The sequence below is a fragment of the Canis lupus genome, chromosome X (genome assembly GCF_003254725.2).
Source record: "Canis lupus dingo isolate Sandy chromosome X, ASM325472v2, whole genome shotgun sequence".
Lineage (NCBI taxonomy): Eukaryota > Metazoa > Chordata > Mammalia > Carnivora > Canidae > Canis > Canis lupus.
This window is the reverse complement of record NC_064281.1, coordinates 30,211,615-30,283,703: the sequence shown is the minus strand read 5'-3', so window position 1 is coordinate 30,283,703 and position 72,089 is coordinate 30,211,615. Positions and strand designations below refer to the sequence as shown.

The 72,089-nt window shown below is 38.1% G+C and overlaps 1 long non-coding RNA gene across 1 annotated transcript; it reads left to right on the top strand.

The window, feature by feature from the left end:
- The first annotated feature begins 30,250 nt into the window (after positions 1-30,250).
- LOC112655837 (uncharacterized) lies at positions 30,251-39,191 on the top strand. Its single transcript, XR_003133909.2, has 4 exons — positions 30,251-31,257; positions 36,946-37,070; positions 37,551-37,659; positions 37,838-39,191. It is a non-coding gene; the product is annotated as an uncharacterized LOC112655837 (long non-coding RNA).
- Positions 39,192-72,089: the final 32,898 nt, after the last annotated feature.

Genomic DNA, 72,089 nt, shown 5'->3' with positions numbered 1-72,089 from the left:
TGTGGTCAGTTCAGCTAACTGGAATAATTCCTCTGTGATCATAATTGAAAGAGAAACATATTCACTCCTTATGATAGAATGTCCACTTTCAGTAAGCATCTGAATATGCAAAGAAAGGATATTTAGTATAACCTTTAAATATTAATAGCATTGAAATATCATAAGGTACACTTAGCCAACCTCATGAAGCAATATGAAACTTTAACTAGTTTTTTTTTATTAGGTTAATATATCTTTAGGACTTGATATTATGGTTATGCATAAAAAACTTTTCAATGGACTACTTTTAGGTTATACAAATCTTTAGCTTGGTACAAGTATATTTATCTTTGTCAACACCTCAAACAATGCATTTATTCTGGGTAACTCTGGTATTAAAAAATCTAAAATGCAGGACTTCTGGGGAAGATGGTGGACTAGGAGGATCCTCAACTCACTTTGTCCCACAGATCCAACTAAAGAACAACCACATCAGGGCAGATAATCCAGAAAATGACCCTATCACTGGCAGAACACATTCTCCATAGCTAAACATAGAGAAGAGGTCACATCAAAAACCATAGGGAGGGCAGAGATGTGGTCAGGAACCAAGCTACCTATAAGACTGTCCACAGGAGGGAGGGCCACCACAAACAAATGTAAGGGAGAGGAGTACACACCACACCCCAGACAAGGGGGGCCTGCACTGGGAAGATGAATTTGCATAATATTTGGCTTTGAAAACCAGAGGGGCTTAGCTTCTCAAGTTTTTACAATCAGTGGGGCTTAACAGCTAGAACTTTACAAATCAGCAGCTTGGCTCTGAGAGAGCCACAGGGTGAGTTGAAACTGAGTCCCCACCCTTAAAGAGTCAGCATGACAAACAGCTCTGTTTAGATGCATCAGAGAAGCAGTAGTTTGAAAAATGCCTGGGGTATACAGGTATATAGAATATATAATTCTAAACAAATTAGAAGATTTGTTTACTAATATCAGAACATGTGCTGGAGGGACAGGGATGTTTGGGAGACTTCTCCAATAAAAGAGGTGATAGGCACCATTTCCCTACCTTACCCCCCAGCCTAGATATACAGACACCTGTAGGAATGAGTGTAGCATGAGCATTCTCTACTTAGCTTGCTAAAAGCATGCCCTGCTCTTCTGCAGACTCACCCTTTCCAACTGGGGAGTACATCCAAAGTGATGTCATAAGTGTGGCATTGGGCAAGCAGCTTTGGCAAGGGCCAACCCCACTCCAATGTGACACCTGCCCTGAGGAAAGTGGAAGATAACCACAGACACCAGTTCATCTGTGGCCCCAGCAGCAGGCCTGGGGCAGACATCTAGTCTGACTGTGGACCCTGCCCACCAACAAAAGCCACCAAGAGGACAACACAGGGAGAAGAGTCTATAGTTCAGTGAGACAGCAGCTCAGGCAAACACCTGATCTGACTCAACTCAAACCCAAGGTGGCCTCAGACTGGCCCATTAACAACATAGGGAGACCAAACTCTGCCCACAACAGGCAAAGAGAGCCATTGCAAAAAACTAGACTGAAGGCCAGTGCAGCTCAGCCACAACCGTAGGGCACATGCAACACACAAAGAGACACTGCTAAGGTGCCCGGTCCTATTGAGCAGAGGACATAGCACTACAGGACACTCGAGGACTTCTTCATAAGACTACTACTTTCAAGAGCAGGAGACATAGCTGCCTTTCATAACACAGACACAGACAGAGAGGGTCAGATAAAATTAGAAGACAGAGGAATATGCCCCATGTGAAAGAAGGGGACAAAATCACATGAAGAGAGACAAATGAAACAGAGATAAGTAATATGCCTGATAGAGAATTTAAAGTAATGGTCATAAAGATACTCACTGGATTTGAGAATGGAGTGGAGTGGAGAATCTCACTGAGATCCTCAATAAAAAGTGGAGAACCTCACTGAGATCCTCAATAAAAAAATAGAAAACATTAAAAGGAACTAATCATAGATGAAGACCTCAAAAACTGAAATTAAAAACACACTAGAGGGAATAAATAGTAGAATAGAAGAACCAGAAGAACTGATCAGTGACCTGGAGGACAGAATAATGTAAAGCAGTCAAGCCGAAGAGGAAAAAGAAAAAAGACTAATAAAAAATGAGAATAGTTTAAGGGAACTGAGTAACATCTCAGTCCTAACAATTATAGGGTTTCCAGAAAGAGAAGAGAGAGAAAAGGGGGCAGAAAATATATGTGAAGAAATAATAGCCAAAAACTTCTCTAACCTGGGAAAGGAAACAGAAATCCAGATCTAGGAGACACAAAGAACCCCCAACAAAATCAACCCAAAGAGGTCCACATGAAGACACACAGTAATCAAAATGGCAGAAAGTAATGATAAGGAGAGAACTTTAAAAGCAGCAAGAGAAGAGCGCCTATGTGGCTCAGTCCATTAAGCCTTGCCTTTGGCTCAGATCATGATCCCAGGGTCCTGAGATTGAGCCCCATGTTGGGATCCTGCTTCGCCCTCTCTCTCCCTGCTTGTGCTCTCTCTCTCTCTCTCAAATAAATAAAAACCTTTTTAAGAAAGCAGCAAGAGAAAAAAAAATGGTGATATACAAAAGAATCCCCATAAGCATATCAGCAGGTTTTTCAGCAGAAACTTTTCAGGCCAGAAGAAAGTGGCATGATGCAATCAAAGCACTGAAAGAAAAAAAAAAAAAAACCTACAACCAAGAACACTCTATCCAGCAAGGTTATTATTCAGAATAGAAGGAAAGATAAAGCATTTCCCAGATAAACAAAAGTTAAGGAACTTACCATCACTAAACCAGCCTTGTAAGAAGTGCTTCTTGTAAGAAGTGCTAAAGGGAACTCTTTGAGTGGAAAGGAAAGACCATAAACAGGAATAAGAAAAGCAGGAAGCACAAAAGCAGTAAAATTAGGTATAACTATAAAAATCAGTCAAGGGCTACCCAAAATAAAAGTAAAGTATAGCATCATCTACCTAAAACATTGGGAGGGGGGAGAGGAGTAAAGAATGAGTTCAAACTTAAGTGACCATGAACTTAATATAGATTACTATGCATAAGGTGTTATATATAAACCTAATGGTCATGACAAATCAAAAACCAGTAATAGATATGCAAAAATTAAAGAGAAAGGAATCTAAGCAAGCCAGAAAACTGTAAGAGAACAAGAGAAGAAAGGAACAGAGCAGAACTACCAAAACAACCATAAGGCAAGTAACAAAATGGCAATAAGTACATATCTATCAATAATTACTTTGAATATAAGTAGACTAAATGCTCCAATCAAAAGACACAGGGTGATGGAATGGGTATAAAAACAAGACCTATCTATATGCTGCCTACTACAGACTCATTCCACCTAAGATTGAAAGTGAAGGCATGGAAAAGCATTTATCATACAAATAGGAGTGGAAAGAAAACCAGGGAAGCAGTACTTAGACAAAAGAGACACTTAAGTGAAGATGGTAACAAGAGACAAAGAAGGACACTAAATAATCATAAGAGGAAAAACCCAACAAGAAGATATAACAATTGTAAATATTTATGCATCCAACATTGGAGCACCCAAATACATAAAGTAGCTAATAAACATAAAGAAAGTTAATTGGTAGTAATACATTAATAGTAAGGGACTTTAGCACCCCACTTACATTAATGGATAGACCTTTCAAGTAGACAAGTAGGAAGGAAACAGTGGCTTTGAATGACATATTGAACCAGATGGATCTAACAGATATATTTAGAACACTCTACCCCAAGACAGTTGAACACACATTCTTTTCAAATGCACACAGAGCATTCTCCAGTATATATCACATGTTAGGTCACAAAACAAGTCTCAACAAATTCAAAAAGACTGAAATCAGGGATCCCTGGGTGGCGCAGTGGTTTGGCGCCTGCCTTTGGCCCAGGGCGGGATCCTGGAGACCCGGGATCGAATCCCACGTCGGGCTCCCGGTGCATGGAGCCTGCTTCTCCCTCTGCCTGTGTCTCTGCCTCTCTCTCTCTCTCTGTGTGACTATCATAAATAAATAAAGAAAAAAATATTTAAAAAAAAGACTGAAATCATACCAGCATCTTTTCTAATCACAACACTATGAAACTAGAAATCAATCACAAGAAAAAATCTGGAAAGAACATAAATACATGGAAGTTAAGTAACATACTACTGAACAATGAGTATGTCAACCAAGAAATCAAAGAGGAAGTCAAAAAATACATGGAGACAATTAAAAATGAAAGCACAATGGGCCAAAATTTTTAGGATACAGTAAAACCTGTTATAAGATGGCAGTTTATAGCAATACAGGCTTAGAAGCAAGAAAAAAAAATCTCAAATAAACACTTAACCTTATACCTAAATGAGCAATAAACAAAACACAAAGCCAGAAGGAAGAAAATAGTAAAGATTAGAGTAGAAGTAAATGAAATAGAAACTAAAAAAAAAAAAAAAAAACAACAACAATAAAACAGATCAATGAAACTAGGAGTTGGTTCTTTGAAAGGATCAATAAAATCGATAAACTGTTGGCTAGACTTAAAAAAAAAAGAGAGATGGATGGGACTCAAACAAAATAAAAAATAAAAAAAAGATAAATAACAACCAACATCTCGGAAACACAAAGGATTTTAAGAGAATATTATGGAAAAATTAAATGTAAATTAAATGTAAATTTTGACATATTTATCTAGAACTGATAAATGAAGTCAGTAGAGTGGCAGGATACAAAATCAATACACAGAAATCCATTGCATTTCTGTACATGAATGATGAAATGGCAGAAAGAGAAATTAAGAATATCATTTCTTATTGCACCAAAAATAATAAAATCCCTAGGAATTAACTTCACCAAGGAGATTTTGAAAGACCTGGATTAAAATTAAAATTAAAAAAATAAAATAAAATATAAAACATTGATGAAAGAAATTAAAGATGACACAAATGGGAAGATATTCCACACTCATGAATTGGGAGAGCAAATAATTTTATAAAGTCCACACTACCCAAAGCAATCTATAGATTTAATGGAATCCCTATCAACATACTAACAGCATTTTTCACAGAACTAGAATAATCCTAAAATTTGTATGGAACCACAAAAGACCCTGAATAGCCTCTTTGAAAAGAATACTGAGGTATGACAATCTCAGATTTCAAGATATACTACAAAGCTTTAGTAATCAAAATAGTGTGGTACTGGCAAAAAAAATACACACATAGATCAGTAGAATAGAGTAGAGAGCCTAGAGACAAACCCACAACTATATAGTCAATTAATCTATGACAAGAAGGCAAGAATATGCAATGGGAAAGTCTTTTCAACAAATGGTGTTGGCAAAACTGGACAGCTATATGCCAAAGAAGGAAACTTGACCTTTTTCTTACATCATACACAAAAATAAGCTCAAAATGGATGAAAGACCTAAATGTGAGACCTGAAAACATAAAAATCCTAGGGGAGAGTACAGGCAGTAATTTTTCGGACATCGGCCATAACATTTTTCTAGATGTGTCTCCTGAAGGAACAGAAAAAAAAAAAGTAAACTTTTGTGAGTACATCAATATTAAAAGCTTTTGCACAGCAAAGGACATCATGAACAAAACAAAAAGATAACCTACTGAATGAAAGAAGAAATTTGCAAATGACATATTCAATAAAGGATTTGTTTCTAAAATACATAAAGAACTTATACAACTCAACAGCCCACAAATAACAACCCACAAATAACCCAATTAAAAACTGGACAGAAGACATGGACAGATGTTTCTTCAAAGAAGAGATATGAGTAGTCAACAGACACATGAAAAGATGCTCAACATCACTGATCATCAGAGATAGATAAATCAGAACCATAATAAGATATCATCTTACACTGTTCAAAATGGCTAAAACTTAAAACACGGGAAACAAGAAATGTTGGCAGGGATGTGGAGAAAAAGAAACCCTCATGCACTGTTGGTGGGAATGCAAACTGGTGCAGCCACTCTGGAAACCAGTATGAAGATTCCTCAAAAAATTAAAAATAGAATTACCATATAATTCAGTAATTCCCCTACTGGATACTTACCCAAAGAATATGAAAACACTAATTTAAAAAGATAAATGCACTACTGTTGTTTATTGCAACATTATTTACGATAGCCAAAGTATGGGGGCAACCCAATTGTTTATTAATAGATGAAAGGATAAAGAAGTGGTATATATATACACAATGGAATAGTATTCAGCCATAAAAAGAATGAAATCTTGCCATTTGCAAAAACATGAATGGAAGTAGAAGATATAATGCTAAGTAGAAATAAGTCAAAGAAAGAGAAATACCATAAGATTTCACTCATGTGGAATTTATGAGACAAAAGAAAGAAACAAAAAAAGACAAGCAAAAAAAAAAAAAAAACTCTTAAATATAGAGAACTGGTGGTTACCAGCAGGGAGGTGGGTGGGGGGATGGACGAAATAGGTGATGAGAATTAAGAGTTCACTTATCATGATGAGCATTGAGTAATGTATAGAACTGTTGAATCACTATATCCTACACCTGAAACTATATAACACTGCATGTTAACTATACCAGAATTAAAAAGCAAATACATTTTCTAAAACCCAGAATGCTAGCTTTTGCATATATTTTTCTTTCTCCTCTTTTTCCCCAATCTCTTACACTTATATAAACGCCTTCTTTTTTTCTTATTTCACACTCTTCTGCCCAGAGAATTTCCATTTAGGAAACACTGTTTTGTGAATGAATATGACAACTTTAATATGCAGCGTCTCTGTTTTTGGCATGGTCTCATCTTTTTAGATTCCGTGATTATTCCAAATATAAGCATTACTTTGCTCTTGCTAAAATCCATGTTTTCAGTAAATTAACATTTTATATGCTGCAAGTTTAAAATCATAAGGGTGTCTTTGTAGTTTACTTCTCAAATGAAATTAATTGGCAATGAGGAGTCTGTATGTCTAATTACCTGCTAAGGCTAATTGGGCTAATTATCATTTCTGTTTCCTGGGGGCAGAAAAGTAGAGTTAGCCCCTAGATTCACAGTTTCTGTTTAGTCACTGTTGCATTTTCAGAAATCTCTGCATTGCCAATTTTTGCTGGCCAAGCCCATCCAAATTGTGGTATTGGTTTAACTTTTTAATATGAATTTTTAAGCAGCTTCATTAAAATGTAATTGGCATACCATAGACTGCATATATTTAAACTGTACATTTTGATAAATTTTGACATACATCTCTGAAAACATCAAACACAATCCAGATAAAGAACATATCCATCACCCACCCCTAAAAGTTTCCTCATTCCCTTTTGTAATCCTTCCCTCATTCCTTTCCCTACCCCACTCCTGTTGCCAGGTAACCACTGACCTTTCTGTCATTATGTATTAGTTTGCAATTTCTACCATATTATGTAAATGGAATCACACAGTATGCAGTCGTTTTTGCCTGGCTTATTTCACTCATCATTATTATTTTGAGATTCATCCATGTTGAAGAATGTATCAATAATTTATTCATTTTATGATCATGTAGTATTCCATTGTATAGATCTATGGCAATTTGTTTATGCCTCTTTACCTATGGATGGAGGTGATGGGTATGTCCTTTATCTTGATGGCAGTGGTGATGTTTTCATGGGTGTGTTCATATCTCTAAACCTAATTTTATGTATTAAATATGTCCACTTTTTGAAACGCCAATTATATCTCAGTAGATATGTTTAAAAAAACATTAGAGGAGACTGGGTGTGGGCTATATGGGAACTATCTTTGCAACTTTTAAAAATAAATCTAGGGCACCTGGGTGACTCAGTGGTTGAGCATCTGCCTTTGGCTCAGGCATGATCCTGGGGTCTTGGGATCGACTTCCACATCAGGCTCCCTTGTAGGAAGCCTACTTCTCCCTCTGCCTATGTTTCTCCCTGTCTCATGAATAAGTAAATAAATAAAATCTTAAAAAATAAAATGAAAAGAAATCTAAAACTATTGTAAAATTTAAAGATAATCCATTTTATTGTCAAGAACTACTCCATTGTATCAATAAAAGACACAGCAATTTGTTTATTCTTTCACCTATTGATGGACCCCACAAATGTTTCAATTTTGGAGCTTTTATAAATAAAGCAACTATAAACACTCATGTACCAGTATTAATATGGAGTACGCTTTTATTCCTTTGGTGTGAATACCTAGGAATGGAACAGATAGGATAGATATTTATTTAACTTTTAATTGCCAGTCTGTTCTCTGAAGTGATTGTAGTATGTTACAGTTGTGCTTCTTGCACATACTTACCGACATTTGGCATTATCATTTCTGAAATAAATGTTTTAGTTATTCTGATAGATGTGTAATGTTACTCTGCCATGGCTTGACTTTGCATTTCTAGACTAACTACTGAAGACAAAAATGTTTTCCTGTGCTTATTTGCCTTCTGCATCTTCCTTAGTTAGGTATCTGTGCAAATCTGTGCCCATTTGTTACTGGATTGTTTAATTTGCTATCAATTACTTTCAAGAGTTATGTATATACTATAGACACAAGTCCTTTGTCAGATGGGTGATTTGCAAATAATTTCTCCTAGTCTGTAGTTTCCTTTTCGTCCCCTTGATGGAATATTTCACAGAGCACAAGATTTTCATTTTGATGATACACAATTTGTCAATTTGTTGTTTTGTGGATCATGTCTCTGGAGTGATATCTAAAAAAAAAACCTTTCCTGAACCCAGGCACAATGATTTTCATGTAGAAGTTTTGTAGGTTTTATATTTAAGCCTAGGACACATTTTGAGGTTGTGTGTGCATGTGTGTGTGTGTGTGTGTGTGTGTGTGTGAGTGCGCTCACGCATGTGTGGGGCACAAACTATGGATCAAATTCCATTCTGGGGGGAGAAGGGCATATGGATATCCATTTGTGCTAAGACCATGTATTGAATAGGTTTTTTTCCTCTACTACATTTCCTTTGCACCTGTAGTATAAATCATTTTTTGAAATACATGTGAGTATATTTCTAGAAGCTCCATTCATTGCCAGTCTCACTCTATGTTGATTACTGTAGCTTGCTATAAATCTTGAATTCAGGTGGTGTGGTCAGAGAACATACTTTCTATTACCTGAATACTTGCAAATATATCAAGATTTGTTTTATGGCCTGGAATATTACCAATCTGTGTAAATGCTCACCATACATTTGAAAAGAATGTATTCTGCTGTTGTTGAGTAGAATATGCTATAAATGTCAGTGAAATAAAATTTGTTGATAGTACTATTTTTTTCCCTATATTTTTACTGGTTTTCTGCCAGATTTGCTCTATCAGCTATTGAAAAGGGGGAACTGGAATTGCTATTATTTTGGATTATCTAATTCTCTTTGTATCCCTATTCAGTTCTTGTACCACGTATTTTGAAGCTCTGTTATTAGATGGATGCATGAACACATTAAGATTGTTGTCATTTTGATAAATTGAACCCTTTATTGTTGTGAAAGCACCTTCTTTCTTCCTGGTAATATCTTTGCTCTGATACCTTGTGTGATATTATATCACTACTCAAACTTCCTTTTATTTAAAGATTTTATTTATTTATTTGAGAGAGAGTGAGAATGTGAGTGAGAGTGCATGAACAGGAGGAGGGGCAGAGGGAGAGAGAGAATCCTAGGCAGACTCCTTACTGTGTGCAAAGCCCAATACTGGACTCAATCTCACAACCCTAAGATCATGACCTGAGCTGAAATCAAGAGTCTGAAATTTAATTAATGGAGCCACTCAGGTGCCCCTCAAAATTCCTTTTGACTAGTGTTACCATCATATAACTTTTCTTGTCTTTTACTTTTTATCAATTTGTATCTATCTTTGGAGCTGAATCGCATTTCTGATTGGCAGCATATACTTGTATCTTGCTTTTTAATCCAAACTGACAATTTTTGGTTTTTAATCTAAGTATTTAGACTATCTGTATTATTTCCATTTTAAACATTTTTGAAACAATTATAGATTCACAGAAAGTAACAAAAGAGCAGAGAGAGGTCCAATGTACACTTCAATCAGTTTTTCCAAATTGTTATATATTTCAGAACTAGAGTACAATATCAAAGACAGGAAATTGACATCGGTAAAATATTTGTGTGTAATTCCGTCATTTTATGACCCGTGTAGAACTCTGGAACCACCACCCTAGAAGTATTTCATCAAGACAAAGATCATGTTTCTCTTTTACAAGTGCACTGGCCATGCCAATAGTCTTAACCACTGCCAACTACTAACCTGTTCTTCATCTCCATAATTTTGCAATTTTGAAAGTATTTTATAAATGGAATAATAAAGTAAATGAAGTTTTGGGATTGACTTTTGTCATTTTGCATAATACCCTTGAGATCCATGTAAGTTGTTGTGTCCATTTCTCTTCATTCCTAAGTAGTATTTCATGTTCTGGATGCGCCACTCACCTAGTGATGAATATTATGGCTGTTTTGAGGTATTGATAATTACAAGAAAATCTTCTGTGGACAATATGTAACAGGTTTTTGTATAGATGTAAGTTTTTATTTATCTGGAATCAATGCCTAAGAGTGCAATAGCTGGGTTGTATGAGTTGTATGCTTAGATTTTTAAAGTCACAGCCAAACAATTTTTCAGACTGGCTATAAAATTCTAGATCTGGGATCCCTGGGTGGCACAGTGGTTTAGCGCCTGCCTTTGGCCCAGGGCGCGATCCTGGAGACCCGGGATCAAATCCCACGTCGGGCCCCCGGTGCATGGAGCCTGCTTCTCCCTCTGCCTATGTCTCTGCCTCTCTCTCTCTCTTTCTGTGTGACTATCATAAATAAATAAAAATTAAAAAAAAAATTCTAGATCTCCACCAGCAATATATGAGAAATCCTCTTCCTGCATTCCCTTGCTGGCATTTAGTATTGTCACTATATTTTATCTGTTTTGTTCTGATAGGTGTGCTGTAATATCTCATCATGGACCTAATTTGCATTTCCCTGGAGTGTAGTGATGTTGAATGTCTTTTTGCATGCTTAACTGCCATCTGTATATCTTTTTCAGTGAAAAGGCTCTTCATGGTTTTTGCCCATTTTCTAATTGCATTGTTGCTTTGATTTTAATGTTAAGATTTGAGAATCTTTTAGATGCTCTAGATGTGTGTATTTTGTCAGATGTGTGGTTTGCAAATATTTTCTTCCAGCATATTGCTTGTCTTTTTATCCTTTCAACAGAATCTATCACAAAGCAGAAGTTTTTCATTTCTATGAGGTGAAAATGATCAATTTTATCTTTTATAGATGATGATTTTTGTTATAGGTCTAAGAAATTTTTTCTTACTCATAGATCCTGAAGATTTTTGTCCTATGCTTTGGTTTTCAAAAAATTTTATAGTTTTGTATTTTACTTTTAAGTCTGCACTCCATTTGAGTTAATGTTTGAATAAAATGTGAAATTTCAGTCAAGATTTTTTTTTTAACCTATGTCTATTCAGTTGCGCAAGCACCATTAAAAAGATTTTCTTTAATTGACTTGCTTCTGCAATTATAACTTTGTTAAAAATTAGTTGGTCACACATGTGTGAGCTATTTCTGGGTTCTCTATTCTATTCCTCTATTTACCTAGGTATCTATCCCAGGATATAGTTCAACTTGGTATGGGTACCATGAGAGTTTAAAAAGAATTTGTATTTTACTGTTATTTCTATAAATGTCAATTAGATCCTATTAGTTCATATACTATTGAGTTATTATATTGTTGAGTTATTCTATATCCTTGTTGATTTTCTGTCTAGTTATTCAAACAATTGTTAAAATAAGGTTATGAAAGTCTCTAACAAAATTAAGGATTTATTTACTCATTCTTTCAGTTCTATTATTTTTTGGTTCACCTATTTTGTACCTTTTGTTTTCTTGCTGTTTATCACAGAATATTTAGGATTGCATTTAGGATTATCTACTTGGGTAGATTTACCCTTTTATTAGCATGTCATGTTCCTCTCTCATAACTTTCTTTTGCTGCGAAGTCTACATTGTTTAATATTAATACAGGAATGTCTTCTTTATTTAATATACCTAGCATATCCTAGCATATCCTTTTCCACTCTTTTACTTTCAACCTATCTACTTTTTGTTTTGTATAGTTGACACAATGTTATACTAGTTTCAGGTGTACAGCTTAGTGACTTGACGAGTTTTTGCATTATGCTATGTTCACCACAAGTGTAACTACCATTACATCACTCTTACAGTATCGTTGACTATCCTTCTTATGCTGTGCCTTTAATTCCCATGACTTATTTATTTCATCAGTGAAAGCTTGTATCTCCTACTCCCTTTCATCCATTTTTCCCAACCTCCCACTCTCCTCCCCTCTGGCAACGATCAGTTTGTTCTCTATTTATAGATCTGATTCTGTTTTTTTTTTTTGTATTTTTATTCTTTTTTTTAGATTCCATTTATGAGTGGAATCATATGGAATTTGTCTTTCTCAATCTGACTTATTCACTCCACATAATACCCTCTAGGTCCATCCTTGTTGTCTCAAATAGCATGATCTCATCCTTTTTAATGGCTGTGTGATATTCTATTGTAGGCACATACCACATTTTCCTTATCCATTTGTCCGTTGGTGGACACAGGTTGCTTCTATGCCTGGGCTATTGTAAATAATGCTGCAATAACCATAGGGTGCAGATGTCTTTTTGAGCTAGTGTTCTTGTTTTCCCTGGGTAAATACCTATGAGTAGAATTATTGGATCATATGATATTGCTATTTTTAATTTTTTGAGGAAACTCCATACTGTTTTCCACAGTGGTTGTACCAATTAACATTTCTACCAACTATGCACAAGGGTTCCTTTAGCTCCATATCTTTGCCAACACTTGTTATTTCTTGTCTTATTGATGTTAGCCATTCTAACAGGCATGAGGTGCTATCTCATGGTGGTTTTGATTTGCATTTCCCTGGAGATGTTAAGTGTCTTTTCATGAGTCTGTCTTCTTTGGGAAAATGTCTATTCAGGACCTCTGCCCATTTTTTAAATTGGATTGTTTGTTTTTTTGTGTATATTGAGTTTATATTGTTGTATTTGAAGTGAGTTTCTTACACAAATAGCATAGGCGGCTCATGGGTTTTTTTTTTTTTTCCTTAATAACTGCTGATTGATATATTTTATTTGGTATATTTGGGCAATATATATTTGATATATTTAGGCCAATTACTTAATGTAAGCATTAATATGTTAAGGCTTAAGGCTGCCATTTTATTTGTGTATGTGTGTGATTTTTTGTCTTGTTTATTTTTCTTTTATTGTTACTTTTATTTTTGCCTCTTTGTGAGATACTTGAACATTTTGTGAATTTAATTTATCTACAGTATTTTTTTAGTGTATGCCATTGTATAGACTTTTTGGTGTTTTCTATTCATTTCATATACATAATATCACAGTCTTTGGGTGTCAACATTTTACCAGCTTGAATGAACTCTATAAACATCATCTCCATTTATGTTTTCCTCTTTTTAATATAACTGTCTTAAACATTTGCTTTAGATTCATTATAATCATATAAGACATTATTATAATTTTTGCTTGAACCATTAATCATAATTTTAAAAACTCAAAAAGAGAGGGAGGTCTATTGTATTTACTCATAATTTTTATCTTTCTATTATTATTCTGTCCTGATGTTACCAGATTTCTGGTTTAATTTCCTTTTTGTTTAGAGGACTTCTGTAGCCATTATTTTAGGGTACTCTGCTGACAAATCAAAACAAAACTTATTCATTTCACTTAATCTGAAAATGTCTTCGTTTCCCTTCATTTTTATAAGATATTTTCACTGGGTATAGGATTTACGCTACTTCTTTCTAGCCTCAGTGGTTTCTGATAAGAAATATATCATTCTTATTTTCTGTAAAAAATATCTTTGGCATTTTTATAGAGGTTGCACTGAATCTATAGATTGCTTTAGGTGGTATTGTTTTATTGACAATACTAAGTTCTTTCAATCCATGAACATGAGATTTCTTTCCATTTGATAGTGTCTTATCTAAATTCTTTCATCAATATTTTGTAGTCTTCTGTGTACAAATCTCTCATCTCCTTAGTTAAATTTATCCCTAAGTATTTTATTCTTTTTCGTACTATCGCAAATGGGAATGTTGTCTTAATTTCCTTTTCCGATAGTTCATTTTCCATGTCTAGAAATGTAACTGAATATTGTAAGTAAATTTTGTATACTTCAGTGTTGCTGAATTTTTTCATTAGTTCTACCAGCTTTTTTTTTTTAAACGGTGTCTTTGGGGTTTTCTATGTATAAGATCATGTCATTGGGGATCCCTGGGTTGCTCAGCGGTTTTGCACCTGCCTTTGGCCCAGGGCGCGATCCTGGAGTCCCGGAATCAAGTCCCGCGTCGGGCTCCCGGCATGGAGCCTGCTTCTCCCTCTGCCTGTGTCTCTGCTTCTCTCTCTCTCTCTCTCTCTCTCTCCCCCCCTCTCTCTCTCTATCATAAATAAATAAGTAAATCTTTTTTAAAAAATCTTCCTTAAAAAAAATAAGATCATGTCATCTGCAAACAAAGATAACTTATATCTTCCTTTCTGATTTACCTGACTTTTTTTTCTTGTCTAATTGCTCTGGCTATGACTTTCAGTACCATGTTAAATAGAAATAGCAAGAGTGAGGGGTATCTGGGTGGCTCAGTCAGTTAAGCATCTGCCTTTGGCTCAGGTTATCATCTTGGGGTCCTGGGATAGAGCCCTGGATAAGACACCCTGCTCAGTGGGAAGTCTGCTACTCCCTCTCCCTCTGACCCTCCCCCCTCTTCACTCTCTTTCTCTCTCTCTCAAAGAAATAAATAAAATCTTAAAAAAAAGAAATAGCAAGAGTGGGCATCCTTATCCTGTTACTGATATTAGAGGGTAAGCTTTCAGTTTTTTACCATTTAGTATGGTGATAGCTGTGGGCTTTTCACACATAGACTTTATTGGGTAGAGGTATTTTCCTTCTAAGTTTGTTTCAAGTTTTTAACATGAAAGTATATTGAATTTGTCAAATGCTTTCTCTGCATCTATTAAGATGATCATGTGATTTTTATCTTTCATTTTATTGATGTAGTCATCACTAATTTGTTTTCATATATATTTTTAAAGCTTTATTCATTGATTTTGGAGAGCAAATGACAGAGCATGTATAAGTGGGAGGGGCAGAGAAGGAGACAAACAGACTCCTTGCTGAGCGGTGGGGGTTTGGGGTAGGACTGATGTGGGACTGGATCCTAGGACCCTGAGATCATATCCTGAGCTGAAATCAAGAGCCTGATGCTTAACTGACTGAGTCACCCATCAACTGAGCCACCCAGGCACCCCTTGATTTTCATATACTGAAGCATTCTTGTATCCCATGGTTAGATCCCCTTGGTCATGGTGTATGATCCTTTTAATGTGCTATTGAATTTGATTTGCTAGTATTTTGGTGAAAATTTTTGCATATATATTTATAAGGGATATTGGCTTTTGATTTTCTTTTCTTGTGGTATCTTTGTCTAGCTTTGGTATCAGGGTAAGGCAGACCTCATAAATGAGTTTGGAAATATTCCCTTCTCTTCAATTTTGTGAAAGAGTTTGAGAAAGATTGCTGTTAATTCTTTAAATGTTTGGTAAAAGTTGCCAGTGAAATCATCTGGTGACTTTTCTGGAATGTAATGCTCTCCTGAAATGTAAATCTACACAGAAAGATCCGTGATGTATGATACCCTCTGCAATCTAAATTCAGATCTCGTATTTCAGTAAACTTTAAAAATTGCTTAAATTGCTAAGTAAAACAGTACTTTTTGAGGGGCAATTCCAGGATAAATGGGAGTCCTTTAAAGATGATGAAATCCAAGCATTCAAAAGTGGTACCTAGTGTCAATAAAACCAGACAGCGTGTCATTTGATCTTGATTATGCCTGGCCAATTCCTGCCCATTTTGAGCTTGATTCTCTATCCTACAGATTGAGTCTCTACTTTTCTTCTTAAAACTGATTTTTCTAAGTGAGCCAAGGTTGTATTTTGCCATTTTCCAATCAAAAATCTTTGCTGAAATCAAACAGGAATTTATTTAATTGCTGACTTAAAGTTGTTTGAATAGCTCAAATGGCAAAATACCTATCAGCAGCTATTGACTATGAAAATGTTATGACTAAAATCCATTAGAGATTATAGTATATATATTAAAACTTGGATGCTAATGATGAGAGCTTGTACTTCATGTTGAAAGGGAAGTGCTTTGACTTTTTTTATTATAGTTCACTTTAGCTTGTCTACTCATTTGAGAAGATAAATCACCATGTAGCAAGGTACATTGTAAAGAGAATTAAAATTGCCAAATTTCGATCTTTGCATCAGAAATAAACTAATAATAACATTTGAGTAATTTTGGAAACATTAGAAGGAGGATTTCTAAGGTTTTCACATCTTTCCATGCCTTAAAATATGATTGCTTCTGCTATTTAGTAACTTTATTTCCCATTTATTCAAATATCCCAAAGGTGAAAGAACTAAAGGGGAAGAAAAGAAAGTTTTAGTAGTAATTTAGGTACTTGAGAGTGGATATTATTTCCTAGGGGATACAGAAGAAAGGAAATGTTATTTTCCATAATTTTCCTCTAAACATATCCAGCTTAAGGTTTTTTTTTTTTTTCCAACCAGAGAAACTAAAACATATTCAGAAAGCATCAGCTGCTATTCTCTGTTGCTGAGAGTTATCTCGGTTTCCTCGTTCATAACCTGAAGCTATGAGTATTATTACAACTGCTGAATTTCTGGTGGAAAGTATTTATTGGTCATCATATTTTGACAGAGTTCATAGAATGTTCATATCTGTAAGAATGTAATTGTCTTTAAAAATAATAAAAAAAGAAAACCTGACAACAGTGGCTTAAATACACATTAGGGAAGGGGGCAAGTATTTTTATAAAGTAACTTGTTATAGGAGGTAGCCTGTGCAAGACAATGCCACCAGGAAACCATGGTTCCTCGTCTTCTCACCCTGTTATCCTACCCTCATGTGTCAGACTGGAAGAAGGGGAATGGTGGAAACTTCTCCTGAAGTTTTTCTCTTTCTCTTTCTTTCTTTCTTTCTTTCTTTCTTTCTTTCTTTCTTTCTTTCTTTCTTCCTTTTTTGGTGGGAAGCACTACTACATACATCTCACTAACCACTAAAACTGTCTCTCCTCTGGCCTCCCTGGCTATATGAGAGGCTGCACTAGTGACTAATCTAGCTTTCCAGTCTCTTCAGTGAAGGAAAGTAAAGGAGAGGGGTTGTAAATAGCTTTTGAGTAGCCAGTCCACAATATCTGCAACCGTGCACTCATCTGTTAGAGCAAGTTCAAAGCACTTTGAATGAACTGAAACAACTAATCAAACCTGAATATTTTCATAATTGATCAGTTAAGCTGAAAGAACCAAATCAGTTCGTTGTTTTGCCACCTGAAGAAATAGCTTGAGAAGGACTAGTTCCTTTGGGAAAACTATACAACAGCAAAGTCTTTAGAATATGCCTTGTGATCATGGCCAGGAAGATCTTTTTTTTTTTTTTTTTAAGATTTTAATTATTTATTTGAGAGAGAGTATAAGCATGAGAAGAGGCAGGAGCAGATGAGAGGAGGGAGAGAGAGAAGCAGGCTCCCTACTGAGCAGAGAGCCCCACACAGGGCTCAATCCCAGGACCCCCAAGATCATGACTTGAGCAGAAGGCAGACGCTTAACCGACTGAGCCACCAAGGTGTCCCTAGGAAGAGATTCTTACAGTGTTTGGTTGTACTTGTGAAGTAGGGCATTCTCTGGCTCAATGTCCAATTTCTGTCAGGCTTTATCCTGAGGCAATTTGCACAATAAGAAAGTGTATATGTTTCCAAACTATCTGAAGGTGTAGACCATGTCCCATAATGCCACTCTTTTTTAACGAAGCAAAGATAGTTCACCTAAAATATGGAGGTCATTTAAGATTGTCCTAGACAATTAGGGTGTGATTCTGTGAAATGGAGTCACACTTTCAGAATACGGGTACTTGGGGAAGAAAAACCTAGATTAAAGGCCATTCATTACTTTAGGAGATAAGATTAAAAAATAAATATAAGCAGTAGTTTTCTGATGCCCCAGAGTTTATTTTATTCTATTTTCCCCCAAAGAGCTGTTTCTTCTTTTTTCCTTTCAGTTTTGCCTGCTGACAGTGTTGGGATGATATACTGGCTTTGTGTCTCCCATTGTTATATGATGTTACCTAACAGAGGATCTGCATTGCTGGGCTGTCCTTCTCCTTAGATATGTCATACCTGTGTTGTTAATTTATTCTTTGTCAATCATGACTTCAAAAGCAAATGGTTTTATATGTCTATGGTACACATATATACTCTGCCACACACACACACACACACACACACACACACTGATATGTGTGGAAATCAAAGAGAGTGAGTTCTTAGAAAGCTTTTGAAATAGTATTTTCATAAATTGGCCTTTCTAACATGTTTGGTGAATTCTGATGTTTCATCTTCTTTTAAGCCATCCCATAAACCAAAGAGCGAAGAGAAGACAGCTCTTCCTAACAAACAGAACTCTAATTAAAAATTGGCTAAGAAATGGTGGAAATAGAAAATATCCATTTCTGGGTAAACCATAAAATCATTATTGGATGTTAAAATTAATAGGACAAAGTATGGTAAAAAAAAAAAAGAATATTTGCTTAGTCTCAAAGTATCTCCACACAAGATACATACTAATAAAAAGAGAAAAATGGTAACTTCACAGTTAAGGGGCCTGACAGATATCACCTTAATGAAGGGATAAAAGTTAACATTACCAGGAATGATATATACTTTCTTACTACCCCTCCTCGTGATAGGATGCTCTGAGAAGGTCCAGCATCCTGTCTGACATCCTGATGGTTCTCTAGCCTTCCCTTTGAACTCTGGGCTCCTTCACTTCTGCTGAGTTGACCTCCAATCTCCTAGACTTTATTGGTCTATCTAGTCTTAAGACCATTTCTCCAAGAAATGTCTTCCTTTGTTCTGAAGGCTGAGTTAATATAAGGAGGGATATAAAAAGAATAAGATACACTGTTGAACCTCCATAAGTTCAGAGCTTGGTCAAGGACGCATAAATATGAGCACATAAATATATGACAAATGTGGGGCCCCTCGGTGGCTTGATGGTTGAGTGTCTGCCCTTGCCTCAGGTCATGATGCCAGGGTCCTGGGATCGAGTCCCACGTCGGGCTCCCTGCATGGAGCCTGCTTCTCCGTCTGCCTATGTCTCTGCCTCTCTCTGTGTGTCTCTCATGAATAAATAAATAAAAACCTTTAGAAAAAATATATGACAAATGTAACTAAGTTCTGTGATGTTGGTAGAAGCAATATCATCAGCACTGGTGAGCTGGGCCTGGACAAAATGAACACCAGCTAGTATATTTAGAATCCTGCATCTTTCACTTTCTCAGGAGAATATGCACCCTCACATAAGAACCATCAAAACACAAAACGGTATAAAAGGAGAGAAAACAGAAAGTTCTGCATGTCCACGCCCCTGCTGAATTCTCATTCTGGAGTTATATCGAATGTTTCCTCACCATTTTATTTCCCTTCAGTCATTTTCTCCTCTAAATAGTCCTTATGTGATCTCTCCACTTCTCAAAACCATCTTTCCTATTTTTCTGCTTTCAGCATATTCATAAATATTTCATGTAGATGTCAATAATAGGGGAAGGCAATGCACATATGGGGGCAGGATTATATGGGAAATCCCTGTACCTTCCACTCAATTTCAATGTAAACCTAAAACTGTTCTAAAATGTAAAGTATTAAAAATTTACATTACTTCTTAGGCATAGTGATATACATGGCCTCACAATTTTCATGTTATTTAGGCATGACTATTATGATTGTTTTATCTTTAAATTATTAATCACTGAAAAGTTTATGTGTGTTTGTGTATGTGTGTGTAATCTGCTTTCCTGTGGGTCCATAAAAATTAAATTACCATCTGTGAGACTGATTTAAATATTTTTTTGACTGAAGGCCAAAGCATCAGCGGGAAGGATCTTTAAAGCACTTCTAACCTTGCATCTTTTTCCCCTTCAAGGCATTTTGGCAAAGTGTTACTTTCCCCCTACACAATGACAGTGAATATTGGTATCACTTATCATCGATTAGTAGACTATTTCTTGAAATCCTGTGTATCAATTACATTTTACTGATAGTATTAGAAAATTAAGGATGAAAGAAAGTCATTCAGTTGTCTAGACAGTGAGTTACAGAGGTTAGGGTGCCATTTCCCTGGAAGAATGTGAATTAAAGATTAGCAAGGAGAATGAATATAGTATGCAAAAAAGCCATCAGTTTGCCCTTGAAGAAAGGAGATAATATAAAAATTACAAAATAAGCACCTAACTGTCTAAATTAAATTTTCTCATTTTTTTTTTCTGTGAGGATTTAGGTCTATATCCTAGTCAAATCTTTGTTCTACCTTATAGCAAATTTTAAAATAAATTCTAAGGAGTGTTTGTATATTGCTTTACCTTGTGCAAGTGGCGCTCTCACACTCTCTCATGCATGCGTGTCTCGCAAGGATTCTGTGAGATTGGGATGGGAAGTACTCTTGCTTCAGAGACACGCAAGCTGAGTCTCAGCAAGGGTTGGCTGCTAGTGCCAGTTAACCGGGTCTAGTGCGTAGCGAGCCAAACCCGCATCCCACCCCCCCCCACCCCCCCCCCCCCCACCCCCCCGCTCCAGGGGCTGTGCTCTCGCCACAGCGCCGCTCAACTCCTCAAACACTAGCCGGGAAACGGGCTGTGGGCGATTGTTGTCCGACGGGATTGTAGCCTGGCCTCTCTGTTTCAACTGCTTGACTCCCAAGCAACCCCAAAACCGCTGGTCAAGGATTTCTAGTAGAACCTGATAAAGTATGACCTTGAAGGTGGTCCCCTGGAATAACACCGAGACTCATGCGGGGGAGCCTTGTGCAGCCAGAGGCCTTTCCTCTCCGGTGAGGGTCCCAGGAGAGTCGCCATCCCCCCCTTTGCCCCTACCTGCCCCCCAGCTTCCTGCTCGGCACCGATCCCGGAGGCCGTTGCCCTTCTGGAGAGCCAAGGAGCCTGACAAATGTGTCTCTCTTCCCCCGAGCTGCTCGGGACTTCATCAAACTTAATTTATGTCGCCAGTAGGTCTTGTGCAATGGTTCTCAGATGTATTCCTTTCCTGATAGTCTCCGGGGAAGACAAAATGTGATTCGCACAGGGCCATAGATTGTTTTCCCGAGGCCGCCAGGTCTTCGAGGGACGCCTGCATGTGCTGCATCCCGAGACGGAGGAGGCCGCAATAGGACCCGGGACGAGGGGACCACGCGAACGTGCTTCCCGAGGCTTTCCCTTGTCGGTCAGTACCTGCCTCCAGGTACGACTCCGTTCATCACACTGAAAGGCACGAATCCGCCGCACAGCATATTGTGGCTGCAGACAGTTCTCGGGGGATCCCCGGGGGGCGCAGCGGTTCGGCGCCTGCCTTCGGCCCAGGGCGCGATCCTGGAGACCCGGGATCGAGTCCCGCGTCGGGCTCCCTGCATGGAGCCTGCTCCTCCCTCTGCCTCTCTCTCCCCCTATGTCTATCATGAATAAATAAACAAATAATCTTAAAAAAAAAGAAAAGAAAAGAAACCATTTCTCAAAGGTGTTTGGCATTGTTTACTTTTTAGTACGGCATCGCCCCACCTTCTTCCTTGGAGGAACGCGTGGACGCAGGCGATTTCTCCGAAACCAGGGCCCCGTCGAGCTGAGGCTCCCTCGTAGGCTTTCCTGAAACTGCTCATGGTCCCACCTTCCGGGAGACTCATCCTGAAGCCTCCTGAAGTTTCCCTGAACATATCTGACTACTTGCACGGACCGGTTAACAAACTGTTACAAACTGTGTTCACAAGGAGGCATCCAATCAAGCAGAATAAGCAAGTGTGGAATGGATGTGAAGGTTGTGTGACCACAATAAACAGCACGACCATAGCACAGGGAAAATGCCCCATACTCCAATCCCTCCATCATACAACCTCTCCGGCTTGTATTTTCAGATGCTGTAGGCCCCCGTTTTATTTTCTTTTATGTGTGGATAAAAGTATTTCATTTTAGTCCTCGAGGCCCTCATTGCTCCCCTTCCAGTCCCCTGCTTCTCACAGCCATTCCCAGGGGCCACATGGAAAGCAAGTGGGACTAAGTTATTTTAACTTAGTTATTTTAACTGCTAAAAAATGTTTTTATTTTTGACTGATTCACTTGAATGAAGTCAATACCCCAGGACAGGATGGCTCTGTTAAATAGATTGGCACTGGTTTTCCTATTACTGGGTCTTTTCCTACCAGGGGCTCTGTAGAGTTTTACTTTGGTGAATTTATAAGGTAATGAATATTCTATTAGCTGTAATCTCCAGGGGATCCACGGCAGCTATTTTATTTATTTATTTATCTATTTATTTATAATATCTCAGAACATTGAATGTAGTGTTGTAAGAAATAGGTTTTTGAAAATTGTTTATTGATTTTAAGTCTTTATGAAGAAGCACCTTTATCTTCAGAATTATTTTTTTAGCATTTTTCTGTTACTTTAATTACTTTTATTTTTTATTTTTAAAATACAGAAGACAACAGATATGTGTATGATAAATGAGCATATGAAAAGATGTTCAACAATGTACTTCATTAGGGGGTTGCAAATTAAAACAATATGAGATATCACTACATACCTATTAGAATGGCTGAAATCCAAAATACTGACAAAACCAAAAGCTGGCAAGGATATGAAGCCACAGGAACTCTCATTCAGTGCTGGTGGGAATGCAAAATGATTCAGGCATTGGAAGACAGTTTGGCAGCTTCTTATAAAACTAAACATAGTCTTATATGATCAAACAGTTGCACTTCTTGGTATTTACACAAATAAGCTGAAAACATGCTCACACAAAAATCTGCACATAGATGTCTATAGCAGCTTTATTCATAACTACCAAATCTTGGAAGCAATCAAAATATGGTTCAGTAGGTGAATCTTAAATAAACTGTGGTACATATTCAGAGCTGAAAAAAAAAATGAGCTCTCAAACCATAGGAAGAGAGTGAGGATGACAGCACATGAGAGACTCCTAACTCTGGGAAATGAACAAGGGGTGGTAGAAAGGGAGGTGGGCAGGGGGTTGGGGTGACTGGGTGACAGGCACTGAGGGGGGCACTTGACGGGATGAGCACTGGGTGTTATGCTATATGTTGGCAAATAGAACTCCAATAAAAAAAAAAAAATAAATAATAAATAAATAAATAAATAAATAAATACATACATACATACCATAGAAAGACATGGAGGAAACTTACATGAAAATTACTAAACGACAGAAGCCAATTTATTTATTTTATTTGTATTTGTATTTGTTTAAGTAGGCTCCATGCCCAACATGGGGCTTGATCTCACAACCATGAGATCAAGAGTCGCATGCTCTACTGACTAAGCCAGCCAGGTGCCTCCAGAAACTAATTTAAAAAGGCTACATAACAATATGATTTCAACTCTATGACATTCTGGAACAGGCAAAACTATGAAAACAGTGAAAAAAATCAGTGACTACCAAGGTTTTGAAGGATCAATAGGTTGGGCATGGAGGGCTTTAAGGCAGTGATATTATTTTGCATGATACTAAAATGGTGGATATATATCATTATACATTTGTCAAACTCCTAATGTCCAACCTTAAGAGAGAACCCTAATGTAAACCATGGACTTTGAGTGATAATGATGAGTCAGTGTTGGTTCCTTGATTGTAACAATGTACCCCTCTGGTGCTGGATACTGGCTCTATTTGGAGATGGGGAAGGCGTATATGGGAATTCTCTTTACTTTTTCCTCAGCTTGCTGTTGCCCTAAACCTGCTTTAATATATATGTATATATTAAACATTGTGTTTAATATTTTATAAACCATGCACTTATATTCTTTTCTCATGGCATGAATTCACATACTATTTGGGTTTAAAATACTCTAATTTAAAGACATTACTTAACAAATATCCACATTAATATTTTACTCCAAAGATAACTATGTTCTTTGACTCTCATCTCAAATTCATGGGTCAGAAATCTTAGACCTAATACACACACACACACACACACACACACACACTACAAGCTTTATGGGAAATAAGTTTTCTAGGAAATGGAGGTAAACAGGTTTATTTTTGGATTTCTTAGGTCATTTAAGAATGCTCATTTGCTTCATGACTCTCCAAGGAGAGATGTGTTTCTAATCTGAGTGATTAATCCCTTAATCAGAAAGCTTTTTATATGCCAAGTGGTCAGAAAATAAATTCAAGAAAACCACATAAGGATAGGGAGACCAACTGTCCCAGTGCTGGATGGTTGCACAATCCTCTCATTTCTACCACTCATAGAAACTGCCCTTGTGAGTTTATTGGTTATGTCCCCATTGTTAAATCTAATTATTACTCAAGTCCTATTTCTTCTTGTATGTAGTATCTGACACTGTTGATCCCCTCCTTCCTAAAAATTTATTTGGCAATAAGGTCATTTGTTATTTTTATCCTACTACCTCACTCACTGCTGTTTCTGTTACTATGTTGGAAGTCTGTTACCTCTAAATGTTGAAAAGCCATGTAGCCTAGGTCCCAGGTCTGTTTTTTGCTCAGTTTATGTTTATTCTCTTGGAAATCTCACTTAATGTAACTTTAAATGCCTATCTATATCTGAAGATCCTCAAATGTGCATATGATTTCATCTTCATCATGTGGCAAAACAAGAATAGAATAGGAATTAAGAATTGAGAAATGTCAAGTTTCACAGTGTAAAATTTTGTGTTGCACATTCCTTTAAAATAGATACTGTAAATTGTATTTCTTATTACATATTATCTGTGATGTTTAATTTTTATGTGTCAACTTGGAGGGTGGTTTCAGATGAGATTAACATTTAAATAGGTGAACTTTGAGTAAGCAAATTGCTCTCTAATATGTGAATTAGTCTCATAGGTTCTGTTGAAGGCCTGAATTGTAGAAAAAGACTAGCCTCCCTGAGCAAGGGAGATTTCTCCACCTAGTTGCCTTCAGACTTTATCTGTACCATCCCCTATCCTGAGTCTGGGCCTGGTGGCTTACACCCCAGATTTGGACTTGCCACTGTCCATATTCACTTCATATTCATATCCAATTCCTTAAAATAAATATCTTTCTATTCATACATCCTTTTGGATCCATTTCTCTGGAGAACCCTGACTAATACACCATCCAAAGATTCAAAATAGAGCAAACAAACAAAAAAGAAGGAGGCTTACATTTATTTAATATTTCCTACTTAATTTTCAAAGCTCTGTTGATGTACTTTGAAGTAAGATGTCTTCTATGCAGCTGTGAGACCTCAGGCATACATCAAGAACAAAACATGAGCTCTTTTCTTTCACTGAAAACAGGCCCCACTTGAGGGTAAAAATATGTGCTCTACCAAAAAAAAAAAAGGGGGGGGGTGTGCAAAACATCAACGAATGTGCTTATTCTGAAGAACAAAGCTCTCTGAGTGCTGTGATATATAAGTGAGGAGAGAGTAATTTTAACCCACTTTGAGAATTCTGAACTTGGTAAAGATGTCTATTATTACCTTGGAGTCTTCAGTTTCTAGCTTTGGCTAACGAGTATGGAAACAAGAAGTTGCAGATATATTTATCTTGAAAAAAGTTTAGTTACTGTACCTTCTTAGGAGAATTTTCTAGTTTTAGTATGCAATATTCATTCCTGAGCATATTTGAGGTGTCAATATCTTTTGCAGAAGTGTAATACAGATAACAGACCTCTCAACAAGGATATGTAATCATTATACTCTTACTATCCAATAGGCTCTTCCTGTATTATTTCTCTTGGAACTCACACCACACTGAGACAGGTACCATTTTTCTCCCATTTACAAACGGTCAGTTAGAAAATTTATTAATGATCATTTGTTAATTCCACTGATATTTCAGTTGAGCAAGTAGGCTAAAAGCAGTTAGGTGAGTTGTCTAATGATACATTGCTGGTTAACAGTAAAGTTGAGATCAAAAGGCTGGCTAGTAACTAATATTGCTACAATTTGAGTGATTTATAGAAAACCATTACTGTGCCTTGTATTTTGCATTATAGTAGGCTTTCTCAACCAGGATTCCTTGAAAGAATAAAGCCTTACTGCCCTAAGGCATCCATTGTATTGTAGAGGAGGAAAAATAATTCCCTCTACTCTTCTGAGTTCTTGGTTGAGACACCTCCCCCTCGCCCTGTAATAAAAAGACAGATTAAGAGGAAGGAAACCGACTTTAATAAGATGAATACTTCCTGTATACCTGGGAAAGAACCTGGAGTAACTCTCTGAAATGGCCAAAGCCACAACTTTAAATACCTTCTTCAGCTCTTTTGGGGGGAGGCAGTTATGGTAGATTTTCAGACAAAGCACAGTAAGCAAGATTATGGTTGTTATGCAGAGTTAAGTCTTTATCTTCTCCATTGATAAGAGTTTCTAGAGATTTGAAGTTGCCCTTCTCTTTCAAGTACAGGTGGAAGACAACCTTATAAGTGGAGATTTCCCTTGTAAATGTAAATATCTCTGTAAAAGGGTAACTTTTACTCAATTTTCAGAACTTCTCCTGTATTTGCAGTTTTTTAAAAATACTCTGCTCAAAATTATTCCTATGCCAAAGAGATATATTTTAGGGTGGCAAATTCTGCTCCCCTTCAGTATATAATGGATAAGTTAGCGCCTGTTTGTCTAGAATGCTACTGGGTATATACTGTCTTTGAGAGAAATGATAAAATAGTTGCTGAAATAATTTTCTGTAGGCTTTAATTCTCTTAGGCAATCGTAGTTAAGAAAGGCTGTTGGATGATAACTCTGAGACTTTGAGAAAGAAAAGTAACACCTAAGAATCTTGCTAAAAATAGGGGTCCTAAGACCCACTTTTGAGATTCTGATTTTATTAGGTTTGACATGAGTCCTAGGAATTGGTATTTTAGACATCATCCCAGATCATTATAATGTAGGTGAACCTCTGTGTTTTTAATTTTTTGGCTTAAACAACAGAAAGTTAGTTTCTCACATTTCTGGCAGCTGGAAGTCCAGGATTAAGGTGTTAGCAGGTTTGGTTTCTTCCGAGGCCTCTCTCCTTGGACTGCAGATGGCCTCCTTTGTACTGTGTCCTCTCTCGGTCTCTCCTCTGTGTGCCTGGTGTCTCAGGGTGTGTCTAAACTTATCTCTCTCTTTTTTTTTTTAATTTATGATAGTCAGAGAGAGAGAGAGAGAGAGAGAGAGAGTCAACTTAATCACCTCTTTAAAGGCCTTATCTCCAAATACTGTCACCGTATGAGGTATCCAGAGTTAGGGCTTCAACATATGAATTTATAGGGGGACACAACGCAGTACCATAACACCTGGCTAACTCCCATTTGTCTTTTATGTCTCAATTTCTATCATTTCCTCAGGGGAGCTCTCATCCCCAGACTATGCTAAATCCTCTTGTTATTCTTTCCCATAGCCTACATTTTATTAGTAGCCCTAATCGTGATCACAATTAGGGTTATTGTGCTCGGTGCAGTCTCTTCCTCTGCTCCCAGCAACAAACTACATCGAAAGCTCCATGAAGACCGTGGCCAAGGCTGTTCACTACTGAGTCCCAGCACCTATGTCCTCGCCTGGACACAGTAGGCCCCCAAGTAGATACAGTATTGGATTAATGAAGGAAGGAATAAATGAACAAAAAGAACTGGGAAGGTACAGTACAGGGGCACTGCAGCACCCTCTCATTTCCCCTTAGCTAGTCTGGCCTCCCTTGTCAGATACTGAGGGCTTGGGTATGCTGGGAGGCTGACATTCCATCTCCTACACCTGGGCAGGGGAATCTAGAGTTTTCCAAAAATCCATATTATCATTGTCCCAGCCTCATAATGAATAATTGCCATTCCTCCTCCAGAAAAAAGTCATCCCCTGTAATCAACATAAAACCCGAAAGAAAGGAAACTCACATTATACCTCCTGTGTACCGACCAATTGTGTCTTATTTTCACAGCAGCTCTGCAAAGCAAATAAAATTCCTATCTTTATGGTAATGCAACTAAGTCTCAGAGAAGTTAAATCCCTGCCATGGTCATAATAAAAGGTCAAACTGAAATACGGACTCATGTACAGGTGGTTCCAAAGCCCTTGTTTTTTTCTCTAACATACCAAGCTTTGGTGGAGTTGAGTGGCACAGAGAGCCATCCTTAATTCTGAGTGCTGCTAGGAGTGCCCATGACTGCCTCCCTGATTGCCTCTCAAAGACTGAAGGTGTAGACAAGGAGAACCTCTTAAAAAGGGGAGAGGAAAAAAAGAGTATAAATAAACAAATGGGACCACATATACTTCCACTTATTCCTCAAACCCTTATTAAATACCTATATGAGGCACAGGGGCTAGAAAGAAAAAAGAAAGCTTTAAAATTTATTTTGAAATAATCTGATACACAGAAAAGTTGTAAAGACAATCCAGACAGAGATCCTATATACCCTTCACCCAGTCTTCCTTCATGTTAGTATCTTTTTTTTAAAGATTTTATTCATTTATTTGACAGAGAGGGAGAGAGGGTACAAGCATGGGGAGCAGCAGGCAGAGGGAGAGGGAGAAGCAGGCGCCCCACTGAGCAAGGAGCCGGACCCCAGGACCCTGGGAACATGACCTGAGCCTAAGACAGATGCTTATCTGAGCCGCTCAGGGCCGAGGTACATTTGTGAAAAACTAATTAACATTGGTACATCACTATTAACTAAACTACAAATTTCACCATTTCTTTCAGCAATTCTAATTGCATGTTGAGAAATTTTTTCTTAGAAGTTTCACACTCATAAAAAATGTTGTTTCAGAGGAAAAGACATTTTTTCTTGATTGAACACATAGAAATATATAATTTTAGTTTAGAGAGATACTAGGTTTAATTTTACTAACATGTATGTATCTGTGAGAAAATGACTCTATGTGAACTGTGAAATTGACAGCATATAATCTGAATGATATACTATATAAAAAAAATGGTGATGATGAGGGATGGATGCAGAAAAATTTTCACCTGTAGCCAAGAAGGCTGATCTATAGCCTGCAGTGTCAATAAGTATTAAATACACGCAGGTGGCCACATCCTTAAAGGATCTCAAGGCTGCCTTTAAATCTCACTGGTAGTTAATATTGAACTGAATGATAATCACCAGAGAAATCTTGTGAAAGTAGTTTTACAATTAGAAATCCAAAGAAGACATTTATGATCTAATATTCCCTGCATGGGGACACCTGAGTGGCTCAGTGGTTGAGCATCTTCCTTAGGCTCAGGTTGTGATCCCGGGGTCCTGGGATCAAGTCCCGCATCGGCCTTCCCTCAAGGAGCCTGCTTCTCCCTCTGCCTATGTCCTGCCTCTCTCTCTGTGTCTCTCATAAACAGATAAAAATCTTAAAAAAAATAATACCCCCTGCATGTCTTCCCCCCTTGAACACTAAGCATATAACCACCAGCTTCATGCAGCAAAAAGTGCAGCTTTTTCTGCCCATAAATCCTGTCCCCATGCTACTTAAATAAACTTACTAAGCTGCACCATACGTCTCCAGAATTCTTTCTTGGCCACTGCACTCCACAACTCTGCAACAGTGAGGTTCATGAGTTGGACCTTCTAACTTGTCTCCCCTGAACAGATGTCTCCAGATGATGTGATTACAATAACATCATTGATAACAACAAAAACAATATCTGTTATCTTTTGAGAACATAGCCTATGCCAGCTATAGCTCTTTTTATTTTACATTATTTCATTATTTTTCCAACTTTATTGAGATGTGACAAATGAGATAGACAAAAATTGTATATATTTAGGTTGTACAATATGATTTTTTAACATGCACAATGTGATGATTTTCTATCTATATATCTATATACCTATATACACATCATGAAATGATCACCACAATCAAGTTAATTGTGATATCATGACTTGTAATAAGAAATACATATATGGTCCTCCACCCTGTTCCTGGCACAGAGCTCCGCAAATCCTTGGAATTTCCTGTGGTAAGAGTGACAAAGGTATCTTTTGTTATGTTCATGAGTTGGCTAGTGGAAAGCCCTTGGGTAACCTAAGGATGGGAGCTGGTTGCCAGGGGAACCAACCCTGTGATTGGAAGGTTAGAACTTTTAGTGCCTGGCTACACCCCTGCTACCTCCAGCCCTCAGTTCCCTAGTCAGGGGAACCTCAGATTTATAGTCAGTGTGTCAGAAGGATGAGTCAGAAGCACTGTACTTATGATTGGATCTGAAGAGGGAGCGCACTGTTATGGGTCTGAGCCTTTAACCTGTGAGATCTATCTGATGGTATCTCTAGTTGTATAGTGTCAGAATTGACACGCCTTATAGAACAGATAATACATGTCCCCTTGTAAAGATCAAGGATTTCCTTGGAGTCTTCCAGTTCAATAGATAACATCTAAGGAGTGATGGGGTGGGGTTGTCATGAATATTTTCCCAGACCTGTGACTCATCAAGAGCCCTGGGTCCAGGGCATAAGTGACTTATGGGGGACACCTAAACACTCGTTTTTGTTCCTGGATTACTAAGAAGACATGTACACCAGACCACTGTCTTCAGTAAAAACCCTAAGCCCCAAGCAAAGACAAATGCACTCTTCTTTCCTTTCTTAGTATCCCAGATACTACACTCTGCATATCTAAACTCTGCTCTCACTTCTTCTTGGCTTGTGCTTGATTTCTTTCCTGCACGAAGCCAAGAACCCTCTTGACTGGTGGAGATTTTAGTATTAGAATGAGGTAAAGGTGGTCATTGGTCATTCTAGAGGTCACTCCATGGTTATTAGAATGAGGTAAAGGTGGTCATCAGTCATTCTAGAGGTCACTCCATGGTGAATCTGCATAGGTACAAGTCAGGGGGTAAGCTCAAACTGGTCTGGGTGGTCCCAGCCGGCTAGAGGTCTTGTCAGGGCAGTCGCTATTTGCTCAAGGGGGCAGTTTCACTTTCCATTTGCCTGAGTTGGAAGATAAACTGGAAAGAAGAGCTTAAGGAAAATATGGGACAAAGGTCAGTGAGTACAAGCAAGTGGACAGTAAAGGTCAGGTCTTGCGGCTTAGCTGGTGACAAAAGTAAAGAAGAAAGAAGACACATTGGAGGGAAGGACTGAGTTTTTCCGAGTATTTGACTGGTGGTAATGGTGAGTGGTGAGTTTCTCTAACTCATAATAATTATGTACATCCTTCATCTCACATTGTTATCATTTTGTTTGGGTATGGTGAGAACACTTAAACTCTACTGGCTTAGCAAATTTCAAGTATATGATACAGTGTAATTAACCATAATCACCATGTTGTACATCCCCAGAATTTATTCATTTTATAAATGAAAGTTTATATACCGTTTGACCAACATCTCCCCATTTCTCCCACCCCTCAGTCCCTTGCAACCACCATTCTACTCTAGTTCTATGATGTTGACTTTTTTTCGATTCTACATATATGTGAGATCATACACTATTTGTCTTTCTGTGTCTGGTTTATTTTGCAGCTCCTGTTCTAAGTGTTTTACATGTCTTCATTTAGTCCTCAAAATGCTTATCTATGCAAAATAACATTAAAGTTGAAAAAATTAATATTCTTGAGGAAATGGCAACTGGTGGGTGGAAGGCAGGATAAATATTTTGCTCAGTGTTCAGTGGGTTGTGATGTTGGCTGGTGCTGGACTTTGTTGATATCAAAGAATGAGAGAGCAGGAAGGTATCTTTGAAATATCTTCTTCATCTCCTGATTTACAGGTGAATGAACTAATTTCCAGAGGTGACAGGTAAGTCACAAATGGTCACATAAAATTTCTGAAACACAGGGCTCAATTCTGGCACATTGTCATACCTTTTACATAATTTATAGTTTCTCTCATTTCATTTATACAACCAAAGGGCAAGAAACAAATAGATCAATGGAATAGAAAGGAGAGCTTAGAACGGGACCTGTGTGACAAAATATGAAATATGATAAGTGGTCCACAGAAACATTGGGGGTCTCTGATGCTCTTTCACGAGGTCTGTAAGATCAGAAGCATTTCTAAACGAATTACAAATTAATAATTATTTTTCATTTTAAGTTATAATAGTTCAAATATTTTGAAAAATATTGTAATAATTTATTTGAGAGAGAGCGAAAGAGCACATGCATACATAAGCAAAGGAGGGGCGGAGAGAGAGGAAGAAGCAGACACCCTGCTGAGTGCAGAGTGCAATGCAGGGCTTGATCCCAGGACCCCAAGATCACAACCTGAGATGAAGGCAGAGGATTAATCAACTGAGCCACCCAGGCACCCCAACAGTAAAAATATTGATAGATATAACCCATATAAGCAAATGATTTTTAGTTCCCATTAAAAGATATAAAGGTTTGCTGAGACCAAACATTTTGAGAACCACTGGATTAGTGACAAATTGCTTAGTTTGGGGAGAACTGATTAATTTTTAAGAAGAAGTAAAGCTAGACACTACATAATTTACAAAAGAAAACATATGCAAGCACATATCACTGCTATGTATTTTATAAGTACATCCAAGATGTTGAACAAACTAGAGTGAATATATATTTATAGGAGGAAAATGAAAACAGGGTTTGGGTCTTAAAGTAGGTAAAGAAAAGGAAATTGCTGACATGGACAAATGAGAGTATAGTCTTCCATATTCTAAGTGTGTTAGTAATTATACTTTGTGCAACTGAAGTTGCAATAAAACAGTAGCAAAACAAAATCAAAGAAGTCATGCTTTTATTGTGTTGACTCGTGTTGTTGTTTCTTTTTTTTTTTTTTAAGGTTTTTTATTTATTCATTTGGGAGAGACAGAGAGAGAGGCAGAGAGAGCCCCAGCAGGGTGAGACACAGAGACAGAGGGAGAGGGAGAAATAAACATGCCTCCCCCCATGGGCTGAACTAGGAGCCCGATGTGGGGCTCAATTCCACAACCTGAAGATCACGATCTGAGCAGAAGGCAGATGCTTAACCAACTGACTGAGCCACCCAGGTGCCCTTCAAATCATGTGGTTTTAACTTCCCTTGTGACAAATGTCAGAGAATATTAGAAGACAAGACTCTAGTGTAAAAGTTACAAATCTGGCTATGAAAATGTCTTACAAATGAAGATGTTTAAATATTTATAGGTAAATATTTATGACCTGAAGATTAGTTAGTGATTCACCTACCTATGAAAAACCTCACTTAGCCCCTCTTAATTTGCCAACAATCTGATGGTGAGGATATCTACTGTGCATAATGATATCATTAAAACTCTCTTCTTATCCACCAATAAAAAAAGACACCTCTAACTCTTTACTAAGATCAAACATCATTTTGTTTTCATACTAAGAAAAATATTTTAAAAAAAAGATTTATTTATTTATTTGAAAGAGAGTGTGTGTGTGTGTGAGCAGGGGGAGGGGCAGAGAGAGAAGGAGAGAATCTCAAGCAGACTCCTGGCTGAGCTGCTTATGGGGCTCAATCTCATGATCCTGAGATCATGATCTGAGCTGAAACCAAGAGTTTTTTGTTTTGTTTTGTTTTTTGTTTTTTTGTTTTTTGTTTTTAATTTTTTATTTATTTATGATAGTCACAGAGAGAGAGAGAGAGAGGCAGAGACACAGGCAGAGGGAGAAGCAGGCTCCATGTACCGGGAGCCCGATGTGGGATTCGATCCTGGGTCTCCAGGATCGCGCCCTGGGCCAAAGGCAGGCGCCAAACTGCTGCGCCACCCAGGGATCCCCTGAAACCAAGAGTTGGATGTTCAACTTACTGAGCCACCCAGGTGGCCCCATACTGAGATAAAAATTAATTAAGAGCTATATAAAGCAGAATAAAAATAAGAATGAAAATTTAGAGATATGGGCACCTGGGTGGCTCAGTGGTTGAACATCTGCCTTTGGCTCAGGTTGTGATCCCAGGGTCCTGGGATTGAGTCTCACATAGAGCTCCCTGTAGGGAGCCTGCTTCTCCCTCTGCCTATGTCTCTGCCTCTCTCTCTGTGTCTCTCATGAATAAATCAATAATTTAATTTAACTTTTTTTTTAAAAAAGAGAAAATTCAGAGGTAAAACAGGACTATACTATAGTAAGTATTAGTATTAGAAAGTTAAGGTTGTCCTATATTTTTGATCCTTGGAATATTAATAAAATACTTTCCTTAAAATTTTAGGATTCAGGGATCCCTGGGTGGCGCAGCGGTTTGGCGCCTGCCTTTGGCCCAGGGCGCGATCCTGGAGACCCGGGATCGAATCCCATATCAGGCTCCCGATGCATGGAGCCTGCTTCTCCCTCTGCCTGTGTCTCTGCCTCTCTCTCTCTCTCTGTGACTATCATAAGTAAATAAATAAAAATTAAAAAAAAAAATTTTAGGATTCAGTTTTGTCTAAAAAGGAAGGAGCTAGCAAAGGCTAACTCCTTCCACCTGACCCTAAACATTGTGGCCTCAGAAATACACTAATGATATGCAAAGTAGAGGTTGCAAAAGATCTACTGGAGTACAGAAGGAAAATCATAAAACTCTACTTGTATCAAGTTTTTATCTCATTCTTTTACATTTCTATAGGAATTTTTATGATTCATATGCTTTATTATATGTGTATGCATATAAATGTATATAGAGATGAAAATATATTAAAGGGAGTGTTCAAACATTTTTAACCGATGAGATAAATAATTTTTAAAGTTTACGGGGCACTTAGCAGGGTGTTTATGTTCTTATCATTGTAGAATTTCATTTAGGGCATAGCTGGGTGCAATTAGGTCAGCAATTCCAATTCACCTGCTCAATTCCATCTTAGCTCTGCTCCAGTGCATGAGAACACGGCTGAATAACGATCCCGGGTAAAAATGCTTGTTCTAATCCTTGTAGCAAAAGTCAGAAAGTATAGTTTCAAGGCCTGATAGCACTCAGCTTTTCTTATGGATCTTAATGTGGTTCTTAAAGAAATCTTCTGTCATCTTTCCATGTTACACCTCTGTTTCTACCCCATCCTAGATTCATTTTAAAAAATATTTCCAGTGATGTCACAGTCACAGCCTTTATGTATGATTTTCATCTTTTTCTATTTTGTTTTTCACAGCATTACTGATATACAAAAACCACACATATTCAATGTGCGCGATTTGATGGGTTTGGACATATACATATGGTCATGATAGCATCACAACAATGGAGACAACTGAAATGCTTCTGTTTTTAATTTCAAAGAAGTTCCATATTTGTGGAAAGTATGCAAATTAGAGAGAAAGGAGAGCAAAATTAATAAATAGTAAAATTAGAAAGCACTGACTGAGAAAAGAGGCATAGGTGTCCATTTAGGAATTAAAATAACTATTCCTGGGCAGCCTGGGTGGCTCAGAGGTTTAGCGCCGCCTTTAGCCCCGGGGGTGTGGTCTCGAGACCCAGGATCAAGCCCCATGTCAGGCTCCCTGCATGGAGCCTGCTTCTCCCTCTGCCTGTGTCTCTGCCTCTCTCTCTGACTCTCTCTCTCTCTCTCTCTCTCTCTGTCTCTCTCTGTCTCTCATGAGTGAATAAATAAAATCTTTTAAAAAAATAACTATTCCTAAATGACCTGGACATTCAACTAATATATGGAATATAGCCTCGGAAAAGATCTAAGGCTAATTCCTTTTTTGTTTTCTAAGATTTTATTTATTTATTCATGAGAGACACAGAGAGAGGCAGAGACATAGGCAGAGGGAGAAGCAGACCCCCTGAGGGGAGCCTGAAACAGGTCTTGATCCCAGGACTCCCAGGATCACTCCTGAACCAAAGGCAAATGCTCAGCCACTGACTGAGCCACCCAGGCATCCCAGCTAATTCCTTTTTTAAGAGCACATGACATAACTTTCCATTTCAAATTAATGGGGAGGTGTCTGCATCTACTCACGAAAATCCTGAGATACCGCTAAATTACTTTCTACAAGTCACAGATACAGACACTAAGTTTTCCTTTTGTTATGTATGAGACATTTCCTTCTCTGTCAAGAACTATCATCAATTCAGGCTAAAACCAAGAGAATGCCAATCAAGATACATTATGAAGATAATAAGACCCAAATTAGAGAAATTTATAGTTGTCCTAACAAAAATGTGATAGGTTTGTTATTTTCAATGGAGTGCTTCACTATGTGTATTGACTTGATATAGCCTGGAACATCTCTGTACCTTCCTAAGAACTTTAGATTGTAAGCACCTCAGGGACAGAGAGTAGGGTTTATTAGATTTTATCCCCCCAGCGCCTAACACAGGGCTAGAGTATTACCAACAACAGCTAAACACTTAATAAATCTACAAGTTGAAAGAAAGGAAGGGAAGGAAGGAGCAAAGACCATTACTACTGGAAAAAAATGGTCACGTAAGACACAAGTATATATCGCAAAATTATAGCTGGATCCAGGGAGATGCTCAGACTAGTACGAAACTCTCATAGGTCTTTTCTGGCAGAATCACGGAGATGCTGATGAATTGTCTGGTCAGTGGTTCTTTAACCCAGTTGAACTTTAGGGCCACGTAAGGAGCTTATACTTACACCTAGGTCCCACCCCGGACCATTTATATCCTAATTCTGGGATTGGGGACCAGGTGTTGGCGGTTATCAAAGATCCCTAGGTGAGTCTACTGTGCAGCCAGGTTTGAGGACGCAGACTTCCAAAACTTCCAGAAATGTTTTGCTTAAATTTCACTCTTTTACTTTCTCATGGGTGCTCTTATCGGATGTAATTCTCCTTTCAGCAATCAGCAGTGTTCGTGTTATTTTACTCTGCTTTCACTGATATGTCATTTGGGAAGGTCTTGTTCATCTTTATGTTCTTGTTTCAAATGCTGTCTGATTTTTCCTCATCATCTGTTTTAGAACAAGAATTTCCTGTGCTCTATCCTGTGGCAGAGTCACATGTTGGCACTACAAAGCAGTCATCTGAAGGGTAATAAATATGCACGACGGAAGAAACGAAGTCATTTTCATCAGGACTCCAAAATGTTAAGTAAATCTTTCTTTTGCTTCTGATACTGGGGGAAGAGGCTGTCCTGTTAAGGTCCATCAGAGAATTTTCCCTGAGCCTGCAGTTTGAGAATTTGAAGATCTAAAGAGTGGCATTCCCCCTTGCACATTATAATTTGTCTTTTGCCATATAAGAATTACTTTGATTTCACTTTGCTAAATGGAGGCCTGTATCAAAATTGAAACCTCTGTGTTTTGGAAGGGTGCACATGGCAATTCTGAGAGTATCAGTGGATACGTTTTAAATAAACTTCTTAGTCTGAAGTACCGGTGGGTGGCCAGATTAAAATTTCCTTCCATTATAAACAAAGTATCCATGGACTGAATTTGAAATATAGGAAAAATAATTCTAATCCTCACAAACACAAATTTCAATTCCAAAGTGAATTTTCCATCAATAAATACTAGACGGTATAATTTTATATCTTTATCTAGAAATGCCTTTTTTTCTTTTGCAGAGTTACCTTTTGCCTTATAAGTATTGTTTGTTTGAAATTATCATTGAACAATAACAATTATGGGAAGACATTTGCTGTATGTAATGGTTTCTATCAGAAGATTTTACAGGTAGGTTTTCAACCTCATTAGAACTAATGCCCCAATTTAAAAACACATATTTTATCACCCTAAAATTCTTAGGTAATTTAATCTGGCTTCCACATAATTGTGTATGTGTTAGTACCCTAAGTGTAATGTCAAAAGAAAAATAAATTCATAATAAAAATATTATGCTTTCTTCCCTCAGAACAACCAGACTGGAAGACCTAATGACTATAGTCAGTCAGATGAATGTTCTTACACTGAGAATCACTGCGAATACAAATACTGCCTGAAACAATAGTGCTGTGGGAGTGAGTTCATAATGATTGGTGTATTCTCAGATTATATAATTCTTTGAATTTGGATTTGTACCTGCAAGAATATTCAGAGAGATCATTGAGATTTTTGTAGAGTATGTGGGAAGCTTTTGTTGTGTGGGTCAGCCCAACATGCAATGTGGATGAGTCCTCCTCCTAAATGCCAAGTGTGCTGATCTTTCTGGCAACAACAATGTCATTCAACATTTCCCAAACACCTCTTCAAGGTGAGACCACTACCACTGGAAATCAGGTATACAGCCTTCTCCTTGGTTTCAAATGGACAAACTCTGGTCAACTCAAGGGTGAATTAGGTTTAAAAACTGAACAAGAAAATAGCTTAAATTTGCTATGGTTTACTTTAAATACAGGGGACTCTTCAACATGCAGGTTTCTCTTGCTCTCTTACTGCCTTTACTTAAGTTTGTATCACATGTCCCTAAATCCAGTGACATTTCTAGCTGAGTATTCCTTCTTGCCCATTACACTTGCACTTCATTCATGAGTTCCATTTCTTCTTTGGTCTGTGTTAAATCCCGGATCTCCCATTTCTTTGCTGTGCAGTTTGGGCATATTACATAACCTTTTGAACCTCAGTTTCTTCATTCACAGAGATAATAGCAGTACTCGTCTCAGGATTGTTATGAAGATAAACATGACAAAAAGGCTTCCCAGAGTACAACCCAAAAGAATAGTGACAACAGACTTTCAGTTGCCCCCTCGGCAGAGAAAGCTAACATCTGAGAGATGGCTTCCATTTAGAGTAGTCAAATGGGCAGGGTAAACTATCTCCAGTACATAGGCATGCATGGAAAGATGAATAAAAAATTATCAGAACACAGAAAGGCACTAATATACTATGAATAGTTAATGACATGCATCAGTTTGAGATAATCTACAAAAGTAATGGACTTGCCAGTAGAACATTAATGGCTCCAATTCTTTGGTCAAAATAGTGTCTTCCTCAGAGAGAGTTTGGATGATCATTGCCCAAGGTTGTCTCTCTTTGCTTTACACATCCATTGCTGACCTGCTACGCCTCTAATTAACATATATTCTGTTTATTATGTGTCTTTGAGTAACATTCAGAGGACTATTATTTTTTCCTTTACATTCAAGGAGCACTCTCTCAGCTTCTCCCTATAAACTGGCTACATGGGCAGCCCGGGTGGCTCAGCGGTTTAGCGCCACCTTCAGGCCAGGGCCTGATCCTGGAGACCCGTGGTTCCTGCATGGAGCCTGCTTCTCCCTCTGCCTGTGTCTCTGCCTCTCTCTCTCTCTCTCTCTCTCTCTGTGTGTATGTCTCTCATGAATAAATAAATAAAATCTTTAAAAAAATAAAACTTTAAACTGGTTACAGATATTATTGCCTGGTTATTTACAGGAGTAAACAGGACTTTAATATCCTAATATTGAACCTCATTCATTTATTCATTCAATCAAATTTTATTAATCATCTAACAATAACTCTTATTTCTCCAAGTGATGCTTCCTGGATGAGGCTGTTGCTATTGGTTTGGGAATCAAGCTTTTAAAAGCTGCTGTACTGTGACCTGCGGGTAGGATGGTAAGTGATAAGCATCTCATTATTCAAGAGCCTCTTAGATGCAATCAGAGTACTTGTGATTTTAACACTGTATTAAAAGAGACTCAGTATGGCTATTTCAAGATGAAATATCACATCACGAAGCCAGTAAGCCAGTTGAAAAAGAGTTAGCAAAAGCTTCTCTGAGGGGTTGACTTTGAGTAAGCTGATCAAGTAAGAGGAAGAAATTGGTGAGGAGGGTACTCTCAGAGACCTAAGTAGTGAGCCTGACATTGAGGAAGGATAAAAGTTTAAGAATGGTATAGCTTCACACATACCATCATGCATATGGTAAAGGCACACCTTTTGGAAGGACTGATTGAGCTAGATGTTAAATCAAGTCCAGCAGAAATTAGATCTGACCAGGTGGAAGGCAAACACCAGAGTATGAGGACAAAACAAAATCAGAGTTGCCAGGAATTTAAAAGGAAAAAAGGTAACCAAATCACAAGCCGATAAGGTGGTTCCAGATGAATTTGTGTGAACGGTATTTGTTAGGGTGCATTCAGGTATTTGCTCAACATATTTAGGTCTCCAGCACTCAAAAATGCCATTCTAAGCTTTTAACATCTGACAACTTCAACTGAGAATGTTTGCCTCGTGGATCTCTGTGGGGGAAAACACAGCCAGCATAAAAATCCAAACATGATCTTTGACGTTTTGTTACCTGACAAATACAAGATTCTAATTTGTTTTGGCAAACACAGGGAACTTTGGATTTCTGTTTAGATACTTTGGATTAACCAGGAGACTAGCGAGAAGGAAAACAATGGTGTCATGTTGTGGATTAGAATGTATGCCAAACCAAGATAACAAAAATAAACCGCCTTCTACAATATACCACCACCCCTGGGTATTAAATGGGAACTGTAATTGTACTGAAACATGAGTCAAAAACTAGAATGGACCACAATAATTTGCTGAACTCTGGAATTTTTTTTTTGAAATGTGTACTAAACCTGCAAATTAGAAAACCAAAAGCCAACCATTTAGTGACCCTGTTTGAACTAGAATTGAACCTGTATTTTGTCTGTGCTCATTTAAATGTATAAACATAATTTTCCAAACTAAATCTAAGTGCATCTGGCCTATATTGTGCTTGAGTCCCTAGTTTTTAATTTTATATATATATGATTTTTTTTTAATTATGGAAATCTGTAATAGATGTAAGTTCACTCAGATAGGAACTACTGATGTTTCAAGATCCTTGCTGGAAAATATCCTCTGGCCTCTGAATGGCCCACTGCAAGGCACTGTCTTCAAAATGTACTATGCCAGGGACAGTTCATCGTTCATGGTAATAAATAGACTAGCCATCTTTGATCAACTGGGAGGCTTTAAATAAATGACTACGCAGAGCCAATCAGATGGATAACTCACAGCCTCTTCGTAAGGACTTTGTTTCCATTCAAACAGAGCTGGTATCGGTGTTCGTTCTGCGGTACCCTTCTCATTCATCCTAGTCCTTTGTCTCCTGAAGCAGCTTCCCATCTTCTTTCTTGAGAGTCCAGCTTTTTATCATACCCCAGGATTAGCCCTGAGTGATGGCTACAGGGTGACATCTGGTAATGGTGAAGGGAAAGGGAAGAGATAGAGGCATGAGCTGTTTTATTTTGCTGGTATGTAGACTGCTGAGGGACTCAGGAGTATCTCCTTACTGCCCACTCTCATTTTGTAAACCCAATACTCTTCTCCAATTGTTTTCTCTGTCCTTATTGCTGTAACTAAATGCCAGGAATGAATTAACCCAGCTGCTTTTCTAAATGTAGGTGAATTATATTTCAGGGAAGTGGAGGAGAGAGGGAAGGAGGGAGGGGGAGGGGAGAGAGAGAGATGAACCAAGGAAAGCAGAAAGGAAGGAGGAAGGGAGAGGAGGATCGGAATTGATAAAGGAAGAAGAGGATCGGTTGAAGACCTAGAAAGTATCTTCTTTATTATGTTTTTCCATCATCACTAAAATATAAACCTTCAGAAAACCTCCCAAGTCCTTTATGATTTCTTTAGGGTTAAGAAAAGGGGAGAAAATTTATAAGATAATATTCCATTTATAGAGGACCAAGGATAAGAGGAAGCTTGGTAATCTGCAACTACTGGAAGCTAAGGGAAATGGGGAACCAGACCATTCACTGAATATGTTTGCCAAAGGAAAAGAAACCAGATATTTGGAAAGCCACTTAGAAGAGAGGGAAAGTAGGTTTAAGTGGATTAAGGTTGACTTCTATACTAGTGTTTCCCAAACTCTGCATAGAATCCACTTGAGAATCTTACTAAAATGCAGAATCAGATTCTGTAAATTTAGGAAAGAGACTGAGATTAGTTTCTAATAAACTCCCAGATGGTGCTCATCTCACTGGTGTGTGAACCTCCCTTTGACTGGCAAAGTTCTGACCTTTCTTATTTGTAACCACCTGTAGAACCCTTATCTATTGTAGATGAGGCAGATATATGCCTACATTTCCACACTGGAACTTGAAGGATACTTTTCAAAATTGTTTTTTTCTAAAAATGTACTGTATTATTTCATACAATAGTGGGATTTTTGGTATTGTACTTCAGGTGCAAGGTGGTGTAAATAAGCTTTTGTAGAATGACCTGGGTATGAAGCCAGATTATAAAAAAATCTATGTATGCCTGGGTCACCATTTTTTGAGAATCAGAATAGGAAAACTAATGCAGAATTTTGGGCCATGAAGTCCAATTTCATCATATAATTTTGATTTTTAAAAATGAGCATATTTTGGGAGCCCATTATTTATGTGGACATTTGTTAAGCCAATGATATAAAATAAGGGAGACCCAGGTTGAGAATGATAAGTTTATGGGTTTCATGTAGATTGGAAATGAGGAAAAAAATTCTAATTCAGCATTTCATTTAGGTCTTAAATGTGTTGCTACAAAAATCTACAGGAATTTGACCCACTATCATTGCAATATATTAGTTTTTAAAGAGAATAAAATCAAAAGGAATCATTCCTGGTAGTCATTAGTAATGTAGCTAATAAAAATGTGCTTAATACAATTATTATTTTCTATTTCCAGAAGTATCTGGTGATCAAGAGAAAAAAACATATCCACAAAATAATAGAAGTCATATAGCATTATTCCATGGAGCCTGCTTTTTCTTCTTAACTGACTTCTGTAAAAGTGACTTTATACATAGTGACAACTTTGAGTTGCCTGATGTACTTATGTCAAAATATCAGTAACAAGTGTTAAATTAGGGATAGACTATTGAGGGAAAAAAACCCAGGAAATGAGAATGTGCCAACTGCTGCCCTTTTGCCAAAAGCAACATTTTGTCAGCCAGTGTGTTCATTTCTCGGTTTCTTTGATTTTTTAATTTACAAAGATGAAAGTTTCTCTTTAAAAAAAAAAGATTTATTTATTTATTTTGAGAGACAGAGAATAGGGGGAAGGGCAGAGGGAGAGAGGATACTCAAGCAGACTCTCTGCTGAGCCCAGAGCCTGACATGGGGCTCTATCCCAGCATCCCGAGATCATGACCTGAGCCAAAACCAAGAGCCGGCTGCTTAGCTGAGGGAGCCCCCTGGGCAACGCTAAAGATGAACGTTTCTATAACTAGTAGAATAGTCTTCTGTTTTCCAGGGCCAATCATTTTGTTTTGATTTATTTTTAAATCCCCATAAGAAATGGATCTATGTTTTAAAACAAAGTACCATTGTTATTAAATTTATTTTATTCTCCACATACGACTTAATGAAACAAAACAAAACAAAAATGTAGAGCAGTAGTATTAGTGAGCAAGTGCTTTGGGGACCACAGCTCTCCCTTGGTCCCTGCCACATCAGTGTTAACTAGCTTTGAAATAACCTGCATAGTAAAGCATTGTGTTTTGGCATGATATTTTTAGTCTCGATACATAAACAAAATTTATTAAACTATACCCCTGTCTTATGCTATAATTTTCATAGGAAGAGGATAAAAGGAAGGAGATTGTGAGAATTAATTTATTGCTCTGGAGGAAATGAAGAAGTATTGGAGGGAAAAAAGTGTTCACATTATGTGGAGCATGAATTGTCTCCTATAGGTAAAGAATTCCTCTTTTCCTAGGCCATCTTGGCATATGTCCATTATCAGGGGATTCTTTTCAGTTTAACATTCATCCTGCAGTTTTCACCTTTATCAAAGTATTATCATTAACTGATACATGAAATTAAGCTGACTTGAGTGGGGAGCATCTCCACTATTTATTTTCAGCTTTTCTCATGTTTTCCTTGCCAGTGTACGAGATGCATATAAAGAGATGGAGGCGAAAAGATCTCATTTGAACATATAGTTAAATCTAAAACACAACCATCAGTCATTTCTAAGACCTCTCTTGGGCTGACATTTTCAGGAAAAGTGTAATTAACGCTTCCCTCCCTTTCAAGGACAGAAAGCAGAGTCCTCACTGATAAAATAAAGTGCATTCAAATAGGAGTGTGTGTGTGTGTGTGTGTGTGTGTGTGTGTGTGTGTGTGTTTTATTTTTAAAGAGAAATAAGTGGAAATGAATACCTCCATCAGATCTCAGATGTAGGTAGGAATAATATTCAAAGCTGCTAATTAGTAGTATACCCAGTTAGTAGTATCATGATTGAGTGAGTTAGAGCCTAGGAAAGTCCTAACTTTACAAAGCCCCTGGGAGATTGGAGCAGTGGTGTACATGGGAATTATAAGTTAGACAGACATGAAATGTGTGTAGAATGTAAAGACCCAGAAGTCCTGGTATAAAGTATAAGATACTTGTCTGAATTCTCTTGTTCAGTGGTGTTAATATCTGTTGTAAAGTCTACAGCTATTCATTTATTTATTCTGATGTGTTTTTATTTTGATTAAATTCTTTTAGCAACAGTGAGCTAATAAAGTGCACGCCTGATGAGAAACTAAGTGCTGAATTTCTGTTTCTTAGGGAAATTGGTGATGAACTTATAAATTGTACCATATGCTTGTTAAAATTCACCATCAACCACTGGGTTGTTGCAGTGTTATTATTAACCTTATGAAAACCACAAGACACATATATGCTGAAGAAGCAGCAATATCTAATTCAAAGTTCATACTTATTTTAAGAAAGATGACAGTTTAATACTTGCAATAATAGAAGTTCATTTGCATGTCACTCTATAAAACCTGCCTTTTCATCTAAACCAAATGATTGTTTTTCTAAAATAATTTTGCTCACCTTCATCCTCAAGGTTTCTTTTGACCACACAGGTTATTAAAGACATAGATTTACATATTTATAATGAAAGTACTATAATTTTTACAGAGTAAAGATACAAATAAGAGAGTGAGATGAAATCTATTGACCTGTAAAAAGTACATTCATAATTACAACCAAACTGTAATATTTTATCAAGCCAGGACATACATTTGTAAAAGAGCTTACAGATGTTTGTATAAAACGGAGGTTTAATACAAAATGTGTCAGTGTTTATTCTGTCCATTGTCCATGATCAAGCACATTTGAACTATTTTTTTAATCAACCTCTGTATTCTAAAATAGTATTGAATTCTTCTGTAAATGAAGCTTCCACTTTTTTGTACTCTATTAAATTATTTTTGAAAATTTTTCGTCAAAATATTCATTTAACAAAGAATCAAACAATTTTAGTGCTGGAAACTTTCAACAAAGTTGAATTATTTACAGCAAAGCTTGCAAGCAGAAAGATATTGAAATTTATCCTTGCCCAAACTAGGAAATAACGAGATTTTAAATGGTGATGCAAAGAGTGTGCAAGGCCTATCTCTGAAATTCTGCAATTTTGTTCTGTAATTAGAATAATAAGGTAAAGAAAGATGTAAAACAATATTTTCATGTACTGAAAAAAAACCCAGAAAATAATTAATTATTGAGAAATCCAATACAAATGTTCAGAGCTTTTAGTAAAGCAGGTTGTAAAACCAACATAGAAAAAGCAATACCTTTTATCTATTCAAATAAAAAATCAGTTCAAAGATATAGTAGGAAAGTCTAAATTAGTGATGAATGTAAAGTACATAGGTTAGGTGTTTAAAAATATCTAAGACTTATATGATAATAATAAAAGCACAAAATATTCCTGAAAGACATAAAACAGATTTTAACAAAACGGAGGACACACCATTTACTCAGGTAGAAAATTTTACCTTGGGGAAAATATTAACACAAACCCAATAAAGGAGCTGTGTATATTGATTAGAAATTCATTTGATATAAAAGCAAACAATAGTTGCTGTGAACACCCTGAAAAGGAGGGGTGTTGTGGTACATTTATGTGGTAATGCAGAGGGATGTGTTGGTACACTTATAGACAGGTAAATGGAAAAAGTAGAAAATAGATCCAAGTTCGCATGGAAATTTACAATAAAGACTGCATCTCAAGAAATTGGAAAAAGCGATCTTGTTTAATAAATATTTTGGGATAACTAGATAAGCATATGGAAAAGGATATGATTCAGTTTTTTCCTCACATTATATTGTAGACTAGGAAAAATTCCAAATGAATCAGAAGTTTAAGCCATATGTGTATTAGTTAAAAAAAAAATTATGGGTGAATTCCTCTAAGATTGAGGAGTGGAAAAATCTTTCCTGCCTATGACTCAGATTCCAAACAGTAAAAGAGACTGATACATTTGATTACGTTAAAGTTTCGAGCTCCCTGAAAAAAATAACAAGAAGCAAATAAATAGTCAAATGGAAAAATTGGGAAAATATGTTAGGAAGTTCTAAACACATGAAAGAATTAATATTAAAAATATTAAAATATAAATATTAAAAATATATTAAAATTTTCTAAAATAGAGTAAAGAAAAATGCAAACAACATAATGGAAGAAAAAACTAGAGAGTGGACAGGAAAAATGAAACCCTTAACAATTTGAAAAAATGTTCGATATTGTTCATGAACAGAAACATACAAATGAAAATGACATTGAGTTATGTTTTCTCACCTATAAGATTTTAAGCATCCAAACATTCGATGACTTGACAAGTTAGTGAAGATATGAGCATTCTTATATATTGCTAGTGAAATAAAAAAATAGTGACATGCCTTATGAAGGGAAATTGGGAAATACCTAGCAGAATTACATGTTCATCTATCCTTTGCCCAAACAATTCCACTTCTTTACTCCTAAAAAAATGCAAACAAAATACTGTATGCATAGGGTTATAAAATTGCATTATTTGTAGTATTTGTACTAGTAATAAAAAATGAACTGGAAAGAAAATACACATTAATATTGGCTTGCTTGACTAAACTATGATATATCCACACAATGGAGCACATGCTACTATAGAAAAGAATGCAAGACATTTCCTGTCCTACTACAGTGATCTCTACGATATAGTAAGTTAAATAGAACCAAAAAACTAAGATCAATTAAAGTGAATATAGTATCTATCATTTACAAAAATACTATCTTACAAATATAGTATATATGAGAAATGGAAAGGTAAACATGAACATATGTATACTTGACAGTAGAAAAAGAAAACAAAATCAAGATTATTCTGTATTCAGTAGAATTTTACCTGAGCTTACTAGGTATTTGAACACCTGCAAGTAGGTAATTTTGTTAGTTAAAAATATGGCATAAGGAGAAAATAAAAGTTTAAGTTCCACAATTCCAAATATATTAATCATAAAAAGCAATGTCGAAGAAAGTTGTAGACAATTTTGTGAAAAAAAATTAAAAATGAGGAAACTATATTAGAGCTCATTTTGGTTAAGAACTTGATTACAGTGCATGGATTTGTGCCAAGAATAAGTATTTTACTTATGTTTTATTGCGATGTAATCATTTTATAATATTGGGTAAGTTTAAGGTGTACAATGTGTTAATTTGATACATTTCTATGTTGCCATAAGACTATTAGTGTAGGCCTTAGTTAACACCTCTGTCATGGCATGTTATTATCATTTCTTTTTGGTAAATATATGTATTGCCATCTTCCATTCCCAAAAGTTTCCCAGTTTGGATAAGAAATTATATGGTGATTTCTGCCTCTAGTTCCTAGATGACTGTACTGCTGAATACACTAGCTACATACAACACACACATCACTTGTAGAGCATCTTCCTCAAGGAGTATAACTCGGTGGGAATAGTGTAAATTAGTGGAAAGGACAATTTATGTTTTCCCAAAGAATCTGGGCAGAATCTGAAACTCACTAAAATTAATAGAAGGCAGCAGAAGTGACACTGTGCTAGTTCCTAGCCCAAATCAGTGAAGATGCAGCGCTTTCACATTAGGGGCTCTTGGAAGCTAGATGCAATTACGTGAGAAGGCCAAGCCACAAGAAGACACGCGAGGGAAAAGCAAGGTGCCATGGTAAACATTCTTAGTTTGGATCCTAGACTAAAGCCAGCATCACCTGTCAGCCATGTGGTTAGCATCTTCACTATTTCCACCCAGGTGAGCCCCAGGTGATAGCTCCCCCAGCTGACATGTGGAACAGACAATCCCTAAAATCATGAGAAATAATAACATAGGTTTTTCAATCGAACTGTCTATTTGGGGATAATTGTAGATTAAAATGCAGTGGTACGAAAAATACAGAGAGGGGCCCCTGGGTGACTCAGTTGATATAACATCTGCCTTGAGCTCAGGTCATGATCCCAGGTCCTGGGATCAAGCCCTGAGTTGGGCTCCCTGCTGAGTGGGAAACCTGTTCCTCTCTCTCCCTCAGCCTGCTGCTCCCCCTGCTTGTGCTCTCTCTTTGTCAAATAAATAAATAAAATCTTTAAAAAAACAAGAAATATAAGGAGAGATTTTATGTACCTTTTAATCAGTTCCCTCTATTGTTAACATCTTGCAAAATGATATATCAGGAATGTGGTATGGACATTGTTGCAACCCCCTCAATTTATTCAAATTTTGCCAATTTTACTTATACTCATTTGTGTGTGTGTGTGTATTTAGTTCTAAGTGATTGGATTTCATGTGAAGTTTCATTATCCAACACCAGTCAAAATACGAAACAGTCCCATTGCCCTGATGATTCCTTGCTGCCCTTCGACTTTTATAACCAAGCTCACCATCTCAGCCTACCATCTCTAATCCCTAGCAACCAGAAATCTCATCTCTATTTCGAAAATTTAGCCTTTTAAAAAAGTTTTATGTAATGGGATTATATAGCATGTATAATTTTAGGATTGACCTTTTTCACTCAGCATAATTCCCTAGAGATTCATCCAAGTTACTGTATGTGTCAGTAGTTTATTCCGTTTTATTGTTGAGTAGTATTCCTCGGTATGGATTTACCACAGTTTGTTTAGCTATTCACCCATTGATTTTTGTGTGACTGTAAGTTTTTATTTCTCTGGGATAAATGCCCAAATGTGCAATTGCAACGTCCTACAGTAGCTGCACGCTTAGTCTTTTGTAGTTGTTGTTTATTTATTTTTTTAAAGAAACTGCTAAACCATTGTCCAGAATAAAGTTGCTTATGTCTGCAATAAACCATGCTAGAGTTTTTATAGGACTTGCATCAAACCTAAAGATCAATTTGGGGAGAATTAACATCTTTACTATGAGTCTTCGAATCCATGAGTACAGTATCTCTCCATTTTTTAGGTTTTCTTAGATTTCTTTCATCAGCATTTTGTAATTTTCAGCATACAGATCCTATACATGTTTTGTTCACTTCATACTCAACATTTTATTCTCTTTGGAGTAATTGTAAATGGTACTGTTTTTTTTTTTAAATTTTGGTTTATATAAGCTCATTGTTAGCATTGTGTATTAATCTTGTATCCTATGATCTTGCTGAACATGCTTTAAGTTCTAGCAGTCATTTTGTAGGTTCCTTGGGATGGTTTTCTTTTTTTTTTTTAAGAGAGGGAGAGAAAGAGAGAGACTGGGTGGGGGGGGGCAAGGGAAGAGGGAGAGAGAATCTTAAACAGGCTCCACATCCAGCATGGAACCCCACACAGGGCTCAATCTCACAACCCCAAGATCATGACCTGAGCCGAAATCAAGAGTTGGATGCTTAACTGCCTGAGTTACCCAGGTGCCCAGGGATGTTCTTCATATAAAACCATGATATTTGCAAATAGGGGTTATTTTATTTATTCCTTTCCAATATGTATACCTTTTACATCTTTAGCTTGCCTTATTAAAGTGGCTAGAACTGCCAATATTATATTTCATCACAGTGATAAGAGCAGAAATACTTGTGTTATTCCCAATCTTGGAAGTGGAAAACATTCAGTCTTTTACCTTTAAGTATAAAGTTAGCTGTAAGTCTTGTAAATGTTCTTTCTTATATTGCATAATTTCTATTTCTAAACTTGGTGAGAGTTTAAAAATCATAAATAAAAATTATTTATTCATTGATTCTTTTATTTTTTTAATTGTCAAATGCTTTTTCTGAATCAACTGATAAGATCATGTAATTGTATTTTTTAGGCCAGTGATGTTCCAATGATGATCCAGTCTTATAAGCCTGAGATAAGCCCCACTGGTCCATGGTATATAATGCTTTTAATACATTTTTTGATTCTATGTAATAGTTCATTGAGATTTTTGGCATCTAAAATCATGAGAGATATTAGTCTATAGTTTTCTTTTTTGTATGTCTTTTTCTGGTTTTGGTATCAGGGTGATAGCTGTTCTATTTGAGAAGTGTCCCCCACACTTCTGTCATCTGGGGGAGATGATATCAAGTTTGAGCTAATTATTCTTCAAATGTTTGAAAAAATTTTTCAGTGAAGCCTTCTGGACCAGGAAATTTCTTTTTCAAGAGCCTTGAAATTACAAATTCAAAATCTTTAGTGGTTATGGGATTTGCTGATTTTCTGTCTACTTCTATCAGTTGCTAAGAAGGAGGTGTTGAATTCTTAACTATAAATGTGGATTTATTTCTTTATTTCAATCTGTCATTTTTGCTTCATGTTGTTTGAGGCTCTCTGGCACATACATAGTTGGGGTTCTTATGTTTTCCTTTTTGATGGGTTACTTGCATGATTTTATAGGATTTCATCTTGATTTATTATGGTGTTTTTGAGTATATTTTTTAACATATAGTTTTCTAAGTTGTTGTTCTGGCTATTCTGGTTGTTACAATATCTAGGGGACATAATAATCTATCAGTATCAACATTTTACTGTTTTGTGTGAAGTGTGCAAACCTTAATTTCGATCTTCCTTACCTTCTTTACTTTTAAATATCACTATTTTGAGTATCAGATGTTGTTATAATTTTGTTTCAGTCATCAAATATGATTTATAAATCTCAGGAGAAGGATAATATATTGAAAGACTTGTATTTCTTCTGTTTCCATTTTTGTTTTCCATCCTGCCAGATGCTCCAATATTCCTTATTTTATTATTTCCTTTCTATTTAAAGTTTTCCCCTTAAACTTTTTTTTTTTTTTTTTTTTTTTAAGAATAGGTTTGATAGTGGGACGCCTGGGTGGCTCAGCTGTTGAGCGTCTGCCTTTAGCTCAGGGTGTGATCCGGGGATCCGGGATCGAGTCCTACATCGGGCTCCTGGCAGAGAGCCTGCTTCTCCCTCTGCTTGTGTCTCTGCCTCTCTCTCACTCTCATGAATAAATGAATAAAATCTTAAAAAAAAAAGAATAGGTTTGATAGCAACACATTTTGTTTTGTTTTGTTTTCCTTAGTCTGGGAAGGTCTTTCTTTCCCCTTCATTCCTAAAACAATTTCACCTGCTCTAGAATTCAGGGTTGACAAGTTGTTTTCTTTTTTTTTTTTTTAATTTTATTTATTTATGATAGTCACAGAGAGAGAGAGAGAGAGAGAGAGAGAGGCAGAGACACAGGCAGAGGGAGAAGCAGGCTCCATGCACCGGGAGCCTGACGTGGGATTCGATCCCGGGTCTCCAGGATCGCGCCCTGGGCCAAAGGCAGACTCCAAACTGCTGCGCCACCCAGGGATCCTGACAAGTTGTTTTCTTGAAAAAGGTGAAGCTGTTGGAGGAAGTCATTGAGAGGATGTGACCTCTGGATGACTTGCGAACTGGACCAGGCCAATCCGAATCTCCTCATCCCCTCCTTTTCCTTTGAACCGTGCTTTCCGCTTGTCTTCCCCACACTAGAAGCTTCCTCAAGGACGCTGCCTTGAGAGAGTGATGTGGTATTGAGCATACCTGCTCTGTGTACATGACTGGACCCCGTTAAAATTTTTATATAAACTTTTAAGATTCTGGCAAGCTGGTGCGGAGGTCTATTCATCTTGTGGCTGCCCAGGACAATCCTCGTAAATAAATTCCCTACCAATCTGGAGCAGCCTGCCTTATTCCTTGGCCTCTCCCTAGTTGTGTGTACCGGGAAATCTCGAGTTGGCCATGAACCAATTTGTCAGGAGGGGTGGCCTATATGTTGTTTGTGGACCAGGTGAGTACAGGGGCACCCCCAAAATGCTAGGTGATCTAATGTGCTTGTCTGAGGAAGTCACAGAACCCACAGCTATCGAGAAGGGAAGTGCGTGGCTGTGCAGTGGGCTGGTCTCAGCTGTGAGCAATTTGGCTGGTCATGGAAGCCCAGCTGGAGGCTGGAGCCCAGGTTGGAAGAAGAGTGGAGGTTAGGGAGGGACCCATGGGTGCCCACTACTCTGCTAGCTTTGGGGCTGCCAGAGAAGAGAGGAGAGCAAGATAATAAATTGGGGACGTTAAAACGCTACTTTTAAAATATTTTATTTGGGATCCCTGGGTGGCGCAGCGGTTTGGCCACCTGCAGCCTGGGGTGTGATCCCTGGGTCCTGGGATCGAGTCCCACATCAGGCTCCCTGCATGGAGCCTGCTTCTCCCTCTGCCTGTGTCTCTGCCTCTCTCTCTCTCTCTCTCTGTGACTATCATAAATAAATAAAAATTTAAAAAAATATTTTATTTAAATTCAATTTGCCAACGTGTAGTATAGCACCCAGTGCTCATCCCATCAAGTGCCCTCATGCTATTTTGTAAAGCCAGGAGGGTGCACGTTGCTGTGGCTTAAGATGTGAGCGCTTGTGACAAAGCCTATTGGGATTCTAAAGAAGTAGAGTCCCTAGGAAAGTGAGAGCAAAGAGGTGGATGTTGCAGTGGGTGACCACGAAATGTACAAGACACCCCCGGCGGTCTGACCCTTAATACAAAGGAAAGCAAAGCTCAGCAACAATACCTCCAGCCGTTGGGGTAGCCCCTGATCCAGGAAGTGTTCATGAGAGAATATACTTCACCTGAACTCATCGATAGAGCCGCCAAGTTCCAGTACAAGGCCAGGGAAAGTATCCAGGCACAGTTGATGTGGCTATGGGATGTGGGGGGAGGGGCAGAGAAAATGAGCAACGTCACCACACATTCTGCCCTCTAGCAGCTCCTGCATGGTGCTCAGGGGTTCGAGATTCTCACTCCCTTATAGATTGGATTATTCTAGCCTGCAGGGAGGCTTGGCCCAATGAAGAGGACTTCCCTGGGCATGTAGGACCAGGGGAATCTACAAAAGAGGTGCAATAAATTCTTAGGGAGTGGGAAATGAGACAGGCAATCTACACCCCTGTCTTGGAAGTTCCTGATTGGGCCATATTCACTGCAGCGATGAAAGCCAAGATCCTCCAGTCCATCCCCAGCACTTCTGTTGGACACTGATGTCCATTTTGAGCCTATTGGTGGGACAAGATATTTATGATATTGAGCAATCTATTGCTGATCTAGGGGAGACTGACAAATCCCAAGAATGGGTACAGGCTGTGGGAAAGACCCAAGACAGAGAGAGAGACAGGGAAATTACCTACTGGTGCTTGGTGTGCAGATGGACCTAGTCAGGGTAGCCTGTCCACATGGACTGTAGTCACCGTTCATCCACATAGACACCATCTGTATAGAAACAGAGCTGGACCATGGTAGCCACTGATCTGAACTCAGTGATTTGGATGAATGTCACTCATGAGTCCTGGCCATTAAACCTTTGCACTAACAGTTGGGATGTTCTAAAACGATGAACCCTATGGCCAAGACAGTGGGAAGACTAGGGGTGGATGATTATGAATAAGCCCTTGTTTCCCCCCACCCTCCTGCCCCCAACCCAGCTACTGTCTTGATGTTTCTGGGTACGAGAGGGACGTTTCAGGTCCAAGAGGGTGAGAAGACTTCCTGAGCTGTGTTGCTTGTAGGAGGGTTCCCTTTGCTGGTATATCTTGACTATGCAGTATCTCTGGGTGGAAGGGCAGTCAAATAAAGGGGAATGCTTCCTCTAGCCCCTTGGTGTTAGTGGGGGCCCTGATGGGCCCCCATGCCATCGCTGCCATTCTCACATGGTGTTTTTGGTGTGATTTCTGTCCATTGAGGGGTGTGTGGGAATGGGCATTGTGCTAGCTTAGGTGAGGAGGTCAGGAAATGCCAGGCCTGAGTAGCCTTTTCCAGTTGGGTGGGAGAGTTGTCAAACACTTTGGGAGTCCGGAAATGGAGGGAAAATGTAGCTTTATACCAGTGTGTCCTTCTCTTTCCACCTTTAAGAGTTCTTTTTTGGGTTTGTCTGTTTGTTTTTGGCATCTGTGCTGGATGCTATAGTTGTACTTAGCAGAGAGGAACAGGGAGATAAGAATTTAAGCCGTCTTGTTTGGACCAGTATCAGACTTCTTACTCTTACCAATAAAATGGGTAGAAAATGACCTCCCTCCTGGCATTGATTTGCATCGCCCTGGTCGCTAATGCGGCTGAACACCCTTTTCATTTGTTCTCTTATGTATGTTTCTCTTTGGTGAAAGGTCTACAAAAGTCCATGTCTTCATATCTTCTATCGGGTTATTGGTACTTATCTTCAAATAAGAGAAATTTGGGTTGAAATGACAAAATCACCTCACAGAAAGAGGACAGTGCTAGGGTCAAATGAAACCTCAATTTCAAAGAATAAATAGCCCCCTCAGCTGTAGTAGCTGATGGCCCATTGGTGTTAAGCTGTACTATGGTAGGAGGAGTACTTCCAAACTAGTTGAGAGGGATTTTTCAAAAGAATTTTCCATCACCTGTTGGTTTCTTTCTGGGTCCAAACCTGAGACCTCTGCTGAGTGTCAAGAAAAGAGGACACAGGGTGGCCTGGGTGGCTCAGTGATGGAGTGTCTGCCTCCCAGAGAGTTGCACAGTGCTGATCCCATCTAGGCTTCCCCCGCCCCCCCCCCCCCCGCAACCCGTGGCCCCTGGCTTAGGATCCCTTTGCTATTTATCCCCAAGCCCTGTAGCCATTGGGAACCCTCTCTTACTCCAGTGCCAGTAAGAGGAATGCACGGTTTTTGAAGACTCCCTCATTAACAAGCACCATTCTGAAAGTTTTACCTGAATTTATACATTTCATCCCTGAAACAGCTCTTTGAGAGCCCAATGTGCTGCCCTCACAAATCATGGTCTCTTTTGTACAAAAAGGAAAATTAGAGACATGATTCAATAAGTAGCTCAGGCCAAATTGCATAATTAGTAAGTAGCGGCCTCGGGATTCAGCAAATACAAACCATCTTAATGATGCTTTGAAAAGAACACTGAGGTCCTTTTCATGGCTCACTGAAGCTCCTTATCAGACACTGGCTTTCACAAAGACCTTTGCACTTCAAGTTTTTTCTTAATATAAAAGCAGTTTTGAAGGATGAAGATCATCACAGACCTAACAGGCCAAGGAGTGGCTTCACAGTTTCAGAGGAACTTTTTCCCGGTGGGCAAGACAAGCTGAGAAAGAATCCTATGTGACTGAATGGCCGAGAGAAGAAGGTGATAGAAAATAGAATGGGGGGGAAAAAAAAAGAAGTGAGACTCTCAGTGTCTGTTTCTGGCATACATTTCCATGTGTTTATCTGCAAAGTAGACAGTTCAGCATCTTACACAGTTTCTGGGTGAACTAATGTTCTAGTGTGAAGTCACTCAGCACAGTCACTGGACCAATTTATTTACACAATAAACAGGTGTCATTTTTTTAAGATTGATTTATTTGACAGCGAATGAGAGAGAACTCAGGGTGGGGAGGGGCAGAGGGAGAGATAGAGAGGGAAAGAGAGAGGGAGACAGATATCTCAAGGAGACTCCTGGCTAAGCAAAGAGCCTGATGTGGGGCTGGATCTCCTGACCCTGAGATCCTGACCTAAGATCCAGACTCTTAACCCGACTGAGCCATCCAGGCCCTCCTGTAGGTGTCATTACTACAATTGTTCCAAGAAGTATCTTCATGTATGTTTATTTAGACTTTCCAGTTCCAAGCATACAAGAGTGAGACAGATTGAGAAAACGACTTCATCCCCATTACCTGCCTGAGGCACATCTTCCAAGTTCCCATTTCCCATCCAAACACATGTCTAGGATGCTTGGCCCTCTAAGAAGACCTTACCCTCTTCTCACAGAGATGTGGCCTCGCCCCCTGGCCTCCACACCAGAAGCAGCACAAGCCAAACATCCCCAAGACAGATCTATGTAGGGGGAATGTGTTTCACTTCAGAATAAAGTCCACTGTTAAATTTCACTTAGGGCCAGACCGAACTCCCAAAACAAGGCTTTAGGTCTCCTAGAAAAAGTTCTTGTTATATTATAGAATATATCTTTTCAAAATAGGCTGAATCGTGTACTTATTTCACTAGAACAGACATGGATGATGAGATGCCATCATATTGAAGGAATGCACTACTGTGTAAAACTTTGAAGAACCTGTGCATGTCCGTATAAGATGTTTGTTTGTGGCCACTTTTGCCATCTTCTATCAGAAATGGGTTTCTTGGAGTGCCTGGGTGGCTTAGTTGGTTGGGCGGCCGAATCTTGGTTTCAGCTCAGGTAGTGATCTCAGGGTCCTGGGATGGAGCCCCATGTTGGGCTCTGTGCTCGTGGGGGAGTCTGCTCGAGGACTCACGCTCTCTCACTCTCTCTCTCTCCTCTGCCCCCCCTCCTGCTTGCATGTGTGTGTTCTCTCTCAAAATAAATCTTTAAAAAAAATAAATGGGTTCCTTATATCTTTTCCTTCTCTGTGGTTATCTCACCATTTTTGTTTCTACTGTTGAACACTGTTACCTCAGTGAATCCCACCTATTTCCAAGTCAAAGGTAGTCATCACAGAAAGTGGCGAGAATTAGAAATCTAAATTGTATGGGGAGCAGAGTTTGCATCCTAGAATTCAGAAAGATTGCTATTGAAAAACAATCGTTCATGTGTTAAATTGAGGTATAATTCACATAATATAAAATTCTATATTTTGAAGTTTTCAATTCAATGATGATTTTCAGTAGGTTCTTAAAGTTGTACAACCATTGCCTTTATCTTTAATGGTAATTAAATTAATTTCCAGAACATCTTTATCACCCCAAATTAGCAGTCACTTCCGATCCAACCCTCCTCCTACCTTATGCAAACTTATCTACATTTTGTCTCTATAGATTTGTCTATCATATATATTTCATATAAACAGATTCCTATGCTGTGTGGTCTTTTATGACTGACTGCTTTCACTTAGCATCGTATTTCCAAGGTCCATTCATGCTGTATCATGTACTAGGATTAAATTCCTTTTTATGGCTGAATAATATTCATTTTGAGATGATACCATGTTTTATCACTTGAACATTTGTTTCTACTTTTGAGCTATTATGAATAATGCTGTTGTGAACATTTGTGTAAACATTTTTTTCTGTGAACACTCATTTTCAGTTCTTTTAAGTATATACCTGGGAATGGCATGACTGAGTCACATGGTAATTCTATTTTAAACTCTGAGGAAATATCAAACCGTCCTCCACAGTGAATGCACCATTTTACATTCCCACCAGATATGTTTGAGGGCTCTAATTTCTTCACATGCTCACCAACGTGTTATTTCATATTTCATTAAATGATTATTATAGCCACCGAAATGTTATCTCATTGTAGCTATGATTTGTATTTCCCTAATGACTAGTGCTATCGATCATCTTTTCTATTTGCTTAATGGCCATTTGTATCTCTTATTAGGTAAAATGTCTATTCAAGTAATTTGCTCATTTTTAAATTGGGTTGTCTTTTTATCATTGAGTTCTTTGAGTAAGAGTTTTTCTGATATTTGGGATGGTAGATCATGATTGGTTGTAATATTTGCAAATATTTTCTCCCATTATATGTTTTCTTTTCATTTTCTTGATCATGTCCTTTAAATCACAAAAGTTTGTAATTTTGATAAAGTCAGATGTCCTCTAAAACTCTTGCTTTATACACGTCACAAAGGATTTCATAGTTTCTTCTAAGAGTTACATAGGCATAGTTCTTACAGTTTAGGTCTTTAATGTAAGTTGAGTTAATGTTTGCATGTGGTGTGAGCTAGGAGTCCAACTTCATTATTTTACATGTGGATATCCACTTCTCCCAGAATCATTTATTGGAAAGCTATTCTTTCCCCTTTGTGTTATCTTGGCACTCTTGTAAAAATCAAATGACCGCATACATATGAGCTTATTTCTAGACTCTTGATTCTATTCTATTGTTCTATGTGTCTATCCATATGCCAGTATTAAATGTCTTGATTACTGTACCCTTATAGTAAATTCTTAAATTGGGACTTCTATATTGCTTTATTAATTTTAGGGTAAGCTTGTAAATTTCTATGTAGCAGCCAGGTGAGAATTTGATAGGGATTGTGGTGAATCTATATACCAATTCAGAGTATTGCCATTTTAAGAATATTAAGTTTTCCAAAACATGAAGAGTTGATGTTTTTAAATTTATCTATAAATCTATATTCTATAGTTTTCAGTATACAAGTTGTATATTTTTCTCAAATCTAAATATTTATTTATTTATTTTTTTTTTTTTCCTTTTTTTTTTTTTTTTTTTTATTATTGGTGTTCAATTTACTAACATACAGAATAACACCCAGTGCCCGTCACCCATTCACTCCCACCCCCCGCCCTCCTCCCCTTCTACCACCCCTAGTTCGTTTCCCAGAGTTAGCAGTCTTTATGTTCTGTCTCCCTTTCTGATATTTCCCACACATTTCTTCTCCCTTCCCTTATTTTCCCTTTCACTATTATTTATATTCCCCAAATGAATGAGAACATATAATGTTTGTCCTTCTCCGACTGACTTACTTCACTCAGCATAATACCCTCCAGTTCCATCCACGTTGAAGCAAATGGTGGGTATTTGTCATTTCTAATAGCTGAGTAATATTCCATTGTATACATAAACCACATCTTCTTTATCCATTCATCTTTCGTTGGACACCGAGGCTCCTTCCACAGTTTGGCTATCGTGGCCATTGCTGCTAGAAACATCGGGGTGCAGGTGTCCCAGCGTTTCATTGCATTTGTATCTTTGGGGTAAATCCCCAACAGTGCAATTGCTGGGTCGTAGGGCAGGTATATTTTTAACTGTTTGAGGAACCTCCACACAGTTTTCCACAGTGGCTGCACCAGTTCACATTCCCACCAACAGTGTAAGAGGGTTCCCTTTTCTCCACATCCTCTCCAACATTTGTTGTTTCCTGCCTTGTTAATTTTTCCCATTCTCACTGGTGTGAGGTGGTATCTCATTGTGGTTTTGATTTGTATTTCCCTGATGGCAAGTGATGCAGAGCATTTTCTCATGTGCATGTTGGCCATGTCTATGTCTTCTTCTGTGAGATTTCTGTTCATGTCTTTTGCCCATTTCATGATTGGATTGTTTGTTTCTTTGGTGTTGAGTTTAATAAGTTCTTTATAGATCTTGGAAACTAGCCCTTTATCTGATATGTCATTTGCAAATATCTTCTCCCATTCTGTAGGTTGTCTTTGAGTTTTGTTGACTGTATCCTTTGCTGTGCAAAAGCTTCTTATCTTGATGAAGTCCCAATAGTTCATTTTTGCTTTTGTTTCTTTTGCCTTCGTGGATGTATCTTGCAAGAAGTTACTATGGCCGAGTTCAAAAAGGGTGTTGCCTGTGTTCTTCTCTAGGATTTTGATGGAATCTTGTCTCACATTTAGATCTTTCATCCATTTTGAGTTTATCTTTGTGTATGGTGAAAGAGAGTGGTCTAGTTTCATTCTTCTGCATGTGGATGTCCAATTTTCCCAGCACCATTTATTGAAGAGACTGTCTTTCTTCCAATGGATAGTCTTTCCTCCTTTATCGAATATTAGTTGCCCATAAAGTTCAGGGTCCACTTCTGGATTCTCTATTCTGTTCCACTGATCTATGTGTCTGTTTTTGTGCCAGTACCACACTGTCTTGATGACCACAGCTTTGTAGTACAACCTGAAATCTGGCATTGTGATGCCCCCAGATATGGTTTTCTTTTTTAAAATTCCCCTGGCTATTCGGGGTCTTTTCTGATTCCACACAAATCTTAAAATAATTTGTTCTAACTCTCTGAAGAAAGTCCATGGTATTTTGATAGGGATTGCATTAAACGTGTATATTGCCCTGGGTAACATTGACATTTTCACAATATTAATTCTGCCAATCCATGAGCATGGAATATTTTTCCATCTCTTTGTGTCTTCCTCAATTTCTTTCAGAAGTGTTCTATAGTTTTGAGGGTATAGATCCTTTACATCTTTGGTGAGGTTTATTCCTAGGTATCTTATGCTTTTGGGTGCAATTGTAAATGGGATTGACTCCTTAATTTCTCTTTCTTCAGTCTCATTGTTAGTGTATAGAAATGCCACTGACTTCTGGGCATTGATTTTGTATCCTGCCACGCTACCGAATTGCTGTATGAGTTCTAGCAATCTTGGGGTGGAGACTTTTGGGTTTTCTATGTAGAGTATCATGTCATCGGCGAAGAGGGAGAGTTTGACTTCTTCTTTGCCAATTTGAATGCCTTTAATGTCTTTTTGTTGTCTGATTGCTGAGGCTAGGACTTCCAGTACTATGTTGAATAGCAGTGGTGAGAGTGGACATCCCTGTCTTGTTCCTGATCTTAGGGGAAAGGCTCCCAGTGCTTCCCCATTGAGAATGATATTTGCTGTGGGCTTTTCATAGATGGCTTTTAAGATGTCGAGGAATGTTCCCTCTATCCCTACACTCTGAAGAGTTTTGATCAGGAATGGATGCTGTATTTTGTCAAATGCTTTCTCTGCATCCAATGAGAGGATCATATGGTTCTTGGTTTTTCTCTTGCTGATATGATGAATCACATTGATTGTTTTACGGGTGTTGAACCAGCCTTGTGTCCCAGGGATAAATCCTACTTGGTCAGGGTGAATAATTTTCTTAATGTACTGTTGGATCCTATTGGCCAGTATCTTGTTGAGAATTTTTGCATCCATGTTCATCAGGGATATTGGTCTGTAATTCTCCTTTTTGGCGGGGTCTTTGTCTGGCTTTGGAATTAAGGTGATGCTGGCTTCATAGAACGAATTTGGAAGTACTCCATCTCTTTCTATCTTTCCAAACAGCTTTAGGAGAATAGGTATGGTTTCTTCTTTAAACGTTTGATAAAATTCTCCTGGGAAGCCATCTGGCCCTGGACTCTTGTGTCTTGGGAGGTTTTTGATGACTGCTTCAATTTCCTCCCTGGTTATTGGCCTGTTCAGGTTTTCTATTTCTTCCTGTTCCAGTTTTGGTAGTTTGTGGCTTTCCAGGAATGCGTCCATTTCTTCTAGATTGCCTAATTTATTGGCGTATAGCTGTTCATAATAGGTTTTTAAAATCGTTTGTATTTCCTTGGTGTTGGTAGTGATCTCTCCTTTCTCATTCATGATTTTATTAATTTGAGTCTTCTCTCTCTTCTTTTTAATAAGGCTGGCTAATGGTTTATCTATCTTATTAATTCTTTCAAAGAACCAACTCCTGGTTCTGTTGATCTGTTCCACAGTTCTTCTGGTCTCAATTTCGTTGAGTTCTGCTCGAATCTTTATTAGCTCCCTTCTTCTCTTGGGTGTAGGATCTATTTGCTGTTTTTTCTCTAGCTCCTTTATGTGTAAGGTTAGCTTTTGTATTTGAGTTCTTTCCAGTTTTTGAATGGATGCTTGTATTGCGATGTATTTCCCCCTTAGGACTGCTTTTGCTGCATCCCAAAGATTTTGAACGGTTGTATCTTCATTCTCATTAGTTTCCATGAATCTTTTTAATTCTTCCTTAATTTCCTGGTTGACCCTTTTATCTTTTAGCAGGATGGTCCTTAACCTCCATGTGTTTGAGGTCCTTCCAAACTTCTTGTTGTGATTTAGTTCTAATTTCAAGGCATTATGGTCCGAGAATATGCAGGGGACAATCCCAATCTTTTGGTATCGGTTCAGACCCGATTTGTGACCCAATATGTGGTCTATTCTGGAGAAAGTTCCATGTGCGCTTGAGAAGAATGTGTATTCAGTTGAGTTTGGATGTAAAGTTCTGTAGATATCTGTGAAATCCATCTGGTCCAGTGTATCATTTAAAGCTCTCGTTTCTTTGGAGATGTTTTGCTTAGAAGACCTATCGAGTATAGAAAGAGCTAGATTGAAGTCACCAAGTATAAGTGTATTATTATCTAAGTATTTCTTCACTTTGGTTAATAATTGATTTATATATTTGGCAGCTCCCACATTTGGAGCATATATATTGAGGATTGTTAAGTCCTCTTGTTGAATAGATCCTTTAAGTATGATATAGTGTCCCTCTTCATCTCTCACTACAGTCTTTGGGGTAAATTTTAGTTTATCTGATATAAGGATGGCTACCCCTGCTTTCTTTTGAGGACCATTCGAATGGTAAATGGTTCTCCAACCTTTTATTTTCAGGCTGTAGGTGTCCTTCTGTCTAAAATGAGTCTCTTGTAGACAGCAAATAGATGGGTCCTGCTTTTTTATCCAGTCTGAAACCCTGCGCCTTTTGATGGGGTCATTAAGCCCGTTCACATTCAGAGTTACTATTGAGAGATATGAGTTTAGTGTCATCATGATATCTATTCAGTCTTTGTTTTTGTGGACTGTTCCACTGAACTTCTTCTTAAAGGGGAATTTTAAGAGGCCCCCTTAAAATTTCTTGCAGAGCTGGTTTGGAGGTCACATATTCTTTTAGTTGCTGCCTGTCTTGGAAGCTCTTTATCTCTCCTTCCATTTTGAATGAGAGCCTTGCTGGATAAAGTATTCTTGGTTGCATGTTCTTTTCATTTAGGACCCTGAATATATCCTGCCAGCCCTTTCTGGCCTGCCAGGTCTCTGTGGAGAGGTCTGCTGTTACCCTAATACTCCTCCCCATAAAAGTCAGGGATTTCTTGTCTCTTGCTGCTTTAAGGATCTTCTCCTTATCTTTGGAATTTGCAAGCTTCACAATTAAATGTCGAGGTGTTGAACGGTTTTTATTGATTTTAGGGGGGGATCTCTCTATTTCCTGGATCTGAATGCCTGTTTCCCTTCCCAGATTAGGAAAGTTTTCAGCTAGAATTTGTTCAAATACATATTCTGGCCCTCTGTCCCTTTCGGCGCCCTCGGGAACCCCAATTAAACGTAGGTTTTTCTTCCTCAGGCTGTCGTTTATTTCCCTTAATCTATCTTCATGGTCTTTTAATTGTTTGTCTCTTTTTTCCTCAGTTTCCCTCTTTGCTGTCAACTTGTCTTCTAGGTCACTCACTCGTTCTTCCACCTCGTTAACCCTCGTCGTTAGGACTTCTAGTTTGGATTGCATCTCATTCAATTGGTTTTTAATTTCTGCCTGATTAGCTCTAAATTCTGCAGTCATGAAGTCTCTTGAGTCCTTTATACTTTTTTCTAGAGCCACCAGTAGCTGTATAATAGTGCTTCTGAATTGGCTTTCTGACATTGAATTGTAATCCAGATTTTGTAACTCTGTGGGAGAGAGGACTGTTTCTGATTCTTTCTTTTGAGGTGAGGTTTTCCTTCTAGTCATTTTGCTCAGTGCAGAGTGGCCAAAAGCAAGTTGTATTGGGAAAAAGAGAAAAAGAGAGGAGAGAAAGAAGGAAAGAAAAGAGAAAGAGAAAAAAAAAGGGGGAGGAAAAAGAAAAAAAAACGAAAAAAAAAGAAAAAAAAAAAAAGAAGAAAAAGAGAAAGAAAAAGAAAGGAGAAAAAAAGGGGGGTGGGGGAAGGAAACAAATCAAAAAGCAAAACAAAACAAAAACAAAAACAAAAACAAAAACAAACAAACAAAAAAAGAACCACCGGGGAGTATCTTCTGATTCTGTGTTCTTTAAGTCCCTTGGCTTCTCCTGGAAGTTGTCAGTCTAGCTGGTGTTCTGGGGGAGGGGCCTGTTGTGCTGATTTTCAGGTGTGAGCAGTTGGGGGAGCTGCTCTGCCCCTGCCTGGTGCAGGGCTCGGTGGGGGTTGTTTACCCCGTGAGGCCGCAGGAGGAACAGCCCCAGTGGCGGGGCAGCTCTGGAAACCTGGAGTCAGCTCCGGCAGGAACTCCTTCTGCAGGGCCTGGAGGCTCCGGGGCGGGGCCGCTGATGTGCTCAGCTGGGGCAGGAGCGTCCTTGCTGTCCTGGGCCCTCCCGGCCTCTGCCTGTCCCGGGGGAGGCCGGATCCTGGGCTGTGTCCCGGCGCCCTGTGCTCCGGAGCCTGCGCTGGTGGATTCGCGCTCCCCGGCCGCGCAGCCCCCTCCGCGGAGCCGCCGCCCGAGCCCCTCCGAGCTGCTCCTGGAACCGCGCAGCCCCCTCCGCGGAGCCTCTTCCTCCGCCCGAGCCCCTCCGAGCTGCTCCCGGGGCCGCGCAGCCCCCTCCGCGGAGCCGCCCCCGAGCCCCTTCAGCTGCTCCGGGTCCCGCCGGGTCCCGCCGTGCGCGCTGCAGCCCTTAGGGAGCTCGGCGCACTCTCCTGGGCGCGCAGTTGCTCTGTTACTGTCCCCGGGAGCCCGAGGGCCTCCTCGCCCTCCTGGTCCTGCTCCACCTCCCCACGAGCCCCTTTCCGCCCGGGCAGGTCGGTGCAGCTCCTGCGTCTCCGGGACGGGGCTCTCCTGTCCTGGGGACACTCGCCCCGGCCTCAGCCCGGCTCCTCGCGGGGCCCCTCCCCCTTGGAGGCCTTTGTTCCTTTATTTCTTTTTCCCCCGTCTTCCTACCTTGATAGAAGCGCGAACTCTTCTCACTGTTGCATTCCAGGTGTTCTCTCTTTAATTCTCAGGCCGAATTCATAGATTTTCAGGATAATTTGAAGGTTTTCTAGGTAGTTTGGTGGAGACAGGTGATTTGGAGACCCTACTCCTCCGCCATCTTGCTCCTCCCCTCCTCAAATCTAAATATTTAATTCTTTTCACAGTATTATAAATAAAACAGCTTTCTTAATTTCATTTTCAGATTGTTCAGTGCAAGTGTGTGGAAACATAACTGATTATCATGTGTTGATCTTATATCTTTCACTTTTCGAGTTAATTTATAAGCTCTATTTTTTTGTGGATTCTTAGTATTTTACATATAGAAGACCATCCCTGAATAAAGATAATTTTACTTTTTACTTTTTAATCTGAGTGTCTTACTTCTTTTTCTTGCATAATCCTCTGGTTGGATACTTTGTATGATTTCAGTCTTCTTAAATTTGCAAAGACTTGTTTTGTCACCTATTATATAATCTTTCCTGGAGAATGTTAGATGCGCACTTCAGAAGAATGTGTATTCTATTGCTGTTGGGTGGAATATTCTGTATATGTCTTCTAGGTCCATTTAGTCTAGAGGATGATTAAAGTTCAATGTTTCCTTGTTGATTTTCTGTCTGAATGAGCTGTTCATTGTAGAAAATGCAGTATTGAAGTCCCCTACTACTATAGTATTGTTATCTACTTCATATTCAGATCTGTTAGTATTTGTTTACTATATTTAGGTGCTCTGATATTGGGTGCATATGTAATTATGATTGTTTCATCTTCTTCGTTAATTGACACTTTTATCATTATACAGTGACCTTCTCTGTCTCTTAATACTTTTTTGTGTTAAAGTGTGTTTTTTTTTTTTCTGGTTTAAGTATAGCTACCCCTACTCTCTTCTAGTTTTAGTTTGCATGGAATATTGTTTTCCATCCCTTCACTTTGAGTCTGTATGTGTCCTTAAAGCTTAACTGAGTCTCTTGTAGGTGGCATATAGTTGGGTCTTGAGTTTTGTTTCTTAAAAACTATCCTGCCATACTTTGTCTTTAGATGAATTCATTTACATTTAGAGTATAATTATAGATAGCTAAGGACTTATTAATGCCATCTTACTGCTTTCTATTTTATAATTTTCTTGTACCTTTCTTCCTCTCTTGTTGCTTTCCTTTGCAAATCGATAATTTTCTATAAGGTATGCTTTGATTTCCTCCTCTTTTTCCCATGTAAATATAATGTAGGTTTTTCCTTTTGGTTACCATGAGGCTTACATGAAACATCTTACAACAGTATATTCTACACAAGTAACAATTTAACTTAAGTTATGTATGTGTAAGACTACCACTTTATTCCTCCTTTTTATATTTCTGACATCAAAAATTACATCTTTTTATATTGTGTATCCATTAAGAAATTATTGTAACTATAACATTTTTTAGTACTTTAACCTTAATACTAGGGTTAAGTAGTTAACACACTACCATATTGCAGCATTAGACTGTTCTGAATCTGAATCTGTGCTTAACCTTTACTAGTGTGTTGTATATTTTTATGTTTTCATGTTACTAATTAGCATCCTTTCATTTCAACTTGAATAACTCCTTTCAGCATTTCTTGTAAGGCAGATCTTGTGGTGATGGACTCCCCAAACTTGTGATTGTTAGGAGAAGTCTTTATTTCACCTTCATTTCTGGACAACAACTTGTTGGGTAAAATATTCTTGGTTTGTATGTTCTTTCCTTGAGCATTTTGAGTATAATATCCCATTCTCTTCTGGACTGCAAAGTCTCTGCTGAGAAATCCGCTGATAATCTTATGAGGATTTCCTTGTATAAGAGAATATTTTTTTCTCTTGCTATTTTAAAAATTTTTATTTTTTAAGTTTTTAAAAAAATATATTTATTTATTTTAGAGAAAGCATGAACAAGGGGATGGGCAGAGGGAGAGAATCCCCAGGCAGACTCTCTGCTGAGCATGCAGCCCATTCAGGGCTCAATTAAAGGACCTGAGATCATGACCTGAACCAAAACCCAGAGTTGGACGCTCAGCTGACTGAGCCAACCAGGAGCCCCTAAAATTCTTTTTAAATTACTTGATTTTTAGACAGTTTTGTTGTAATGTGTCTGAGAGAAGATAAATTTTGGATTAAAAATTTTAGATGACCTATTAGCTTCATAAAGTTAGATGTCTGTATCTCTCCCCAGAGTTGGGAAGTTCTCAGCCATTTCTTTAAATGCTTTTCAAATCCATTTCTCCTTTTCTCCTTCTGGGGTTCCAGTGATACATGGTGTTGTTTTCCTTAATGAGGTCTCATAATTCTCATAAGCTTTTTCATTCCTTTTTGCTCCTCTGATTGGATATATTCAATAGTTCTTTCTTTTAAAACAATATTTTCTTTCTTTCTTTTAAGAAAATATTTTTAAAGTAATCTTTAAGACCAACATGAGGCTTGAACTCACAACCTAGAGATCAAGAGTCACTCACTCTTCTGACTGAGCCAGTCAGGTGCCCCTCAATAGTTGTATTCTCTAGCTACTGATGATCTATTCTGCTTGGTCAAATCTGATACTGAAAAAAAATCAGATGCCCTGAAAAAGTTCAAGCAGTAAACTCTGATTTATAAATGTTATTCAAATCAAGTTAAACCATATTTAGAAAAATGACATTTGTAATTTTTCATACCAGTTTGCTGCCTTCTAGACTGCTAGGTATTTCTTAGGAAGAAACTATTTTATCTCTGAAAACATATTAGGAAGATAGGGAAGGAGTAATAATATCAAGTTTTCCATCTAAATTCTGGAGTTTATGTTAGGGATTATAAAGATACTTCATTCAATTTTAAAGTTTAATATCATATTAAACTATCTAAAAATGGTAACATGCATTCAAATGCATTATAATTAAGCTTGCAACACATTGGAGACTGACAGATCAATATCTTGTGCTGACAGATTAACCAATCTTGGATATAGGCTTTAGAATAATGTTCTTTTTTTTCTTTTAACTATGCACTGATTATGAATTTTGTAGCTTGCCCCTACTCTTTAATAGAAATAAAGGAAGGGAAGAAGAAGGAATGAAAAGATGGGAATAGGAAGAAAAGAAAGGAATGAAGAAAAAAGGAAGTAATAATCATCTCTTTTGTCTTTTAATCCCAAATGCTATACTTCTATATTTTGTGTGCATTATTACCATATAAATTCCAGAGAAAATTCAAACATACCAGTTTATTTCTCTCTTTCTGATAGAAAGATTTTGTGTTTAATAACAAATGAGGACATTGAATTCTTTTTAAAAATTATTATTAGCTATAGTCATCATGCTATATATTAGGTATCCAGAACTTATTTAATAACTGAAAGTTTCTAAATTTTAACCAATAACTTCCTTTTTTCCTATACCCTAGTCTCTGGTAACCATTATTCTACCCTCTGTTACTGTGAGGTTGGCTTTTTTTTCCCCCCACATATAAGTGAGATTATGCAGTATTGTCTTTGTGTCTGGCTTATTTTACTTTGCATAATGTTCTGTAGGTTCATCCACGTTCATGTAAATGGCAGGATTTCTGTCTTCTTAAGACTGAATAATCGTGTGTGTGTGTGTGTGTGTGTGTGACATTTTCTTGGCTACTATGAATACTACTGTAGTGAACATGAAAGTGCAGATATCTTCAGGTAATAATTCTATTTCCTTTGGATAGAGGACATAGAATTTTTCAGTTCTATTATAAAGACAGTTCTGGAGATTACTGTAAGATATGCTTTAAATTTTGGTATTTATGAAAAAGAATCCTATGCATTACATTTTTGAACTTCATTTATTTATGTAACACAAATTTAATTAATTCCTACCTAGTGCCAGGTACTCTTTAGGTGCCTGGTGGAAGGACCTTATGAATCACAGGGCTCTCACAAATATGTGATAAATATACAATGTGGCATCATGTAATGATGAATTTTACAAAGAAATATCAAACAGAGAAAGGGGCTGAAGGACAGAACTGAGAAGATATTTTTTAGATAAGGTACCCATGGAGATCTTGGTCAGGGGTCTCTTGTGAACAGAGACCAGGAGGAAATTGAAAAGGCTATGTCAATATTTGAAGAAGACTGTTGTAAAGAACATGCTTTGAGTATTTTGGAAACAGTAAAAAAAAAAAGAAGTCTATGAGAATGAAATGAAGCAAAGGAGGAGGAAGAGTCAGGAAAGAGCCTGAGGTCTACCAGGGTAGGTTCATTATAATTGATGTAATTGTTACCTCTTCCCCACTGCAAGGACTCTGGTCTCTAGAATCACTGCTGATTCCAGGGCTGGGGCAGGGAAAGTATGGGTAAATCTTGTTGGATCTGAAAGTAAGGAAGTGCTTCAGAAAACAAATAGGGATATTTTAAAAGGAATAGAAGCCACTTTTTTTTTTATTCATTAGAGACACAGAGGGAAGAGAGGCAGAGACATAGGCAGAGGGAGAAGCAGGCTCCCTGCAAGGAGCCCAATGCAGGACTTAATCCCCAAACCCAGGATCATGCTGAGCTGAAGGCAGATGCTCAACCACTGAGCTACCCAGGCATCCCAAATAGGAGCCACTTTGAGGGTGATTCCACTAGCCAAATTTGGGAAAATTAGAACAGTAACATGAATAATTGCAATTATAAGTGATAACCCATTAAACCGATTGTATACTGATACTAAAATAATAGAAGAATACCTATACTTCACAGAATGCCAACTAATTTAGAAAAGATGGTAATTTTGGAAAGTTAGTCTTTTACTATGAATATAGTAATAATTGCTTCAGCCAGGAATGGATGCTATAGCCATTGGCTAAAACTTTCTAGGGAACCTAGGTAGTTACATGTTTTGTTCTATTGGTTTTATTTTGTTTGTACTTAAAAAAATAGCATGAAGTCTACTTTCTTAAATGTTGAAGTGTCTAGCACAGCATTGTTAGCCATATGCACATTTTTGTAGATCAAATTTATAGAGCTTTTTCATCTCCAATGACTGAAACTCTATATTCATTGGACAGCAATTCCCCATTTTCCTCTCCTTCTCAGGCCCTGATATCCACCATTCTACTTTCTGCTTCTAAGAGTTTAACTACTTTTGATATCTCATATACATGGAATTGTGAAGTATTTTTCAATCTGTGGCTAGCTTACTTCACTTAGCACAATATCCTCAAGTTTCATCCATGTTGTAGCATATAGAAGAATTTCCTTTTTAAGATTCGTTTTACTTATTGGAGAGAACACATGCACACATGTGCCCACAAGCAGGGTGGTAGGAGGGGCAGAGGGAGAGGGAGAGAGTGAGAATCTGAAGCAGATAGCTAAGCATGCAGCCCCATGTGGGGCTCGATCTCATGATCCTGAGATTATAACTTGAACCGAAATCAAGAGTCGGATCTTTAACCAACTGAGCCACTCAGGCACCCCAGGATTTCCATTTATTTTTTATTTTTTTAGGATTTCCTTTTTTTAAAGACTAAAAAATATTCTGTTGTATGGATATACATATTTTCTTTATCCACTCATCCACTGAAGAACACTTAGGTTGTTTCCACCTAGTGATCATTGTGAATAATGTTGCAATGAACATGGGAGTGCAAATATCTCTTCCAGATATCTGTTTTCAAATATGTTTTTTAAAGATTTTATTTATTTATTCATGGGAGACACAGAGAAAGGCAGAGACACAGGCAGAGAGAGAAGCAGGCTCCATGTAGGGAGCCTGATGTGGGACTTGATCCCAGGACTGGGGGATCATGCCCTGAGCCAAAGGTAGGCGCTCAACCATTGAGTCACCCAGGCATCCCACAATTCTTTTGGATAAATACTCAGAAGTGGAATTGTTGGATTATCTGGGGAAAATAAAGACAAGTCTATATGATTGGCACCATCTATTTAAAATAATACAATTATAATTCCATGTGTGTGTATATGTGTGTTAACAGGAACACATTGGGTTCATGGATACATACGTCTGTGAAGGAAGACAGTGCTAATATGAGATGGCATTAGATTATAAGGTATAATCATTCCCAAAACTGAATGATTAGTTGTAAATACTGACAGATCAGGGGGGATGTATGGTGTTCCTTAGTTTCAACAGAAATTCTGATGAAATCCCATGAGTACCTCATGGACAGTGTGGAAAAGATGCCGGAAAAACAACATATCCCATTAACCTAAAGACTTATTGAGCAGCCAAATCTCAAATTTAATGAACCAATCTCAGTCTGGAAGGTTGAGAAGTGTTTACCCTGGTGCACTCACCAGTGCTGAATATCCTTGAAGGTGTTTTAAAATGAGAGATTGCACAATGGTTTCACCAGCGACCAACAGGGAAGGTACTTGGGGGCACAGAAGAACCATGAAAGGTCTGAGATTTTACCCTACATAGAGAGTGTCAAGTTAGTCTGCCGCATTTTCATGGATGCTGACAGAAGATAGCCTACTTCTGGGTCAGAGACTGTGGGACCCTGCTGTGCAGCAAGAGGCATGGACTTCATGGTTGCATTGGCTCCTCTTGTTCCCCATGTTGCATTGGGTTGATATGGAGTGGCCCCACTGAATGCTGCACACATAATAGGTCTGTGTTGCAACTGAGGAACCAGAATCCTTTACATAAGACTGCCAATAAACCTTTGCCCCAAGGGAGGTATTATCTTTATGGGCCTGGGGGAGCTAACAAATCTATCTTCTGACCAAGGAGTGAGACAGATTCTGTCATCCAAGGCTGTCTCGTTGAACAAACATCCTTGAAAACCAAGTGTGGAGTAAAAGCTGTCAGTGCCTCTACTCAAAAGGCATGTAGAAATGTGAGAGATCCATGGAAAATTGTTTCCCAACAGGTGGCTGTGCCATCAGTCATTCAAAAATGTACACAAATTGTTCCAAATGAACTCAACCTGAAGGACTCCTTCTCAACTTTGGTGGGCCAGAAGAGGGGATGGGAGGGCTGGCATATGCTTTCAGAAGTGCTCATCTCAAAATAATAAACCTTAAATCATGCCTGTTACCTCCGAAGCCCTCATGAACCCCCTTACAAAACTTCCAGTGCCCATGTCCCTCATTTCTACAAATTTCTAATTCTGCAGTGGTGGGAACAAGAAAAGGAAGAAAAGAGGAAAATTTTACGACAGAGTCATTTTGTTGTCCATTTTATTTCCTGGGTTGGACCTTAGGTTTACCCAGTTATAGCTTTTTTCCTGGTTCATTAGCTGTGCAAGGTGGTAATAAAAGCAGCTCTAGAATGAGCATGGTCTCCTCAGGATAGTGAGGAAATCAGCTCTCACTACAATCAACAAGAGCCAGACATATCTTGGTAAGATGTACAAAAAATCAGAATTAGAGGAAATCCAGAGTTGGAAATAAATATACCATCCTTAAAATAGTTTATAAAAAAGTATTTAGCACCTGGGTGGTTCAGTGGTTGAGCGTCTGCCTTTGGCTCAGGTTATGATCCCGGAGTCCTGGGACTGAGTCCCACATTGGGCTCCCCACAGGGAGCCTTCTTGTCCCTCTGCCTGTGTCTCTGCCTCTCTCTGTGTCTCTCATGAATTAATAAAATCTTTAAAGAAAAAAACCGTATCCAATCTACTTTCTGATCTGGTTCAAGTGAGTTCGAATTCTTGACTATTTGCCTCTTGCCTAAG